The following is a 60,692-nucleotide window of genomic DNA, read 5'->3' on the forward strand; positions in this document are numbered from 1 at the left end:
AGTCCCGGAAAAGAAAAATGAAAGGTAGCCTACTCCAATTCTCTAATGCATGTGTACACGTTTGATTTTGTGCTCTTTGAAAGTGTGTGTGGTGGGGAACAAATGTGGGTATAGCTAAACAGGGAGCCCCGTGGAGGATTCAGCTTTCGCTCACAGAAAATTCAACTTTTTCTTATTGCCTGTTTCACATCTCGCCAAGGAGGTGTGGGGGCGATCGGCTGCTCAGAGCTGGGGAATCGATGCTGTACTGTAGGCAGGCATAGCGAGGGATCAGCGCAGAGAGGTGCGGAGGACAGGACTCTCTCGTATCACTCACTAGGCGTTCTTGGCAGCTTCTTGTCCTTTGTATGTGTGCTTGTATGGTAAAACCTTTGGCTGATAATATGCTGCAGCCTCATATCACCAGAAAAAGCTTGTTCTGTATCTGCGTAGGTAGACTTCTAGCCCTCTGGTTCCCAATTCTGAGATCATTTCAGCCTGCCTTAGCTTTGGTGTATCCACTGCCTGAAAGGTTTAAACACAGGTTAGATAAGGGCAGAAAAGTTGGAACAACTAATCCCCCACTGAGAGAAAGTTTAAGGATCCTTATGCTTTGGCAACTCATCCAATTGTAGAAAAATCCAAAGACAGCCATTATTTCACCAATTTTCTCTGCGAATCTCAGTAAAGACACACTTTTTAGCCAGCATGACACTGCCACAGCAGGAGATAAATCTGAAAGACCGCAAACAGAATCGACCCCATTCCCAGGAGTAATGGAGCTGTCACTGGCTAAATCTGACCCCACAGTAAGCCCCAGGGGGCAATGATATGGCACCCGTCCCTCCACAGCAGGGAGTCAGCAGCACGTATCTGATGATAGCAGTCATCCTCACTGGAATGAGGAAAAATAGAGGTCATTGTGTCACTGTAATCTCATGGGAAACGTGTTTATGTGCGTGTGCGTGTGTGTGTGTGTGTGTGTGTGTGTGTGTGTGTGTGTGTGTGTATGTGTGTGTGCGTGCATACGTGTGCATGCGTGTGTTATGAGTGTGTAGTGATCCATTTGAGGGTATAGTGAGAATCCCTGCAAAAGAGCATGACAGTGACAGAGAGGGAGGAATGACACTCTGATGGTTATGGTGGGATGCTGAAGTGATTGTTGATGCCTGCCAGGAGCTGATGAAAGCTGCCTTCATGAAATATGAGAAATGTCCGGTCCTCTTACACCTGCAAACATGTCAAATAGACAATTAAAGGAAGAATCATATTATAGTTGGACTCACTGTTTACTGCCTGTTGAGATCACATGTGTCCAACACATATGCCCACGTAATGAAACGTACCCTCCAGCATCAAAGCGTAATGCACGGCAAGGCAATCTTCCATCCAATCTAGACTCAGCTCCAGTAGCCTGTGTGGTCTCTGGAGGGGTGAGACATACCTCCCCACTCAGCATCTCGCTGCTCTCCATCCATGGCGCATCTCCGGCACTGAATCCAGTTCGGCTCTGGACACCGGCTGCAGCACACAGCGCTCCCTCCGCCTCACACACACACACACACACACGCGCACGCACACACAGACAAACACAAACACACACTTTTACAAATGCATCGTAGAAGACTGGACTGGCCTGGAAAATATCTGATCGAGCGCGTTCATGGTAAGGTAACATTTTTTTTTTTTTTGTGAGGGGAGGGGGGGTCAAAGCCGTCATCTGTTGTGCATTTTACGCGCACCGAGCTGCAACCTAACCGGTTATCTAACAAACAAGATGCGATAATCTGGCCATCATACAGATCATAATGAGGATGTGTAGAGATAAAACAGTAAATGTGTCAATGATTTTATTTTTTTCCCCATACAGCTACTTCAAGTGTGTCCGTGGTACTCAGTGGTGTGTTTATAGTGACCTCGTCTTACTTTATCGGCTGCGGTTCCACCATAATACTCCACAGGGACTCAGTTTTGTTGTGATATTTGTTGTTCTGACATTTATTGCAACAATATTACAGATAATTATCGGTTATAACTCGAGTTTACAGTGTTTCAGTTACTGCAGATTAATTTCCAGTGCTCTCAGATGCAGATTTATGCTTCTTATGTTTAACATCCACAGGATCGTGTAGCTGTAAGAGAGGCGGGATAAACTCAAGTTGAAGCTTTCTTTTCTTATTCCTTCCATCTTCTCCTCTATTACTCTAATTTCATCATCACTAAACTTTAGGCTACATGACTTTCTCATTTCATTTCTCATCTTTCATTTTACGCTCAAACATCGCGCACCATCCGCTCGCTTGTTGTGCTGTTTGTGAATGAACCACACAGTGAGAACAATGCGCGGTGTCTTATCAGGGAAATATAATCACGGACAAGATCAGACGGAGAGTTGACCTTTTTCTTCATTGTGTTCCTTACTCTCTTCTCCGTGTGTGTGTGTGTGTGAGTGTGTGTGTGTGTGTGTGTGTGTGTGTGTGTGTGTGAGAGAGAGAGAGAGAGAGAGAGAGAGAGAGAGAGAGAGAGAGAGAGGGGAGAGCTGGAGGAATCATGTAGATGGCAGGAGCTCCTCTGTAACCCAGGGTCAGTTGCAGCTCCTCCGTGCGCTGCAGCGCTCTGTGCGTGTGTGTGTGTGTGTATGTGTGTGTGTGTGTGTGTGTGTGTGTGTGTGTGTGTGTGTGTGTATGTGTGTGTGTGTGTGTGTGTGTGTGTGTGTGTGTTGATGGACAGGAGAAGGAGGATGAAGAAAAACAAACTGAGACACAGAACTCTTAGTGTTGCCACTGTTGCTCAACTCTTTGGACTGATCACCAGGCTTTGCCAATAAACAGCCTCACTCACCTCATTCAGAGGATCTGAAAACACACAGAGGTGCCTTAATAGAAAAATCTTTGGCACTGTCGCTCACCCACTGTTCCCTCAATCGCTTCCATCCCAGATCCCTCAGTCCCACCCTCATCACTAACTTCTAACTTCATTTGTTGCCTTCATTTTCCACAGAGGCAATTGCCTTTCCTTGCACCATGCACTAATGTCATTATCTCCAACACTTTAGCTGCTAGCTATGTTATCTCAGCAGCAACGCCTGTGCTCACTGAATTTACAACTCAAACCTGCCAGAGGAACGTGCACTGCACAGTGTAATCTGTGGCTGATCCTGTCCCTGAGGCTTTTATCCTCTTGTAAGCACTGAGGAATACAAAAACAGAGACCACCTGAAGCCTGCAGTCCCCTTCCAGCTGTTGACAGAGTGTCTATTATTCCTGGTGTCGAGTCCCAATGCGGGAACAGTTATAAGCCAGGGAAAAAGGAGGACTTGCAAATCAAATTGCTTTAATCCATTGAAGCATCTGTCTTCATTCTCGAGAGGGCAGCAGGGTGTGTAGCAGAGGAGCTCTGATCATGACTGGAGGAAAACAAAACCTGTCACTGTGGAATCGTATGATGTGCCTCGGTCAGCCAGCTGTGCAGTAGGGTATGAATGGCAAGACAGTCAAATTGACAGATTTTTTTTTAAGTGTCAAAGATGGTAAGAAGCTTGGTCAAAGTCTCTCATTATCTGCAGTCATTCATGCTTATATTTCTCTGCCCTTTCCTCTCCCTCCTGTCCATCAACAAGCACACAAACAGGAAAAGCTGCTCTAAAGTTGTTCTGAGACAAGAGACATACAGTACAGTGTCCTCATTGCTATCACTACTAGTCTAAGAAACAAAGTTTTTCTCTCCCCGATGAGTTCATTCTGTGATTGCTGTTTTTAGCCGTATTCAAACAGAATGGCTCATGATGTCAGCTCGATTTCTCTTCCCCTCACCCACAGAGTAAATGTCTGGTTTTGCACTGTTTGTGATTAATGGAACATCAAAAGCCGATCTCAGCTCAGTGTGATACATTCCTGAGGATATGAGTCTGCCAGGGACATATAAACATCATTAATGAACAAGAGGCAGACTGGAAAGACAGAGTGACAGAAAGAGGGTAAGGAAGCAAACAGGAAAGCAATATTTATTTTTGTCAGTAATATGATGTATATATACCTGTAGCTTTGATGGTGATTGCCTCCGCACAGCCACTCTGAGTGATGGAGAGACAGTTTGCGCCCGGATCTCATGTGATTACCTACCATCAGTTTGGTGCAGAGGGACAAATGGATGGCAGCACCTTTTTTTTTCTTTTTTTAAATCCATTTGGAAAATCACATCTCCCTTCGCTCTTTCATGCCCAGTGGCAAAGAACTCGGAAGTGTACAAAGGAAACTTCTCCACTCATCTATGTGAAGACAGCTATATTTATGTGGATATGTAACTCTCTGCTGGGCTTAGAGGCTTAATTACCCAGAAGAGAGGAAAGCAAAAATGAAATGCAATTATGCAACTGTGTGCAGGGTATCCTATCCTGGATAGTGGAGCTATTGTAGATGGGGACATTACAGCTACCATTTTCCAGTGGTCTAACCTTTGAGTCGTGTTTTCCTGCTGAAGAAAATCAATGGATCCTTTAGGAAACAAATCCACAACCTTTAAACTGTTTATTCAAAGCGTTTAAGCTACTTACGTTAGAAATACTACAAGGTGCTGTCTGTTTGTCCTCCTTGTGGAGACAACAACCTTTTTTATGGAACCAAAAAAACACTTCAAATGTGTTTTAAAGGAGAAGTTTGACATTTTAGAGAATACTCTTATTATTTTCTTACCAAGAGATAGATGAGAAGATTGATGCAACTCTCACATCTTAAATATGAAGCTACAATCAGCAACCTGCTAGCATTGTATGAAGACTGCTAGTCTGGCTCAGTCCAAAGGTAAAAAATAGATATAAAAATCTGCCTACGAGCACCTCTAAAGCTCAATAATTACAAAGACATTGTATCCATTTTTTTTAAATTCATAAATAACCCTCTGTAACACCACAAATTGTCATTTCTACACTTCTGTTTTTGTATGGTAAAAAAAGGGACATAACATGCTAATTAGAACATTCTGTTACATAAATCATATGATAAAATATTCTGAACTGGCAGGGGAAATCTGGAAAGTTAATGTGACATACTTTACCCTCTACTGTTGAAGTGCCCTGGAGCAAGGCTCCCAACTTCTCCAGCAATAGATGCTCAGCGGCCAATAGTAGACGCCTGCAGGTGTGAATGAGCAAAAGCTGCACACATGTATGAAGATGGAAAAAATAGATCAAAATGACATCTCATTGTGTGTGTGTCTCCCTGGTGGCGTCAGAGTGAAGGATGTAGAGCCAGAAGGGGGGGCAGGATGGAGTGCTCCTGGAAGACGGTGCTGCTGCTGGTGTGTGCCTCTCTGGGAGTCCAGTACACGGCCATCCGCACCCTGAGGGATTCGCTGTCTGGACCCTGTCAGGGATCCTACCACTGCCAGACCAGACATCACCGAGGTACAAATCAACAGCAAGTCCAGACTGTGCTACAAACTTAACTTCCTGTCTACAAGACCACAGCAAAAATCCGGAGAGTATAAAGTTTAGACATGTATGAATATACGCTTATATTTAATGCAAAAAAAACATGCTCTCTTATAAAATTTGAATGAGCAGCATCAGCAGAGGGCACACACTTGAACCTTAATTGGTAATATTAGTAATGTTGTATTGTGATTAATGTTTGGAGGAAAGCATCATGTAAAGAGATTGAGTAAAGACAGAATATCTAAGCTGGAGAATCAAGCTGTGGCACCACACTGTGACTGAAGCAAAAGAAAAAAGGGAAGCAGATCATTAAACGAGGGAATTCCCAACAAGTGGGCAGGATGGAGAAATGAAATATGTGTAATTCGTTTGACAATTATCCTCCAATTTATCTCCATTAATCCCCCTCTCATAGCGCAGCTGTAGCTTGCCGGAGCTCCTGTGTACAAAAGTAACATCCCCTTTGCAATCAACTCCTCATCAGCCATAATTACATGTTAGCTATTTGCACTATATTTAGAGATCCGCCATTTCATAAACCCCCTCGGTAACCCACCGGCAGACAAGAAACTTACTCATGCATGTTTACCCTCTAAATTATTTAAACCTTATTGGCTTGATTAAGGAGTTTACTTTCTCCTGGCTTGAAGTTATGGCGAAAACGGACTCTCACTTTTATGAGCTGAAATAAGTGAAATAAATCCTCTTTTGTCAGAACTTGAAACAGATCGTTTTATTTTTTTAAAAAAAAGAAATAAAAAACAATCAAATATGGCTAAATTTAAATCACATTGTCAGTAAAGCGTACAACTTTTCTTTCCCCAAGACTCCAGGTGGAGAGCTTTGTGCGATGACAATTGGATGCCCGTCGAATCGCCTCGGAAGCACATCCTGCTGTTTGCCACCACACGCAGTGGCTCATCCTTCACCGGTCAGCTCCTCAACCAGCACCCCGGGATGTTCTATGTGTTTGAACCTCTCTACCACGTTCAGCAGGCCTTCACCAACTCCAGCAGCAGGCTGCGTCGCACCTTGGACCGCCGGGCCCTACTGGGAGCATACAGGGACCTCCTCCTCAATCTGTACACCTGCGACCTTCACTTTATGGAGAGCTATATTCGTCCTGAGCCACAGGACCACATCACAAGTTCTTTCTTCCGCCGAAGCTCCAGCCACGCCCTTTGTTCCCCTCCTGTGTGCCTGGAAGGAGGGGATGGAGTGGGCTCTGATCCACCTGATGAAACCTGGTGTCCTAAGAAGTGCGGGGCACTGAACCTCACCTTGGCCTCTATGTCATGTCTGTCAAGGGAACACATAGCCATAAAGACAGTTCGGGTCCCTGAAGTGGGGGACCTGCGCACCCTGACTGAAGATCCGCGTCTGGACCTGAAGATCATCCACCTGGTGAGGGACCCCAGAGCCATCCTAGCCTCACGCATGATGGCGTTTTCAGATCAGTTTCGCGCTTGGAAAATATGGAATGCAACAGGACGGCAGCCACGATATGTGGACCTGTCACAGATCACCAGCACCTGTAAGGACATGGCGGCCTCTGCAGAAACAGGCCTGCAAAGGCCAGCCTGGCTGCGGGGACGCTACCTGCTGGTGCGGTATGAGGACCTGGCTTTCAACCCAAAGGACAAGGCTGCTGAGATCTACAGGTTCATTGGGCTGGAGATGGAGGACAGGGTGCAGATGTGGATCGCAAAGAACACCAACAGTAACGTGTCATCTCCGTCTGAGTGGAACTACAGGTATTCCACCACCAGAGACTCCAGGGCGACAGCAGAGAGCTGGAGGCTTCGTCTCGGCTTTGATATCGTGAGGACTGTGCAGAATCTTTGTAATGACACTCTGGCTCTGCTGGGATACAGGCAAGTTCACTCCGCAGCTGGACTCAAAAACCTTTCCCATAGTTTAGTGGAACCCCGGACCTTTCAGCCGGTCACATGGTAGATTTGAATTCTTTTTTTTTTTTTTTTTAAATCTCACTGTTATTTATTTATTTATTTATTTATTTATTACCGCTGACTTTCCCCTCTGTCATACAGAAATAATGAATGTATTTTATATTATTTTTGAATAATTTAAAAAGTAATTTATTATCACTCATATTTTCACTTTTTATGGTTTTGTTAGATATTAAAAGTGCCAAATTTAAAGAGTGTGTGATGCCAGAAAAGGTATTGATTTTAACTAAACTGCTGTATGTGTTGACAGAATACCCCTCTTTACTTGTACAGCAAAACCTTGAGGTATTCTAGTTTTATTTTATTTTTTCTCCACTATTTAATTTTCTCATCATCTTAGTGTTTACTGGGTTTAAAAGAGGAAAAAAGGACACTTCAAAGAATCCAGGTACAATTTCGGAGTAAATCTGACCTTAAGTCTTATAAAAAGTGATTTTCTTGAAGGTGAGACACACAGGAAGCGAGGGGGTTTATTTGCAAAAAGAGAAAAAAGAAGAAAGAAATTATAGGGCTTGTCTCCTGAGTGTCTCTAATGCATTCTGGAAAAGGATTAAAATGTCACATGTTGTAGGTAGAAAATCTTTGCCAGTGCAATCTTCTGAAGCACACAGCAGCTCTGTTTCCTAAGTGAAGATGTTCAGAATATATGAGAATATTTTTGTTTTTTTCTTTACTGTAAATGCTTAAATACTATTAATACTGGTTAACTGTTGCAATGCAAGTGTGCAAATGTTGTGTAGTGGACATATTTGTCAGTGTAACTATACTGTTTATATTTTTTAGATTTTTTTAACAATAAATTATTCATATGTAAGTAATACATATTCACACTGCTGAAATCTTTTTGCAACCACATTTGTTTAATGCCTTTTTTTATTTTTATTTTTTTCCTGCATGGATAAGTGCTTGAGTTTTAGGGCTGAAAACAGAGAATGGTGCAAATCTTTGCCTTTTATCTTGTAATCCTGCTGTATTTCTCTCTGTCTTTCAGCCAAATTTCAATCTTAGTGATGTGTCTGCAGTAACAGACATATTTTTGATGCAAGAGAACACACGCTGCACCAACTGTGCTTCATTTTGAGCTAACTTTGAACACTAAGAAGAATAATACAAGTATTATTTGGTGGTAACAGCTGTCTGCAGCGGAGTACAGTCACACATTAGACAGCTGCAGGTTCTCTGCCAGTCCCACCATTTGAAATTGGTCTTTGTGTCTAAACAGAGAAAGGAAGCGTGTCATCTCCAGACACCAGCCCATTTATTTCCATGTAGAGCTGCTCTCTTGAGATAAATGCTGGAAGTAGTTTCTGAGGGAGAACTCATTGCATGAATCATAGCCGAACCACCGATTGACTGTGATTTTCTTGCCTTTCAAATGCGAGCATTGCGTCTTCCTATGGTAGCCCACTGGGAGCTATGAGTTTTACTGCTTATGCCGCCAAAGAAAGCCACTCCAGAGTAAGGAAAGTATGCAATTTGAGTGGAACGGTCAGGCTGCTCTGTGAAGACTATTAAATCTGAAGTGAAATTGTCCCTTTAATAATGTATTTTTAGACACCCAGGCTTCCCTATCCTTCCTGTAGCTGCCCTATAGCTGCTGACACCAGGGATATCTCAGCGCAGCCCAAAGAATTGATCTACAGATCCAGCGGAGGAGAAACAGGATTTAAGATGCATGGAGAAGAGAGCGGCCGTCTTTCTTTGAACTTAATCTGCAAGGCTACACAAACTGGTCATAAAGCAAAGCTTTATGACACCCAGGGAGATGCACTTCATCGGTTTTTCCATCCCCTCCCTGACACACAAAGCTGCAAGTGGCCTGAGTCAGCCGTCAGCTAATTACCCATTTCTTTGCACTCAATACCAGCAACTCCTTTCTGTCTCCTTAACTGTGTTGACAAATTTAGGTCTTATCAATACTGGTTACAAATATGAGGTGCATGCTGATATTGGAAAATGCAAAATAGCATACAGTTAATCTATGCTGTCCTGGCTGGACATCCAAAACAGAGGTGCAGAGGTCAGAGTATGGGGAGCTCAAACACATTTATGGTATAAAATTCAAACCAAGATATTAAAAGATGAATTTACCATTTTATATCTTTGACTTCTTTCTTTTTTTGGAATCAGAGTTATTTTCAGATGTTACTTTGTTTTTTACATGTGTTTTTCCCTTTTATATGTAAGCATAAGCTCCTCTTGCATCAGCTCATTCTGGGTGGTTGAAATGTGGAATCAGTTGGGCGGCGATGTGTGATTTGCGTGTGTGCGGATGAGAGAAAAAAGAGACTTTGAAATGTTGAAATACTTTTACTTTTTTTTACCAGCATAATCAACTAAAAAAGCATCAAGATAAACTAAATATTCTGTGAAGATACAAGCTTTTAGGACGATGAGGAGCTAGACCTTCAAGCTGAGAGGTCTATGGTTCAAAGCCTGAGTAGGCAAGAATCTCCACTGCTGCGCTCCCATCTTCACTGTGAGCAGTATTGCAGGGATCAATAAAGAATCAATGTGACACAGTAACATTTATTGTCTTTATTAGATTCAAATGCAAAAGACACATTATTTGTTTTTAAATGTCTCTTGCTGGAAAGTAACGTTTTTTCTGAACCAAACTTCATCTGCTGTTATAATTCAAGATAGATGAATATCACAACGTCATTGCCAGTTTAACAACTACAGGTCACAGACGCAGTGTGAACCAGCTTCTAACAGTGTTTTGATTAGCACCCTCTTGGCCTTCCAGCACCACTGTTGAGTTGGTGTCGGTGGAATCAGCTCTATCGCGTAATTCCCCCTTCTGCTCTGCTTCAACGCCCGCCTGTAATCACCATCCCTGACCATTCGCTGGTCATAATGAGATGTGGGAGAGGAGGAGGTTGTCAGACGTCCTTGGCGTTGCCCCCCCCAGCTGCAGGTGTGTCATCCAGGTTCATTATCCCACGGTCGATTCTTTATGGTTCCTATGGGCAAGCAGCCAGAAAGACAGAAAATTATGAGCTCTCCCGCTGCCACGCTCACACATGAACACATGCTTTGATCCAAATTACTGTCATTTTGTGTACATACGAAAACATACTGTGCTTTCATGCTCATGTACTATAATATACATGTGGCTGTTAGAGGCTTGACAGAGGTGACACCCAGCAGAGGAGAGGCTGAGAACCACAAATCGCCCCCTTATAGGATAGCATTGATTTAAGAAAGGTCAGAAAGAGGCTGGTGAGAGCAGAACACACAATATATTGACAATCCAGTTAAAGTGACTTGTGAAAAGTGCTGTTGGTGACCAGAGAAACATCAGGAAATGGCTGTTCCTATTATGTATCAGACTTACATCTGCACTTAGAGATAGCTTTTCGCAGCACACAATATTTATCATTTCTCTCAGCCCCCTAAGTGCTAAGAGCTACTGTAAGTTGTAATTTCAAGAAAATAAGTACATGAACTGTATCATACATAAATGTTTTTATAAAAATGTACAAAAAATCATGCGCAAAAACTGTACATCAAGCCCTCCTAACATTAAAGCTGAGCAGCTTTTTCTCTATTGACACAGCCATAGAAATCCCAATAGCAGCGGCACAAACACGTTGTATTTTTCACTCTCCTTACTGGAAGCCAAAGTCATTTATAGAGAGATTAAGGAGCATTTAAGACAGAATGAAACCACTTTGCACCATCATATCTTTATTACTGGAGCCACCCGAGCCCTGAGCAGACATCAGCCTCTGTCACACCCATCATTCAAATACTGTTATATCCCCCCATGCACACAGTTCATACACACACACACACACAAACATGCTCCATATGCAACCCTGCTGTTCATCGGTCATCTTTACCTCTCGGTCTCTCAGCTCTCTCTTCTCACAGCGTCTGAACATTTTGCCTAAAAAGATTCCTTCAGCACGCCTGTGACATCTTCTGTATTGAAAGTTGCATTTTTATGACATCTCTCCCCAGTGTTTGTTTCCAGTGCAAGTCCACTCGCAGATTATTTATTGTGTTTTCCACTGATCCTAATAAGGGGCTTTCATAGCGAACATCAAAAGGCCAGCTGGCGGAGCTGCATCTTGGGTAGAGCTCCTCAAGATAAATGCAAGCCGGCCCCTGTCAAACTTAGCACCGTCAGCAGTCTCACACAGTGCAGTTTAAAAAGACACCAGTGAATCTCAACAGCAAGTACTATACAGTATTTCATGTATCAGTGAATACACTAAAAGCTCCATTAACAGCAATCCATTTAAAGCACCGTATGCACATATTATTGGGGTTGCGGTCCTCTCTTAACTGCCAGCAAGATTTAAATCATGGGTTTACATCTTTACAATAATGAAATGCTCGATTGATCTCCTTGTCCTTTATTGCTCTATTGGGTGGAAAACACACTCCATGAGGGCATACAGTGATTGCTTAACTGCTGTGATACTGCAAAGGGTGATTAAGCATATTACAACCTGAAGTAACAGGCAATAGAAATTATGATTTGAAGAAGCATCTATAGCTTATGCAATGCTGGGGCTATTTTGATCTTTTTCATGATGCACAATGAAGCTGTCGCAGGAGCTCATCTCGGGGGAGAAATTGAGAAATAACATGGCATCAAGCATGAGGCGAGTAACAACAGGCTACTTCTGAGGCTCCTCGGTGTGTAAATAAATGAATATTCACTCAGTTTGTCTCTGCTAGATTCATATGAACGGTCACATTGTGACAGCTGCACAGGCTTAGATTTGGATAAAAAGGCTCAGGATTCCTGTAAATGGAAATGCATATGAAGACCATGTGAGTGTTGGTGCTTTAGCTTGGAGCAAAGCTCTGGCTTTTTGTTCTCCTGGCCTCTTCAGGGTGCTCTCAGTAGAATAGAGTAGATCAGTGTATCTACTGGCGTTCAATCACACACCCCACTGACGCCCCTCACCAGCCAGAGCCAGGCTTCTCTGAAGGATCTTACCCTGAGGAGAGTCTTTCTTCCGGAAGTCCAAGCCTTTTTCTAGTGAGCAACACTCAGATGCTTTAGATGTGGGTATTGGTCCGCTGCCCCCTCACTTCCTCCCCCACAACTCTCCACCCCCTCCTCATCCCTGTTTGGCATCTCTTTCTTCCTTTCATTCCCAGCTCCACTTTCAGAAAACTGTAGGCGTGAAACTGTCTGTGGGATTTTTTATTTTTTATTTTATTTTCTGCCCTCTGTTATGGAAGTCTTTTACACAACTAAAGCACGGCATGAGGCGTAGGCTGCAGTATCACAGAGGCAGTAGGGGGAAGGTGTGATCACAACCCTGCAGGCTCAGATCGGATCGCACATCATCGTTTTCAGCCCTGGTCTGTGAGTTTGGTTTGGCCTCTGTTTTTTCCAGCCCACTCATTGCAGCTTGCTTGAAGGTTTGGGGGCAAATTTGAAACACACAGACTCATGCGTTTTCTTCTTTTCTTTGTCTGGCTTTTACCTACAGTAACTTATTTTGCATTGAACCCCCGTCTCTCTCTGTTTTCCTCTACCTGCCCAGAACCCCCCTTCCCCCACTGTCAGCAGTTCCTCAATGAATTCCCAACTAGCTTTAATTTTCAGACTCATCCATTATTCACCAACAGAGGGCACCGAACAGAGCGGCATTGAGTTGGATTAAAGGCCCAAGTACTGTATCTTTTCCTTTCAGTTTAATTTGAATAGATTTCATATTCATTGAAACGGCATATGAGACATCCAATTTCAATATGTTGAAAAGGAAAAGAAACAGACAGGATGGAGTAGAGGCAGTGGGGAAATGGACCTTGACTACAAAAAGATCAGCAGGGATGGCTGTGAGCTGTTTTTGTGTGTCCTGAAACTGCTGCTGATTTTATGACAAGTTGTCTTTTACAGATATTGTCCACTTCCGTTGTTATGCACTTTTTTTCTTCAGTTTAGATGCAGAACAAGAGAGAGAACAACTCACAAAAAATTTTTTTTTAAATTACTGGCATGTGAAATCATTTTTTACAGTGTGACATTTTAGGACTACTTTCTTGCCTGGAATTAAAGGAGAAGATCAGTACCACTCTTATGTCTGTGTGTTAAAGAGCAAGCAGCCATTTAGCTTAGCTTAGCACAAAGACTGGAAACCAGGGGAAACAGCTAGCCTGTCCTTTGCTAAAGTCCAAAAGTACAGCAACCAGCTCATTAATCCTTTAGAAGAATATTTCTATGGATTTTGAGAAACATGCTTAAGGCATGTGTGGGCACAAGTTGGCCTAGGTAGCCTTGTTACACCCAATCATTGTGCTTCTAACACTCATAGGATCAAAGCTGTGTGGATGGAGGCCATTCAGTGAATGATATCTCTGGATAACGTGACCATTAAAAATAAAGCATTATGTGTGTTCAGTTCTTTTTGACCACTTTATTACTGTTCTGTTTCTAAGTGACCACCTACAGTTTGTAAAATCAAAGCTATCCAGCTGCTTCTAAATGAAAAAAACAACATCACAAGGAAGAGAAAAGAATTTAGATTCAGGAGTTATTCTCAGCTTGAACTCTATTGGCAGACAAAACATCAGTTCTAGATAACTCTGCAAAAAACACTCATAAAAAAAGAACATTGACATGTTTTTCTTGCTGTAATCATTCCTCCTGTTCATATTGGCTATTAGCAGATCCCATAATCATAATGCACTTTCAGTGTAGATTTGAAGTTTGAAGCTAATATGAGGCTTCAGCAAAATCTCCTCTTTTTGTTACAATCTTTCCACTGCAGCTGAACAGGAAAACACTAAATATCCACTTTATTTGACTAACTCAGACGGCTGCAACTTCATATTATCTTCAGATAGACTTAAATACATTTTTGCTCAGAACAAGGACTGTGGATTTTGTCCCCCATCACTTAAATTGGAAGCACATCTGGAGGAGATCTTCTAATGGTCAGTATGAACAGGGGGAATGATTATAGCAAGCAAAACCTGTTTCAATTTTCATTAGGGCACCTGCCTGTTGTTTCAAGACAGACTTGAAAAACTGTGAGTCTATCCATTAAGGTTAAGGACAGATACTGACTATGGCTTGTGCTGCTGTTTCTGTACCTGTGAAAGGATAATTAGTCTATTTTTGGTGCCTATAATTCCCACACATCGTGTAAATAATACATTAATTTAACTAAGAATAGAGCCAGGCTAGCTGTTTTCCCTTGTTTCGAGTCTTTATGCTAAGCTAAGCTGTAACCACACCCTGATTCCAGCTCTGTACTTAACTCACAGACATAAGATTGATATTGATCTTCTCATCTCAACTTCACTTCAATTCTTGTACTTCACAAACTAGCCCTTTAAATGACTACAGGCTTCAGGGCTACAGTATGTCAGCCTGCTTGAAAGCCTTCTCTTCCTCTCCATCTTTCTCTTGCTCTCTTTCTTTCCCTCCCTTCTTTTGTTTCCAGTCACACAGCTTCGGTCCCATCAGTACCTCAGGGCTGACACGTCCGCTGATGCTAACAAATGACGAGCGTCCCCACTGACAGCAAGTCCATCTGTCTGTGTCAGAGTAATTGAATTTCATAAATATAATCAGATGGGTCTGTTATGAAGGGACCTGTAGTCTGGTCTCCTCTACTCTGTGGCTGTGTATTATTCCACACACAACAGATACTGTCTGCAGCCAGATTAACAAGAGGGAGCATGATTACCGCAAAACACAGATAGATGTTAGTTTGGTATCTGACAAATAATGAACAGAGAACTGATTCTGCTGCACCATTTGTCTTGAAATCTAATAGGAAGAGGAAGTTGCCAGTGGCATGCCGGCTTAATTGATAAGGTAATGGAGGGACTATTGATGCTCCACTCCGGCGTCATGATTATTTGAACTGGTTTGAAAAGGAATTGTGCTTAAAAACTCCAGTAGACAATTTGAGATTACCAAAGTAAATTAATATACTGAAGGCAATCTGCCACTATTGATCAAAACAAGATAAAATGGAGAACTCTGAAGCTACTTAAGGCAAATAGACTTTAAGCCGTACATCCTATTTGTTATTTGCAAAAGCAGGGCCACAGTTTTCCCACTGACCGGCATGTGCAAATTCAGCGTTAACTGTATGTTCTGCTGAAACAGATGCTTCACAAGAAACATATGCTCAATAGAAAGCATCTAATTAGCTGTTAAATGAGCCGAGCTTTGACCTGAGAAGCTCCCTCAGAGGGGTAGTTAATCCCTGTTGATGCAGTTTGAGGAATTATTGATCCACGGGCCCATCAAGCTTTACTCCATGAGGATGCTATCGACCAAGGCATCCAGAGAGTCCTTCCACTCTGCAAATTTACGACAGAATATTTCTTTTTTCTTTTTTTTTTAAACTCCATGTGTAGATGATCACAACAAAAAGTCAACTGACAGGGCCTTCAGGGGTTCTCAAAGACAGCGATCTAATTAGTGGCAATAAAGACTTTGAAAACTCCTTTGACGAGACGCTCCCGACAGAGATTATCTTTCTCCCAGGCTGAGGAGAACAGAGCAGCAGGCCCAGATCAGGACTCTCTTGATGCCACTGTAAAGAGCTTCAGTGAGACAAACATTGTGTGATATAACTGCATACACAAACCAAAAAATTAATCTTGTAATAATCCATCTGAAGTTATCTTTGCTCTGTCTGATCCATCCGAAGCAATCGTGGCTCCAATTAACACCCAAAAGGAAAAACAATCACTCAAACAGCATTTACTTTAGAATATTTCTTCTTAGAACAGTATTTTAATACAAAGATCAAAGCACCAGATAACAGGATAGATGACCACATGTTACTGGCTCCCTTTGGCAAGCATTCAGACAGACAACTGTGATGTCTGCAGAGCTGCAAAACCTGCCTAGATGAGGACCGAAGCAGCGATTGGCTGATTCACTCGCTCTCTCATGTTCAAGTCCTGATAGATTTCATTTCCAAAACAATTGATAGTTTGTCGCATCTGCTGTGCTGTGGGACATGCAGCCTGGGATGTGAAGAGAGTGCCAACATATGGTGGATTTAATTAATGTGAACCATCTCATCTGCCTCTCTGTAGACAGTTTAGGCCTGATACACCCTACAGACCTCCTGTGTTTCCAGACCAATTCACTCTGTTGGGTTCACCTTACTGAATTAATTAGTATGCCCTCTGCCCACCTGAGCCTGGGGTTCACATGCTTCCACTTAGAGCCACAAACTTCTGCTAAAGTTGCAAGGAAAATTTTTAACATTTAGTTTCAAAGTTGCCTGTGTGATGTATATTCCCCAGCTTGCAGAAAAACAACTTGAAATTTGATTTATCTCTTTGAGATTCAGTCACTGATGTTCAGCTGAGAAGCTTATTTCTCGATCCCCCAGATCAATGAGCGTCTTTCGAGGCGCTGTTTGTACTCAGTCATCTTTCCTCTGTACTGCTAAGGAGAGTGCTCCTTTAATGGATTTGAACACTAAACTGATGAAGGAGCATTAATTGGCTTATCAGGGCAAATCACATTTTTGAGCAAGCTCTCAGAATCAGAGCTCCTGTCTGTAATGGGATAAACAAAATGGCCTTGTCTCAAATGAGAGAGTGTGTGAATCCACCGTTGCCAATAGAAAAATATATTCCAGAGGAGATACCAAGAAGCGTTGGCTCCTATGCATGCTTTTCTGAAAATTTGATTTAAATGATTGAGCCCCATGCCTGCTGGCAACTAAAGTCCCTCATTGGATGTTAACCCTTTACTTATATACATCAAAGAAATGAACTGAGCTATGGACAAAATGCAGAAAAAAAATAATTTGGAGACGAAGAAATGTTGTCTTGTTTTAGTAAATTAAGTAAAAATTGCCAAATAATACATGTCCAGGCTCATAATCTGAGCCAACACATCCAAAGCATGAAGCTCTGCCTTTGGTGAGAACTGAACTGTCTGAGTGCCAAGTATACAAAGTACCCAAAATAGAAAAGCAATGAAATACTGAGATTTTATGGAAAAAGTTTAATATAATTTTGCTCTTCCTTCTGCTCCAGTGTTTCATCTGTGCACCGTATCAGTCCCCAAATTCACATGAGGAGAGTTGATATAGTGAGCAAAATTAAATAAATATCATCACTCACCATCTGTCAACATGACAGCTATATTTAACAACACAATCTAATATGCAACATCTCTGAGTTATCAAATCAGCTCGCCCTGAGGAAATGTAAGAAAAACAGCATTGATTGGGGGGCCAACACAGTGCTCTGTCATTATCGACTGACCCTTCTGTCAGAAAACAATCTGACAAGCTATTCGGTCTGGAAACACAAAGAACAAAACTGGATAATCTAGCTATCATAAGGGTGGCAGTTGAAGATCATTCATGGGTGGTTCTCAAACAGATGATACAAATACATTTCCAATAGATATTCAGATTCATATTCATTTGCAATCCTGCATCAACAACAGAGGAAATTAACAGGAGTACAGTAAACTATATATATTTTATTTGTCTTTTATTCAGTATGAATTTCACTCTCTGCTTTCTCAATAAGGAAATAATCAATTCACAGACACAAGATAAACAGACTCCAGGATGGTCCAGCTGGCTTTACCGTTTCCATAGCAATATAATAATATAAAGAGTTTTTTGAAAGATGGATAGAACCATAAAAAATCTTGTGTTCATTGGCCCTGAAAGATGAATACTGACTGTGTCAGCCATACAACATATGAAAGACTTTCCATTATTTTGATAAACACCAAAACCCACCAGAATATAACTGAATGGGTAGCTCCTGTTGACTGGAGCATGGGGCTCAAAGTTTCTCATGAATAGATGTAGCCTGGGTCTAAAAAACCTACAAATTGTGGAAAATAAACTGGTGCATAAATAATATGATTCTGATAATGCTTTATGATAAATGAGAGGGCAGTGTTTGCAGAGGAAAAATTTCACACGCACACACACAGTCGTGTTTCCATAACTTCAGAGGACATTACATTGACTTATATTAATTTGCTGGAGACTTATCCTAACGTTAACATAACCCTAAACTAACCTTAATTTTAAACCAAATCACAGTGCTTTTTTGGAGTGCATCTTAAAATCTACACAAATATGGAGCTGTTGAACATCCTGAGATTTAAACCTGTATTAACAGTTGGTTTTTTTGTTGTTGTTGTTGTTTGTTTTTTTGCCACTTGGGGGCAACGGAAACAACCTGTAAACACAACACTGACATATTATCACCTTTAAGTTTAAGTTGATATAGCTAATGTCTTAGCAAGGGGGATAGCGATAGCATCCCCCCTCAAATCACCTACTGACTGTATCATATCCTTTTAAGTTGATATAACAACAATTACAACATTAATATTCATTTGGAGCCGTGTTTCTGCCCACCTGATGAATGTAGGTCCAATATTTTCCTCCTCCTTTAACTCCATTCTCCTTTAACTGTTTTTTGCTTTTGTTCTCTATCAACTCCTGAGGGAAATATCTGGTTCTTTAGCTGCTAAATGCTCCACTTGTTCACCAGCTAGTTGCTAACTGTGTCTATTTGCCATTTTGGTGCTGAGAAGAGAGTGTACAGTGCATTTTTAGAGCTATTTGTCTCTAAACAGCTGACTGCTGTGGCCAAAAACAATGTGGAGAGTGAACCAAAACAGTAAAGTTGCAGCCGGACAGCTAAACAAGGAGCTGAAACTCAATATAAAGCTTCATAAATCCGAGTGGAGCTGCAGAGCCAAGTGATAATTCTCTGTAGGTTTATCACTACAAGCAACGCCTCTGACATTACACAAGGTCATTTGATATATTTATTTTATTAAAAATCAATTATAGCCCCTTTAAAGACAATGGGTATATAAATGTAAAACACTAATACTAAAGTATGATTGAGTCTCACCAGACTCTTGTTGCTACTGCCTCCCCGTCTTCCATTGTTGGTCTGATATTTGTTCAGCAGTGGCCAAACAGCCAGAGAGCCTCCTGCTCCTCTTCAGGGTTTGTTCAGGGTAATGAATAGCATGCTAGTGTGCAGCCAACCACCAGGGAAGGCCATGACTTTGCAGGAGGGGGAATCCTGCTGCTCTCCCCCAATTAGAGCCACCCGGTCAGTCCGGCCACCTGCTGATCCACAGAGAAACCTCATGATTGCAGCAGCTTGCACCTAATCCAGTCTATTGAGGAGAAAACAGGAAGAGGGGCAGACAGCACGTCCTGAATTTGGCATGGCGAAGCCTGATGCAGCAGACAAGAATGGTGATGATCTCTCTCCATCTCCTCACTTACCAAGTATCTAGAGAGGGACCTGGCTGCAGACAAGATGGTGGACATCAACCAACGGGGTGTTCGTGGTGCTCATTAAACATTAATGACTCCAGCAGGTGGCAGTAATGCGCCTTTCGTTGGTTGCAGCCTGTCATTAAATCGGGAAGAAGAAGAAGATAAATCAGAAGACTTTTAGCGCAAATAACTTTGTTTCTGAGTTTGTTCAAACAGTGAACAAGATTTCCTCACAGTTTTGACCTACTAGCAGTGAATGCTTGTAAAGGTCAATGCAATTATATTCAGCTTTAATCTGGTGAACAAGAACATGTCAGGTTATAGATCTCAAGTTCAATAAAATTGAGTAGTATCTCCATATCGACTCAAGGAATACATGAGACTCCAATTTAACTTTAACTTACAGATTTAAACAAAAGTGATTTCTGTGAATCTGATATAGAGACATCTGAACATCTGTTCTGCAGCTGTAGATTTATCAAGAAAATGTGGTCGGATGTTTATGATTGGCTTCATTCTAAAGAAAATAAATGTGGAACATGTTACATTTAAGAGTATGCATTGTGGGATAAATCTGGAGGAATTTGTTGTGAATAAGTGTTTAATAAATAAAAGTAAATGTACTAAGTCACTCCCCTTTGTGGAATATATTTTATTGAGTTTTCATCATATACCAAAGCCGAGGAGAAGATGAACAGTATTCAAACTCTTAGATTTAGATTTATTTACATTTGTTTTATGTTTATAGAGAAGAAGAAGAAATTGAAGTAAAGGAAAATTTGTTTTCATCTGTTTTTATGTTGATACTTTTTATTAGATTCGCTCAGTATTTTTGTACACCAAAAAAAAAATATAAATTGAATTTAGAAAGACAAATTTGTAAAAATTATTTCTACTTTATTTATTTAATCAACTAATGCGTACTACATGTAGTAGTACTATACGTATTACAGGATTTATACAGTAAGCTATTAATGAACTGACAAATACCATATTCACAAATGTGAAATTGTTTATTTTCATTACTCAATGGAGAAATGAGACTGTAGATCTACATTGATACAAACCTGTTAAAACGGCTAAAATGGCTGAAATTTCCTCGGCCTCAGTTATTAATGACTATTTAAATAAAGGTAATAAAAAAGGAAAAACTATTGGTTATTGTCAAAAAAAAGTTAATAAACTCAGTGACTCACTGTTTATTAAAATTATGTTTTAAAAATGTTTTGGGGAATAGGAACAAACACTTCTTCCACTATCGAGCCGAATACATCTGTCCCTCTTTTCTCAGAGCTGAGAACTCTTTGCATTCATGGCTTACAGGGTCTAACAACACGGCTAATGGGATCTCAGCTATCTGATCACTCAAGAGCTCCTGGACCCCTTTCACAACCAGCTCTTTACATTCCCAGTTCTTTACATCAGAGGAGCTGCTGCTCTTTCAGGAAAGAGACATAATACAAGAGACATGTTTGGTTTGAGCTGTTCGTTTAATGAGCGGGAGAGAGTTGGATAATATTTGGAAAAAAATGATCAAAGACGACAAAATATTACCTTAAATATTATCATTCAAAATACTATTAAATTCAGTTTTACATAGGGCTCAAATAATGGGTCACTCAATGCAAATATTTTCAGTATCACTGATAGCTGGTCCATTTAAACATCATACTAAAGAATTTAAGGACTTTTTGATTCTTGGTAGTGTTGGAAATTAAAACAGAATCAAGACACTAATGCTCAAATTTTGAAGGAATAGTTTGACATTTTAGGAAATACAATCATTTGCTTTCTTTTTTTAAAATACTTTTTTGGCATTTTGCCTTTATTTGAGAGTCAGTGTCTTTATTAGTGAGCCAGGAAAAATATTTTGCTGAGAGTCACATGAGAAGATTGATATCATTCTCTGTACATTAAGTAACGTTCGCACACAGAACTGGAGCCAGGAGGTGATTAGCTTAGCATATTGACTGGAAGCGAGGGAGACGGCTAAACCTTGACTAAACAAAGACCTCTAAAGCTTACTAAATGATATGTTCAGATGATATTGTTTGTTTTGGTCATTGTTTTCTCTCTGTGTTTGGACAGAACCATGCCTCTAGTTATTAAGCTAAACACCTGCTGACTTGAGCTACACACGCAATGCCAATATCTAATATATGTGTGTATCCTCAGTGGTGACCAACAGAGGTGTCACACAGTAAATTTTATTGAAGGGACACAGTTTCACAATGGATATGTTAATGTTCACACCAAACCAAGTTGGTGCCAGTAATTATCTGCTTTGGCAGATAATGTTATGTTTATGCCCTTCTAGCAGGAACTATCTAGAAAATGACACTTATTAACACCATATTTCATTTACAAGAAAATATTAGGGAAAAGGCTTTAAAATCAGGGGTAATGTTAGCTGGTTAGCTAAGTAGCTTAGCTTAGCCAACAACAACTCAGCCAGCACTGTTGATTATTTAACATTAATAACTTATAGCTACTAATAATAGCAAAGGGCAACAAGCTAACATTACTGTTAATTACTTGTGGGTTATAGTTAAAACCACTGATGCCAAATTCACTTTCAATTTTGAAGTTCTAAGTTATTTACAAATTTACTCAAGTCATAATGTAGTGCTTTCTCGTTCTAGGAACCAAGTAGCCTTAACAGAGAGGGATGGTCACTGTATGTAGCAGGAAGAGTTAAATACGAATAAAAACATACAGAAAAGCGACTTTTGTTTTATATATGATATTATTAAGGCTAAGGCTAAAAAAACTTACTGTGAAAATAGAAGTTAACAATATCTGAAGCCATCCAGTCTCAAATATTTGAATGGGCATGATGTCGCTGGTCACTGCTTTCAATTTTAGATTCCTGGGATGAAATATTTAGGCATAATACTGACACCAAAACTAAAGGAAATTATGGAAATTAATATAAACACAAGATGCGCATGGTATATATCTTCTTAGCTAACTATTGGCAAGAAAACAGCACATTTCCCAAAATGTCAAACTTTTCCTTTAAGCCCAGAATAATAACCTTTTCTATGGTAGGTTGGCAGCTTGAAGCAGTTGGCTCATCTGCTTTGTGAATAAAACAAGTTAAGCAGTCTGATGCTTTAATTTAGCTCATGAATGCAGTCAAGAAGAGAGGAAAAAAGAGCAAGAGAACAAGTGTGGCTCCATCAATCTCTGTCTGTCTCTGGACCTTGGGCAGATGGCTCTTTCTTAAACCAGCTTACACACACAGATGGAATACACAAACACTGTATGTGGTCAAGGGTAAAGAGGGTTGTACTACTATACATTTAATCAGTTCATGTCTCTCTTTGGTGCATTCATGTCGGACAACTGCTCCCTCTTTACAAGCCTAAGGACCAAATATCCTTGGATCCTTCAACCTTTAATCCCCACCAGTCCTTTCCACATTGACCTTGTTGTGCATGTTTTTAAATTCACATTATTATTAAATATGCGACCTACATTTACATGCAGAAAGAGAGAACAAATACAGTGTCGGTGCCCTTGAGGGCCTCAGTGTGAATGACATCAGTACTTAAATGTGGAAAAGGAAATTCATTTTAATTCTTTCATTCTGTTTTATTTGGGTTTGACATAGATCAGTGTGAGTACTTAAATCAATGGAGGTGAGTCTTGAGGAAAGTGATGACACAAAACATGTCTTTATCAGTCCAAAGGATGATTTATTTATTTATTTTTATTTCAGCTTGTGGATGATGGTGCTGGCCTGTGTTTGATGCATTTTACAGTTTCTTTGGTAAAAGTATTTCCAATTGAAGCCATTGACATTGAGGTCTGTGGATTAGTCAGAGTGACTGAAAAGACACGCTGCTGTAGAGTGTTTCGAATGTAATTTTCCAAAGCTTTGAGCACCACAAATGACATTCCTTTCAGCTCCATTGTATCGGGGTGGCAGCAAAACCTCAGAGAAAGATATCTGTGAAACCTTGGCACAATTAACCAGTGAGTTTGATGAACTAAAACTTTATTTTACACACCATTATTTGTAAGTACAGGCACAATTAAACAACAATACAGCAAAGACACCAGAAAAGATGCCTACAAGTATCAACCTATTGAAAATAGCAACTTGAGGACAGAATAGACCTATACATTTGATCTATACAACATACAAAGGTGCTTATCATTACTTCTTTTTGGCTTCACAGATGTGTCAGTTTGGTTCAGTAATCAGACTAACTGAACAAATCAAACCATAGTTCAACTAATAGCATTACGTGAATAGCTTTATTAAAGGAACAGTTTGACATTTTTCACTTATTCACTTTCTCTCATATTTTTACAATAAATATGAAGCTACAGCCAGCAGTTAGCTTAGCTTAGCATATAGACAGGAAATGTGTTGAAACAGCTAGCCTGGCTCTGTCGAAAGGTAACAAAATCCGCCTACCATGACTTCTAAAGCTCACATACTAACACACATCTCATTTGTTTTGATAAATAAAAATAAAATAGTAGTGTGGCACATAACCTCCCATAAAACAGCTAATTGTAATTTTTAGACTTCAGTTTTTGAGCTTATTTTGCACATATTCCTGTTTTTAATTGTTGTGCTAAGCTAACTCGCTCTCCACCAGAAAGCAAATATGTGTATTTCCAAAAATGTCCAATAACTTCTTTAAATGATGCTGAGATTTGCTAATTTGTCACAAATTTTTCAGTCTGTGTAAATCAGGGCAAGGTCTTGGCTTCATGTCTGTTTCCACAGATCTGAGTGTTGGTGTACACATGTGTTGTCTTATCTCGGGGGGCGCTCAAGATTCTTTAGGACCATAAATTTCATTTTAGAGGAAATTGGTGCAACGTTGATCCCTAGTAATTTAGCTTGGTTGAAAAGGTTACGGCTCTGTCACATTGTTGTTGCATATAGTTCTGTTCTGGTGTTGATGTCTTGACTCTGTTAAGCCATAAACTTCTAGCACGAGTGGAGACACCTGGTCTCAGAATTTGGATTTAATATCGTGTCCTGGCAGAGTTCAGATCCTGGGCAGGCTGTGATTGGTCAATTGGTGATTTCATTCAGTGATCAAAGGACCTGAGGATCTGCTGTAGCACTCCAAAAAAGACAGTTTTAAAGTCGGGGATCAGAGTGGGGGATCTGTTTTCTTGATCAGGAACTCTGAGTGCTGTGGGAATGTACTCTGCTCTGACACTCAGGCCTACAGAAGTATGTCTTGAGCACTACTGTCCCAACTGAGATCCACTGCATGAAGCGCATTTTCTCTACAAAAATCATATCATCCACTCGCCCTCTTGGATCAACCCTCCTCTGACACAACAGAGAAGTTGTTGATACTATCATGTTATCATGTATCATGTCATTCATGGGTTGGCTGCTTGTTAAACCTGCTTGTGTGTTGACTTTTTTAATAGCTTCACTGCTTCACTGAATAAATTACACACATCACACACATTTGGAAACACCCAACCTACTGTAAGCCTCATTATATTATAACAATCATCATCATCAGGAATCGCCTGATTACCTGACCTTGAAAAAATGATCTGTAGAAATCTGTTCTGTTTAATGCTGTGGGAGAGATGAGAGATGGTGACCTCAACTATAATTAATGTAAAATAGAAACAGAGCAGTAGGCTGTGGAATTGCAAATTTTGCAAATCTGAGCATTTTATGTATTTAGGTTACATGTCTGAATGTCTCTTTACAGGAGAGCTTAAGTGGTGTAATCAGAGCCAGGTATTTTTCTCAACTAGAAGCTATTTCATTCAAACGGTAAATAAAGTATACTGCTCCAGTGCATTTAATTTACAATGTGATGCGTTCCAGAGACTGGAATATCATGGTTAATGTATGTTTTGATGCTTCTATTCTTCCATACCATGAATAAAATTAATCCAAGAAACAGGGAAATATTATCTTAGCTCACTAGAGTGCTAATTTGGTAAAACTCTCATTTCTCAGAAATGAATTAATTTAAAGGCAAGTACATGCAAATCCACTGATGTGGGTGCAACCTGGTGATTAATTAGAAACTTAATGGTTAATGTTATGATAAACCATTAAGGAATAAATCAAAGAACGTTTATATTGTGAACAAAAGTCACAAAGATCAATGCAGACTGGGAAGCTCCAAATATAAATTATAGTCTTCACATTGTATATGGCCTGTCTAGTCAGGTAATAACTATACAGGGACAGATTTGGTGTAGTTATATAAATTATATTCATGGATTAGATTATTTATAAATGACTTTGATTACTAAAGAAACCAACAGATGAGGTACTGACACATTCAGAAAAGAAATATATTATTTATTCAGAGTTCAGGATCAGCATCAAGCATCATCATGGTGAAATAGTGAGAGGCATTCAGATGTTAACCCCCTTCAGTTCTAATGTATGTATGAAAGGTCAGAGGTCGAAGCCATCACGCGAGCATAACAGATTGCATATCTAGTGTGTGCTGGTGCCCTCTGGCTGCTTCCTCTAGCATCCCAGTAGAGGAGGATCTTTAAGACAATCCCTGAGTCACAGCGTGCCGGAGGGTTATGAGCAAAGAGTTCTTGCTGAAGTAAAGCAAACATCATCCCCTGCCAGCTTCTCCACAGCATATGAGATTCAAAATGTGCCACAAAAGATGGGGATAAAGCATACTGCCTCGCTGCTGTGTTAAAAACCCTTTGATATAAAAACTGAACAGCTCCTATACAATATGAGTACATTAGAGTAGGGACTGAAACTTATTTTCAGCTTGTATCTAAAACCTAAACAAAGGCCTTTGTGTTTGTGTGTGTGTGTGTGTGTGTGTGTGTGTGTGTGTGTGTGTGTGTGTGTGTATTATTCAGATTAATGATGTCTTAAAGGGTATAACTGGGAAATGTTATCTCGCTCTGACAGTAAAAAGTCTTATTAAAATCACAAAACAACATTTCCCTCATGAGTTTCTAATTACAATGTCAACATTCCCCCAACTTTCTGAGCTGCTCACATTTCTTGTCACAACAAGACAATAGACACCGATGTCCTCTGTAGTCACGTCTCTGCATGTTGTTTGCACATGAGCCGCTGTGCTGATTGTTCTGCTTTAACCTTGAACTACCTGGGAATCCTCCCCACCGTGCTCCGTCTATTTTCCCTTCTCACTACAAACAATCCTTTCAGATCAAGCAGCGCACCGAGCGGTGACCCGCTCTCCAAAAGCTCTCCTGGGACGTTAAACATGGTCGCCTGCTGGTGACTCAAGCTGGTTGACAGAGTGGAGGGGAGGGGGGCTGACACAGAAAGTATTTAGAGACATGAGTCTGTTGCCTGCATGTGCACTCTGTCTTCTGCCCTTCCCCTTCCTTTATCTTCTCTAAGTGTTATCCACTGGGGAGCCCTGCTGCCTCCTCCTGCTTCACATCTTACAACTACCTTTGAAATACAAGTCTTTTCAGGGGAAACGGCCTATTTTGTTCTGTTTTGTGGTGACATTTTTATGACTGTGCAGATCTCAGGGGAAAAGCAGGTTTGGCTCAGTGTATTGTGCCAAAACTTTCTATTAGAAGTGGGCTTTCATATCACAGATGAGAACCAAAGACTCTCTTGGTCTCTCTCTCTCTCTCTCTGTTACTCTCTGTAACTATACACTCTTTCTCTGCTTGTCATCTCCACTCTGACCGTGTTGGTTTAGTCTCATTTCTCTCCATTTTCCTGCAAGCTGTGTGCTACTGTGGCTGGCTTTATAAAGCATGCATCACATACAAACTCATACACACACACATCACTCCAGTGGGACTCTGCTTCCATCTGACAACAACTTAAACAACGTCTGGTCACCATCTGTAAATGGTTTTAAGTCAGCCTGAGGCTCTGACTTAAAAACATGAAAAATTGCACTTCTGTAATAAACATCTAATTCAATATTTGGTGATAAAACATGAGGAGGGACATGAAGAGCAGCTCATTTTTTTGCCAGTACAAAGAAACCTGATTAAACAGATAATGGGTTTTATCAGCGATTCTTTCCTCATTCGACTGGGCTTTTTTCTGTGTTTTTCTTGTAGGCAAGTGCATAGATTAATCCTGTTGACCTCTGTATGAATCACATCACAGGTTTAAAAGCTGTCTGCTTCTTGGCACAGCCAGTCAGAGAGACTGAAGCACCCAGGGGGCTCACACTGTCTGCAGCCTCTTTGCCAGTACTATCCAAACACCATCTGGGTCTGTTTGTATACTTCACATTACATAGCTCCCTCCTGTGGCACTTTACCACAAAAGTTTTATCATGATACTCTTGAATAAAGTTTGCGTTCATATCTTCAAAGCTTCATGTAATGTCGTCTGCTCTGAGGACAAACTCAGAGATGTACTGTCACTGCAGTGCTCCCAGATATCAGCGGCTTTGTTTACATGTACAACTAATTCTATTACTAGTTCACTTAATCAAGTAATGTGGGTTTTTTTTATAACTTTCATAACTTGATTAAAATGTTTGGAGTTTTTTTGTTTGTGGGTCATCATCCTGCCATTAGACATGATCATTGTGGTGGAACTGATGTATTAGCGTTCACTACTAGGTGACAGAATCCATAAACAATTCAAATGCTAAAGGTGCATAAAAACCTTAAATTAAAACAGATTATAAATGAAGTCTGGCCTTGATGACTCATAAATTGGGTGGCTCAGCTGGTAGAGCAGGTCCTTCATTCACTGCAGGGTTGGTGGTTCGATCAAAGACTCCTCCTGTCTATATGAACCCCAAATTAGAACTGCAATGATTAATTGATTAAATAATTTAGTTGATCGACAGAATTTTTTTTATTTTCAAACAAAAATACAAAAGACTCCCTTGTTCTAGCTTCTCAAATGTGAGGAGTTGTAGCTTTTCTTTGTCATATGAAATAGTAAACCTGAAAACCTTTGGGGTTTGGACTGTTGGTCAGTCAAAACAAGCAGTTTGAGGGTGTCAGATTGGGCTTTTTAAAATTGTGCGGACATTTCTTAATATTTTCAGATATTATAAACCAGACAGTTAACTAATTCATCAAGAAAATGATCAGCAGAAAATAATTGTTATTTGTAGCACTACCCCAAACTGTTCCTGATGGCCAGGCCAATTCCTCACTAAGCTGTTGGTGCGTGTTTTAAATGAATGAGAGACAAATTGTAAGGCACTTTGGTATGCAAGTCCAGATATATAAGTCCATTTACCATTTAAATGGCATCAGAAGTGCCTTAGAAATATAGCTGGAATGACTGACAGTAACTGTTATGTCTGTGCACATTAAGGACTGTATATGAGTGACTAAAATGTACTTTGTGTTTTAGTGACTGGACCTGAATTCAAGTGTATCTGAGTTGGGGTAGGACATTGCCTGGATGCATCATCCTCTAGTGTTGATTTTAATGCTGATAATAAATGTAATGTCTTGGTTTCAGTCAACAATGTTTCATTTAATGAAGAGTCTAATAATGCTCAAATCTGCTTTAGCTATAGTTCTTGCAGTGGGGAACAGAAACAAGGCCCTGCAGGATCTCTACAATTCATGAGTCACAGGGGTAATTTTTGATATTCTCTAGTTTCACATCAGAAGATGTAATGAAGATACAATACACACAGATTTAATGCCATTTGATGTGTTTCAGGATTACACGTTAGAGGGTGAATTTAGGACATCAACAGATGGTTTCTCTCACACTGGTCGGGTTGTGGAAAGGTCCACCTATAGTACGATAAATTGTCTTTCAGCAGTTCATCAAAATGTACTTAATTTTTAGAAACTTCCTCAATTCATTTCACATAGTTTAGATCATTATATTTGAGAAGAAGGATACCTGATGCCTTTATTTGATATAATTGATTACTCAGCTCATTACTGAGATACAATAATGTCGTCTAATGTAACCATTCATCATTGTTGTGCTCAACAGATCGCATCACAGAGACAGAGGCAGATGCTGCAGGGAGCCAAAAAAAAGGCCCTGTTAATGTATGCAAATCAGACTTAGTATCCATTGCATTTCCATAAACATAATACTGATACTTTTTTTCTTGTAAGTTTCTGCTTCTTAGACAGTTTTTCCCTGCTTTGCTCTGGAATATGACCCCATACATATATGACACATCAGTCCACAGCACATTCTCAATAAAGCCATATTACAGTGCTAAATGATGACTTTGTTTTTCCTTATAGGTATTCCAACGTAGACATGCACCCAAAGGAAGCCTGAGATAACTATGCAGGGTTTATTAGGTCCAGAGGGGAAATCCATGCCTATTTTATCAGGCTTGTGTTGCATTCGCTTCCAGCCTCCCAACTTCTCTTTGGGTAAATGAGTGTCAATTGAACACACAAGAAAACTCATTTTATAATTTAAAAAAATCCAATTTTCAGGATACTTACTGATCTTGTTTGATTTCTTTCTGATGTTCTTACAGAGGTGCAGTGTCTAAATGAAACTCAAATATTTGCTCAAAGTTGTGCACGAGATGGGACTTGAGCTGCACAGCACAGCAATGTGTAGGAGACGACCCCTTCACCCTGCAGGATGCCCTAACCCACCACCACTAGATGCTTCTGATGTCACATGCGACATCAGACAGTACTGCTCCTCTAAGACAAATAAAAAATGTTCCCATGCACAGATCAAGGACCCAGGATTACAACTGCCTGAATAGAATATGACAGCCAGTCAGCAAAATGACATCAACTGGGAAGAAGCAGAACATACAGTTAAATAACTAAGTCCCTCTGGTGGCTGATCACAAACATTGACTCTATGAGCCTGAGTTTGAGTTCAGCTCAGTTGGAAAGAGGTTTGACAGAGCAGATATCCTGCTTTCTAAAAGAGAAAGTATCAAATTGGACTCAATTCATCACATTTCTTTAATGTCTGAACTTTCTGTATCTCATGTAAGTTTCAGTGTATTCACTTTTGTTATCATGCAGGTAATATTAACGTATTCTCCAAATGTTAATATGAAAGTGGTTTATAAAATAAATTAAAACAGAATTTGACCAACAGTTTCAAAAAATACTTGTGTCTTTTGAGAAGTTGAATTACGTTGAATGGTTTGAGCTTTTATCAGTGTCAGACAAGTCCTTGAATGGTGCTTTAGTAAAAAGTGGTTGGTGACATGTACAGAGCCTTTTGTATGACAAGTTAAGTCAAAAGTCAACACTCTTAAAGGTCTTAAGATGAGATGACACATCTGTTTTATCATCACAAATACCCTCCCAAAGTTTAAAAGGTTACTTTTATCTCAGTGATGTTTGACATTGTTTTAAACCAGCTGTCTCCATGACAGTGGTCATGTTTAAACTAACTGGACAGATCACACGTGTTCACATGTTTGAGAATCTGCTGATTCCTGCTGTGAGTGAGTGGTCCTGCTGTCCTGAATAAACCAAAGTAATATCTTTCCCACTGTGAGCAATAATAAATCTTCTGTAATACCTCAATAGCAATTTTAACAGAACTCCTTGCTGCTTGGTTACAATACAAAGCGGCAGCTGTAGCCTGGGGCCTTAATGTATTTAAAAGGTTTTCTGTAAGGTTTTCTATTTATTTCACAGGCCTGTAATTTCTTAATAATTTATTGGAGTGTTTCCTGGAAAAATACAATGTAATATGGAAAGAAAAAAAGAAATTTCCTTGAAAGACATTTTCCTCGAAAGAAAAGCTTTATTTAAACCTAAGTAAATATTCATTACTCATGTATTATTGAAATGCAGCTGACCTGCTGTGTACGAACTAAAATTCTCATGAGGTTACAGCAGACATTACTTGTAAGGCTACAGCACCAACTCAATACTGTATTTTAGTTCTTTACAGGAAACTTTGTTTAAAAAAAAAAAAAAAGCAGTACCAGATTTCTGACCATGTAAACTGTAACTGTTAAAACTAGATGTTTTAACAGTTACAGTTCACATGTTCCCACCTAAAACAGTCATCATATTAACCGAGAGCAGGAATAGTAATCCTCCCAGTGGGTAATGTGTAGCCAGTGAAGTCAGTGTTAATCACAAATATTAGATTTGGTGTGATCATCTGGGTCCTGTGATTATGTCGGAGGATGATGTCTCAGTGTTTCTGTTTGCCACTAAAGCTCCTTTGGGATCTTATGAGGTTATTGCAATGGCGCCATTGTTTTCATACTCTTCATATCATTGAAAGAGTTGTTGTTCCAGTGGGAACACAGTCATCTCTTTCAGTCTGGAAAATGAGACCTCCATGAGGACAAAAATTCTCTATGTGAGCATACAGTTGTTCTGGAGGTTTATTAAACATGAAACATACCATTAGAGCACTTTTATTAAAGGTATTTAGAGACACAATACATGGACACACATCAAAAGGGAAATGCACAAAAATAAAAAACATAACATGGGGATTTAAATCGTGTTAATCATTAAATCATAAAGGGATATATAAAATAGAATTATGATCATCTGGCTGACCTGGCAGCTATATGACAACTGCACAGATTGCCAACATCATTTAGAACAAATGATAAACATACAAAATCATAATAAACTTATTATAATAATTACTGAACAGCTAAAATGAAAAGATTTGCTCACATATTGCACAAGTTGCATGTAAACACTGAAATACTCAAAAAGGTAATATTTACTAGAAATTAATAAACGTTTGATAATATCAATTGGTACCAAGTTCTGTAATTTCCATGAGGAAATTTGCCTTTCGAGAGTGAGTAAATACAGATTTAAAATAAATTTGTTCACAAAATTAAAATGAAAGATTAATTTCTATAAAGTGAAAACACTGTCAAACAAACATTGAACAGCTGTACAATATAGAGGATTTTCTTTGTGGAAACTGTACCCATTATTTAACCCATTTATTTGAAACTGAAAGTGCTAAAGTAAAAAAAACATTCAGTTATTACATCTTCAAACGGGAATATCTCAGAATGGAACAAGAGGTCATTTTACTTATTTTAATGTGGCAACTTGTGCCAGCATTTTTTGATGTTAATTGCTGCAAGTTCAGTTTTAGTGTTGTGATCTGAAGTAGCATTTTGCAAGACAAAAAGAATATCCATTAATATTCAGAAAAGCCAGTCCAGCTAGTACAGTATGTCCACTGTGTACAGGATTTCACCAGTTTACATCTTTTCAGCAACATCCTGATGATTTTTTCTGTCGGGGCTCTTTGTAACACCACAACTTCCTTTCTTGTGTCAATTTTTTGACTGAACAGCCTGACAACAACACAACAACAACAACAGTCAGTGGATGGCAAGTAACATTACAGCCCACAGAATACTAAAAGACATGCTTGAAAAAATAATATGTGTGTGACAAACAGACACAAGGACACAAAGGAAATATCAGTGAAGAATGTGAAATGTGTTTCCTGGCCACAATTTCCAAAGACTGAACCACATTTTCACCTGTGGCAGATCTGCACTTCACAAAGTCAAAGTTGTACTCCTGTCGAAATCAAACAGCTGCCCTCAGTGAAGGTCTTTGACCATCGTAATTATTTAATTATTTTCTGGTGTCCTGATCATGAGTGGAAGTAATACAACAGATCCATACCGTAGCAAGAATTTCCCCTTCCTGAGTTGCGACTTGATGTTCTGCATGATCACTTTTATTCCCAAGAGCCCAACAGCCCCTTCCTGCAAAACATGAATTACTTTAATTATTGTAACTTTTCAGAAGGGGTCAAATGTGACTAGAGCTGCAATGATTAGTTGATTAATCAATTAGTCAATCAACAGAAAATGAATCACCAACTATTTAATGTTTTAAATTAAAAAAATAATGGCAAAGTTCTCTGGTTCCAGCCTCTCAAATGGATCTAATATAATACGAGTGAATATTGTATGGCTTCTTTAGTCTTCTACGATAGTAAACTTTGGATATCTTATTTGACTTTTGGCTGGAACAAAACAAGACATTTGAGGACATCACCTTGGGCTTTGGGAAACATGATGACGTGATCAACATTTTTCACTATTTTCTGACATTTTGTCAACCAAACGAGTAACTGATTATTCGTGAAAATAATCAACAGATTAATGAATCATGAAAATAATTGTTAGTTGCAGCCATAAATGTGGCATAAAAGCCATAAAATTATAATTTCAATATCAGTATTATTTTGCAAAGTATTGTTTAAGTATCAAGGCTGGGGCCTTTCTGTGTGGAGTTTGCATGTCCTCATGCCTGCGTGGGTTCTCTCCGGGTACTCCGGCTTCCTCCCACAGACCAAAAAACATGCAGGTTAGGATAAATGGTGACTCTAAATTGCCCATAGGTGTGAATGTGAGTGTGAATGGTTGTCTGTCTCTACATTATATGTTAGCCCTGTGATTGACCGGCGACCTGTCCAGGTTGTACCCACCTCTCAACCAGTGTCCAGCTGAGATTGGCTCCATCTCACTGTGACCGTCTAGAGGATAAGTAGTAAAGAAAATGGATGGATGGATTGAGTCATATTTGACATTGTTAAAATATACAGTAAATATTACTCATAGCTACTGTACATGCTGCTGTTTAAATACACAATTCAATGTTATGTTGTTTTTAGTTTTGATTATATGTATTTTGTGCTCTTGAAGGCTGATTTGTATGTAAAGAGCAACACTAGTTTAAAACTTACCCAACCCATTATTAGGGGTGGGTTTCTTCTTTTTGGGTAGCAGTACTGTAAAGTACTGACAGTTGGCAACAAATGCCTGGTCAGATTTTTAATTTTATTACATATATTTTTACCTTGTTTACTTATTCTGTGATTAAATATCTACTAATATAAATAATAATTTTGCAATTTTCAGTTTAGTATGTAGCAAAGTTCTTTTACAGCTGCTTTGTGTTAAGACATACCGACAATTTATAACTGATACATTTGATAAAGATTTTTGATTTTAAAAAAAGTAGGTGGTTTTGTAGATACACATTTTTATATCTATATATGTGATATTGAAAAGTGTGGTTTTGGCATCAGTACCAAAACTTGGGTATTATAAAAGCAATGGTATAGAAACATTTTCAAACAATACTCTACCCTGCCAATCACATCAAATTGAGAAGGACTTTCTGCTCCAGAGTACTAGAGCAGCTCTGTTGTCAATCAACATGAGTGTGACCTGATTTAATGAGATTTATGCACTGTGCATTAGAATACTTAATGCTGTGATTTGCATGTCAGTTAGCGCCAGCCCACTCTGGTAAATGCATGTGCAAACAAACGCACATAGTCTGCCATATACTAAACATGCGGCTGCATGTGTCACAGAAACTTGTGAGTATTGGTCGTCTTGTGCTGTTCCCATAGTTCCCCTCTTTAAAAAGAAAATAATGTGCTGTTTTAGAGAATTGTTGACACTTGACATGGACTTCATTTGCTTCTTTGAATAGGTGCTATGATATAGGTTTCACAATAACAACGAAGGAGCAGGATGAAACAAGTGTTTACTGTTAAGAGCAGATTGTGTTATTACTTCACCATATGTCGTTTAGCTTAGACACTGCGGCAACATACTGTATATGTCTTTTGCACCTTATAGCTGATGTGACAGCTCATCCACACATGTATTTCACCACAGATGGACATCATCTATCTTTCATAAATGTGTTCCCATGCTACATGCTGCTCGCATCCTGACATTTCAGTCCAACAAAGCATAACACATTTTCACAATTTCAGAAAATTACTTAATTTCATTCTGACTTCGCTCAGCAAATGTTGGAAGTAATTTTAGGACATGAAAAAAGAAGGAACAAATACAGAAAAAATCAGTGAGCATCAGAAGTAATGGTTCCTTGTTACTGTGAATCTTTGTCAACAAAATCATGAACGGGAGAAAACATTATGCACTGAGAATTGTTCTCCTCCCCACTCTTATATGAAAACAGAAGTACCACTCGCTCTTCAGAGGATATTATTGAGCTCACTCATGCACAAAGCTTTATTCCTCAGAAGCATATTAATTGGGGCATTTGCATAACTGGAGAAATTAGTTGTTAGTAATACAAGAATAGCTTAGAGATACCATTATGCGTTATTTTATCAGTCTCCTTTGACAGTGAAGCATATCGTTCTGTTAACATGATCAGTCCTGTGGCGATGCCTGCGAAAGCCTTCCAACTCAAGCATAACGTTTGATTATTCTACTGTTCCCCCAATCACATGTAGTAATAATTCAAAGGAGAAAAATCAATTCAGTGTAGCTCATTATTTCGATCTGTATTAATCAAAAAGTAAGCTCTCTAAATAAATGATGCTTTCCAAATTTCCTGGCAAGTATTTCTGCTGGCACCCTGCTGAGCATTTTGTCGACTGAGCCAAACATGAAACCAATGAAACCAAATGGGAAAAGCATTGTTTTGTGGATGTAGGATAGGATGACTTTATAAGTGGTTTGCAGGATACTTTATGTATTTATGTGGTGTTTCTTGGTGTCATCAGTTGCCTGTATGTATTATTTAAACTGCAGCCTGCTTGGGGTAAAGTCAGCAGAAAAATGGCAGGTGGTCATACTGGATCCACGCTGCATTACCAATATTTTCATCCATCATCCAGGGTCAAAACGTGGATGCTGAGGGTGATCTGGGTGAGTTGGTGAGTGTTCTGAGTATTTTCTCTAGGAGTTCCAGTATTTGTATTATTTTTTTTAAATTTTCAATCTCTTTGCCTACTTTTAAAGGATCAGTGTATAGGATTTAGTGGCATCTAGCGGTGAGGTTGCAAATTGCAACCAGCTGAGTACCCCTCACCCCTCACATACCAGAGTAAAATCCAGGTAACTACTATTCCTATCTTGTATGAGCTCCACCCTCTAACGGGCTTTGCTATTGGTTAAAACCTAAGGTGCAGGCCACCAAGGATGAGACATACTCCCAGCTGGGCCCAAACCAACACTAGTCCGTAACCAGCCATAACAAAGAAACCACAGCAGTCCAGTGGCTGAGCACCGCCTGCCTGAGGGTCTCACACCGACTGCAACAATGCCAGCAAAACTGGACATTATCAAAAAATACCTCAGTCTGCTCCAGGCGAGGTCCCCGCAGACGCTGCACCAAGCACTGAATGAGACACAGAATCAGCAGATTTGACTGCACAAAGGTAGAGGTGGAAGACCAGGAGGCGGCAAGGCAGATGTCCTCCACTAAGACACCCCTGAAAAGTGCCATCGAAGACGTGATGCCCCTACTGGAATGTGCGCTCAGGCCCACTGGAGGGGCACATTCCACTGCCTGATAACTCCTGCAGATCGCATCACAGGTCCAGTGAGCAAGCCATTGCACATTACAGAGGGGCCCTATGGGCCCAACCCGCCGTGACAAATGAACAGCCAGTCGGACTTCCTGAAAGCTGCCATGTGCTCCAGATAACAGCAGAGCACTGAGGCTGGGTTCATGGTGGGGAGGCAGGTGGGTGCTCGCGCTGGCTGTGGACCTGTCTGGCAAGGGGGAGGCTGCTAGGGATGGAGGTGAGAGCCCAACACCTTCCATGTTGCTTCCAGCTGGTCGATCATAGCCTGGATGTCCAGGCCAAAGAGCTAGTCCGTGGAGAGAGGAGCAATCAGGAGGAGGCACTGCTCCTTCACCTTCAGGGAGGACAGGCCCAGCCAGAGGTGCCTGTGTCTGACCTGAGTGGTGCACATGGAGCAGCCACTGTTGATGGCGATGGCCTGGGACATCCAGACGAAAGTGGCCGCCGTCATCTGGACCTTATTGATTTCCACTGCTGAGCAGTCTTCCAGTGGGTGAGGCGGTCCAGAGATCCTGCCAGGAAGGCCATATTATTAGCCAGTGCCACTCCCTGGGTGGCACTCCCAGCCACCTCCCAGCACCTGTGGTGAAATCCTTGTCCCACTCCCAGCCCTCAACAGTGGAATATGGCCCTTAAGCGGGCTTAGCATTCAGCGGAGAGGCCCACTCAAGTGAAGATGGGCACCATATGGGAGACAACGACATGAGGAAGAGGCCTCTCGTGAGGCTGGCGGCAGTCTTGGCCAGCAGCTGGGGAGGCAGCAGAACCGCCATCCTCCCGGTGGCCGAGTCAAACAAGCCAGGCAGGTTGTCTACAGATGGCGGTGGGCTGCCAGTGCATCATCATCTTTGAGGAGGGAAGCGGGGTCACTTCTAGGGATGTGCAGAGGGCCCAGTATTTGTATTTGTATCTGTATTTGTGGAGGCAGCAAAATTATTTGTATTTGTATTTGTATTCGAATAAAAGTGGAAAGAGGCTTAAAAATCCTGTTTTTGTATTTATTACACTTTTAATTTTAGAAAATTAAAGTGTCACAATAAGTGTTCATGAATAAATTACCTTACAGAGGAGGTCCCCACACCAGGTCTTGAACTGGAGTCTCCCAGATCATAGACAACTGCACTGACTACTGAGCTTAAACTTTACTCATCGACTCATTGCAGACAGACCTCTACCTATTTATACACCAATAACACAGAGACAGCACACCATGTAACATATAGCAGAACTTCAAAGATGATTCTTGCTTTGCACTTTTCATTATTACCTATTTTTTACAACCTAACTTTGTATAAAGGAGAAGGGGAACAACAGGTTATGGAGAGTCCCTTGGGACTTACCCCTGATAGATGTAACAGCGGAGCAGAGGAGAGAGACTGACATAACGATGTAACTGACCTGCAAACTGATATTTGACATGTTTTTTTTCTTCCTAAAAACAAATAATTTTTAAAATATTTGTATGAAACAAATATTCGTAAAAAAACCCTCTATTTGTGCTTTGCCAAATAATGTATTTGTATTCGGGCACACCCCTAGTCACCCCTAGTTTTGTTTTCAGGAAGTTTTCCTGAAAATAAATACAGAATGAAATCTGGTGCTATTTATAGGTACAATAGAGACAAAGTTCAGAGACAGTTTTTTAAGCCAGTTTGGTGGTGTTGAGTTTATAAATTGTTCCTGATAACAGAGGAATTTAATAACACACACAAATTCATGAACAGCTAATTAAGTAAATTATATACTATATGAAATGAAAGAAAACATGAAAAAGGTTGAGATGTTTGGGGATGGACTAATGCATGACCTCAGTATTTAAAAAGAAATCCTGGCTACAGCTCTGCTATCATCCAATCTCAGTCTTCTTATATGATAAGCATATAAGCATATAGGTAAGCGTATAGATAAGCATATAATTTAACATATATGGAGAATAACATTTCCAATAATTAAAGAATAATTCATTAATATTTACTTGACTCTAAATTGAGCAGCAGTTGATTTCCAGAAGACATTCATCTAGAAATCACTACATCAACACAATTAACTAAATTCTAACTGTCTCACAGACCTTTGTCTCTGTTTCCCTGTAGCATCACCTTACATAGTTCTTTATAGGAAACTGACTGGGAAATTATTGGGATATTATAGACATGCAAAATAAAACATGGAGTGTTCTTCTAGAGACTGAAATTCATCAGATTGTATTTACCTTTAAGCGGGAGGTCAAGTGTTAGAAAAATATAAATCAATGTTTTCTTTGAACTGAAGCTTAACCCAGCTTGACTTCCTGTCATGTGAACATGACCCTGAGCTCACATACATACTCTTCATTATCCATATTAAGATTAAGTCTGTCTATAAAAGACTTCAGATATAGCCCTGTGACCTTTGACCTATCCAGAAATCTGAAACATTTGTCTTCAGTATTTATGGACGTTAATGTGATACGTTAATTCTGTTCATGTTAAAAATGATAATGAGAATCGTGTGTGAGTAATAGTGCAGGCCGTATGTCTGAGTGCACTCAGGCTTAAGGTTTACATGACAGAGAAGATCCTCTAGTGGTGAAGTGAGGATGTGAGGGGACGGATGTAAACCCTCTGAGGTTAGATTTCATAATTTCATAACATAATGATCAGAAAGGAGCAGAAGTCAGAGGCAGAAGTTTTCCAGCTTTGCCATTATTCACTCACAAGCCTGGAAGAAACAACTTTGTTGATATACTTTGACAAATAATATCAACATAAATTAAACATGAACAATATTATGAAGAGTAAAAAACATTCTGATCAGGACGTTTTATTTAAAATCTGTAAATCAGTCAGTCTAAACTAATTTCATCTAGGGAGGAACAGAGAAAGGCAGCAGAATTGTGTTAATTTAACCCAAATTTAACAGTTGTTCTTGCTCTTAACACAAAATGCTAAGATACTACTTTTTAATTTTGGCTTTATTATAACCAAAATTTTAGGTATAGTGTATCAGTATGACTTGAAATTGTACCTTTTTCCGATTTCTCTGCATGTGGCTGCAAACAGTATCTCATCATAATGTTGATGGTAAAAAATAAAGAAAAAGATGCAGATACTGCTCACAAACTTCTCAACAGTTTGTTGACCTCGGCTCTGCCTGCTGTCGTACTGTTGTGAGAGATTTGACATTTTGAACTGCAGAATAGAAGCTGAAGGAGAATTTTGCATTATGAAAATTCATAATAATATAACAATTAGATTGTCACACCTACAAAGAGGATATAAGATCATGACTTTGCTTCACACCTCACCTCCCACTCATTCATACACATACAGACTCGACTCACACAATAATGTTTGGATAAAACAATAGGGAATGATGCTTCATTCTTTAGAAATAAACAGATTGGCCAACAGGGGGAGCTACAGCATTTGTTTATTTACTACTAAATCCACTTGGACTATTTTAGTGCCTGCATATAAATAATTTCATATCATATTATTAAATAATTTCACATCATATTTTCTCATCTTTGGTTTTAAGAAAGAAATGTCACCTTCTATATATTTTAATAAAACTGTGTATCTTGTGTTCTGTTAATGCTGCTGTTTATTCTGTAAGTGTGTGTGTATATGTATGTATATATATATATATATATATATATACACACACACACACACACACACACACACACACACACACACACAAAATATTCATGATTCTGACCACCAAAGCTTATTCAGCAAAATTCAAAGAGTAAAATTAAACTATCGCTCAGATTTTGTGGGTTCCCCTGGGAATCCCTCAAGGACTCAAAGGATTTATTTTATAAGGGAAAAAATAGGTTCAAGCTCCAAGATGTTAAAGGCCTTCAGTGCCTTTTTCTACAGCTTGCATTCCTGTAAACACAAAGACAATGTAGTGAGGGGGAGGGGTGGTGGCTGATATCACTGATGAAAGGTTTGGTGAGCTTGTTTAGGTAAAAAGTTGCTTTTGCCAGTGGAGTTCATCATGGAGGAGTAGCACCTTTATTTCCTAAAGGAATACCAGTTGCAGCAGAGGATTGGGAAGATAATTTAAGGATGGTGACAGTCCATGCTGGAGGCATAGCTGAATAATTTAAACATAAAAAACCTGGAGGTGGGAATAAAAGCATATTGATGTACATTTACCTTGCCTAATGTGTTAAGGATGGTGGAAAACTAGGCCATAAAGCTGGAAGGCTTGATTCTCACATTAAATTAGGTCAGCTATGATTCTACCAGTTTTGTCTGAGAGGGAAGACGAGACACAGAAAGTCATGTGGAGCATGTGATACATGCCAAAACTTGTCCACACGCCTTAAAACTAACTGTAACAGATGATGAACAGCAGGCCACCAAGGGAATGTCTGCTTGTATAATTATGTGCTTGTAACTCAGAGCAGGGTGCCTCTTTGCTGCAGAGCTCAGGGGACCCACATGCATGTGTAAAGAATAAAAGGCAGATGTCTGCAGAAAACTGTGTCTCTGGAATTTAATTACCTTTCTCACCTAACTAGACATATTGACCTTTCAGCTGCTACCACAAAATTCCAGCTTTTCATTCAGTCCATGTGGCGAAAGTGTGTTTAATTTATGTTTCCATAATGCTTCACATTTCAAAAGCAATAGCCTAGATCGAGATTGCCACCTTGCTTATTGTAATTTACTTTCTCAATGCCTTGGAAGCATTGACTAGAAATAGTGTGGATGTGCTCTGGGAAATGTTTTGCTACAGGAGAAGTTAGATCCTGTCTCCTAATTGTGCTTTTTGGTTCTGAAATCCGAATTTTCAATTGTTGTTTAGTCTTTCCCACGTACCTCAAGCCACATAGACACTTCTATCATATAAACCACCCCACTGGTGGCACACGTAATACGTCCCTTTACATTAAAGGACTGTCCTGAATGGGGATGTCTGAACTCTTTTGTGCAGGATTTGTTGTTGAAATGAAAGCATGAGTAACAAGGAGAATTCAGGTTATCATGAACATTTGGACAGCTTCTCAAATCTGAAGAGACTAGAATGTCTTTAAGATTTTTTCCTCTCTTGTATGCTGGTGTCTGAACAAATTTCCAACTCTTTCATCAATGTTTTAAAACTACAGACACTATAACTATAGATATCTGATCTCCTTCATCTGCAAAGTGTGAACACATTGTTGCACTCTTGCCACCCTAACTGAGAACGAGGGGCTCAAGGTTGCAATTCCCATATGAAATCAAGTCAATACACCCCGCTGGCCCTGATAGACAGCAGCCATCTATAAAAAACAATCCCCGTGCAGATCTGTGAGTGTGCTGGAGCAGGCCATGAGGGTCACCTCCAGGTAACTTCAATGACAGGATGAAAACTATCCATTAGGACTCCCCCACCTCCTCCATCAAAAAGCAATATCTTTAAACATGATGAGAGCATAAGGGGGGGCTGTAATTACAGCCTCGGGCTCCAGTCCCCACTGCTACTGGATAAACAGTATGTAGTGTGTGACACCATCTGCTCACACACGGTGTCATTTTCACACGCTGAAACCTACAGTTGACTCATAATTTCACTATTAACCATTCTACTTAAAATAATCCTGGACCGCTATAATTCCTGTGTCATGCTTCAGTTTGAGGACACTGTGTTTGTGTTAGTTAGTTTTATTTTATATAATTTTTTATTTATTTATTTATTTATTTTTGCATATCCAGGTGCCATGTTGGATTGAATCTGTGTCTTGTTTTGTTTTTCTTCTTCTTCTTTTTTTTTTTTTTTTGTTTTGTGTAGAATTTGGACAAAAGTGTTTTATATGTAGAAAAAAATCCAATCCAATAAATTTAAATCATAATTATATTTTCAGTTCTCTCAATTGTATTGATTGGTCACACTGCAGTGATGAAGAGGGTGAAATAAAATAATTTAGAGTCGTATATTGTCATCATTACTGTTGTTATTACACTATTGTGAAGTAGGGATGGGGCTGTCTCTTCTTGTCATCATCTTATTGTAGTTTTAGTGGAATTTACAGATACGTTATTATTAATATTATCCGTATTCTATAAACTGTGTAATAGCTACTGTTAATCATTTGAATAACTGAAAAATGAAAATAAAAAGTCCAAATGACAGATAGGAAACAATAAAATATCACATCATATGAAAATATCCTATTATTCTCTATATTGCTAATATACAGTATGTTATGGTTAAGACCTAAAACGCTTTATTATTTCATTTGTAAAAGCATATCAATCATCCATTCAACATATTCTGTGTAGGAACCTTTTCAAGCGGAACGTAGATCTTATATTCCTGTTTCAGGAGGTCGACGGAATTTTGGTCCGACACTATTTTGCAATCGTGTAGAAAACAATGGCTAGTTGGAAGTGGACGCGTTATTTCAGCACTGTTATCGTGAATCTGGTTAACTTGACAAGCACTGCAGGTTCAAACTAACTTCATGATCATGTTGAGACTTTTAACACCTCAAAGATTAACTCTTTACGTTAAGGATTGTTTTAAATCGCTCAAACAGACAGACAAATTCTTCTCAAACAGCTGTCAGTCCGATGAGTACATCAGGAGGTTTATATCAGAGAACACACAGATAGTCGGAGGACAGAGTCTGACTCCAGACATCAATCTGAGACTCTTCACCTCCAGCTGCAGATTCTGGTTTGAGAGACCTGAGCTGTGGCCTTTTGATGACCCATACTGGGCCATATACTGGCCAGGAGGACAGGCGCTCTCAAGGTACAGTTTTAAGCCTCACAATAAACAACAGAGGCTGTTTTATGTGTGTGAGTTACAGCCTCATCTGATGCCACCGCCTCCCTGCAGGTACCTGCTGGATAACCCTGCAGTGTGTCGGGGGAACACGGTCCTGGATCTGGGGAGCGGATGTGGAGCTTCAGCCATCGCTGCAAAACTGTGTGGTGCTGCTCATGTAGTCGCCAATGACATTGACACTGGTATGCATCTGTGTACATTTGGACTTTTTCCTGTCATTATTAACCTTTTTAGTCAGTTTCCTGAACATTTTATTGTATAGACAGATGTGTAAACATGTAACTACTCAATGGCCGGATTAACCTGTCAGGGGGGCAACATTTTGCTGTTGAGCCCTTAGTAAACTTGGGATTTTTCTTCAATATAATCTCTAGATCACAAGATCAGTATCAAGAAGACATAGTAAGTAAACCCACACATTCACTTTGTCTCTAAATATTTCAGATGAGGTGCCCAAGATGTCTCCCTCTTGATCTGAGATTTCAGGTTATTTAACAATGCTAATATTAATAACAATGCATTTCATATGTACTGTACTTTTCATTTGCAGTACATATGAAAGTTTTCAAAGTGCTACTGCACTGAAAACGTATAACATAAAGAAAAAAACAAGATGAAAAAGACTTCCTGAATAGAAAGGGTTTTTTTTAGGGTCTGTGCTGCTCTCAGATGGTTAGGAAGGCTGTTCTACAAGCATGGTGCAGCAGAGCAGAAGGCTCGATCCCCCATGGTGCAGAGCTTCTGGGGGCCCGGAGGAGCAAGCTGCTAGCAGATCTGAGGGTGTAGGTGGAGGTTTGTGGTAGTGGTAGTTCCTGTAGGTAGGGAGGCGCATGTCTCACACTGAGTGTGCTGTTGAGGTACACTATCATGCCACAGTGCACAGAGAAAATGTAGGAGCAGCTGAAAAAGTAAGTAAAGATTTTTTTTAATTAGAAATTAATTGCAAGTGGTGGTGACACAGCTGCTAAAAAATATTGATTTATGTCTGTCGGTGTATGTATTCTATCATTTCCTCTTAGTGCAAAACGATGAAGCATGTTGATTTTTTTTGTTTTGTTTTTTTGTATATTAAGTGCAGTAACCATTGCCGTGTAGAAAGGAATATGGATACAGATCCAGTGTTTGGTGAGCTGGTGCAAAGTACTAAATGTGCCTCTTTGTATTAAAGTTGCAGCCGTTGCTACCCGCATGAACTTTGAGCTGAACGGCCTGGAGCCGCCTGTTTGTGTGACTGACAACATGATTGATTCAGAGCCTGAGAGCTTTGACCTGATCCTCCTGGGTGACATGTTCTACGATGAGGCTCTTGCCACCACCCTTCACAGCTGGTTGGACCACTGCATTAAAACCCACGGCAGCCAAGTTCTGATCGGAGATCCTGGGCGAGCCCAGTTTGAGGAGCACGGCATCCGAAGGCTCCTGCATCAGCTGGCCCAGTTTGAGCTGCCCGAGTCTGTTCGAGAGGAGAACTACGGTCTGACCTGCAGCAGTGTTTGGCGCTACCATCCTGAACTGTGAGGACTAGAAGGGATCCTTTGTTCTTTATGTTTTTAATTTATTATTATGTCATATGTAGACTGACTACACAGGGTGACTTCACTTGCTGCCTTTCCTAGAGTGAAAATACCAACAACTATTTTCTGATATGATGTTCATATACAGTAGGAATAAAATCTTTTCATATGAATTTCACCATGCTGCAACCAAATTTCCAATGGGGGACAATAAAGAATGAACAGAACTGTGAAAGCAATACAATTTAAAAATGACTCAACATTTTGTTTGTGTCACCAATTTCATCTTTAATTTCCTGTAATTTAATGTGTGGCTGCAACTAACAATGATTTTCTCTATCCATTAATCTGTTGATTATTCTCTTTATTGATCAGTTTATTGATTGGGTTATAAAATGGTAGAAAATATTGAACAATGTCCATCACAAGTTCCACGTGCCCAGGGTGACTTCTTCAGATGTCTTACTTTGTCCGACCAACAGACTAAAAACTCAAAGTATTTAGTTTGATATCATAAAAGACTTGACTCAAAATCAACAAATGTTTCCATCTGGAACCAGAATGTAACGGAACCCAGTAAGTTCTGGGAAATTACATGGTAAGTGATGGGAAGTTACACCGTAAAACGCGGGCTGTATTATAAAGTGTTACTGTTGAATTGAAATACATTATTTATATTTCAAGCATCCGTTGTTGCAGCACGTCTGCAGCAAGTACTTAGCAAGTAAATATTTCCTATTGTTAAAATCACCAAAGCAGCAGCAGATTTACGTTGTGTCACAAATTGACGGGCTTCTGAGACATCTGTTTTGAGAGCAACATCTAGGATCAAATGTCAACTAAAATAAAGTGACTGTCTTTGCGCTGCTTCTTCCTCCGTTCCCACCTGTGCACCGTGCACTCTGCACTGACCAAAATACCATACAGACAAGCAAAGCGAGTTTCAAGGTCAGGAAAAATACCAAACAGTAGCTGCTGGCGCCAGTCATTGCACCTCAACAAAAATACATCCCGTAATGTAATGAATAGGTGACGTGAGACACCTTCTAGTGGAGACTGTGTAAATTGAACAACGACAAAGTCAACAATACATGATCTTTGAGTCAGAAAGTAATCAAACTATTTTCCAGAAAAAGCTTTCATCCAAACATGTTTCCTAAATATCAATATTTTAAATCTGCTTGTGTCCTGTTGTAGTGTTTTTTTAGTTAATATAGCATCTTTGTATTACAACAAATCATGATCAAATGTGTGTGTGCTACATGATAAAGTTTGTGTGTACTACAGAAGCATGAAGAGATGACTCAGATCATAGCCAGAGGTGAAGGAGTAGAGGGTAAATGTGCCAAGAAAGGCATTTGATGTCCGGGGAAAAGCCCACCAGAGCACATAATACATTGCAAGTTTGAGCATTGTAAAGCAAAACAACAAAAAGAAGATAACACGTTTGTTAGCCTGGACACTATGTGGGAGTGGGGTGAAGTAAAGGTAATGCAACTTGTAATAATGTTTCATTAAAAGTCTATGTGTGTTAGTTAATCATTAATGCATTATTAAAGATCAATACATGTAAGTGTTAATCAATAATGGCCTTTAGGCCTCTTTTTTATTTTGACTGTAAAAATCAGACTGGTAATAGTGGAAGAAAAGGATGTTGGATTATTGCCACGTGTCTATCCTATGAAGTCATTATTGGCAAATTGTCAAATTCATTGGAAAATGGAAAATAACTGGAAAGTCCCTAGAATTTGCTTAATGGGAGGAGTAGACTCCACACTGGGAGGTGCTCTCCAGGGTATACAAGATTGTGGTTTTTCATTCTTTTTTGAGTGTCTGCTTCATGAACCAGCCTCGATTGGCTTGTATCTTGCTGAATACACAATAAATCAAATATTGCACTTAACTCTGCTTGACTTAGTGTTTTTTCTACAGTTTTGAAGTATTTTTTTGACTATTTTTGAGAGAAAATTATGTTGTGGAAGATCTGAAGATTTATTTGCCCATCTGTCCTGTCTCAGCCACATCTGTATGAGAGAAATCCATCACCAATGTCTGATGCTTCTCTTTTAATGTTCATCATCAGCATTATTATTAGTGATGGTAGTCTGCAAAACTCTTGTATTTGGAATTGTTGTGGCAGAAAGAGGTGGATGAAAGAGGAATCAGATGGTCAAGACACAGGTGTCAGATGGGGAATCTCTTTATTCACAGCGGCCCTACTAACAACTTAGAGTTATCGTCCCGGTTACAGAACCGGACATGCCTTTTTATACTGAAAACAGGCTGTGTGTGTGTATGTGTTTGTGTTGTGTGATAGGTTTCATCCTGTTTACCAGACTCTTTGGCTAGCTCAAATCCTGAAGAAGAATGGGACATTTCTCAATTTCACTTATCTTGGACTTTGACCAAATGTGAGTGGGCGTCTCTGCACTATGTGTGTGTGTATGTGGTACTTTGCCCCTTTCCCAATATTCCAGATGTCTCCTGTTTGGTTGGTGGGCTGACATGTTTGGCATCAGTCCAGGTCATAGTGACCTGGCTCTCATTCCAGGTCACAGTGACCTGGCTCTTATTCTCCTACAAAATGTTCTTCAAGAAGTCTTGTTTAAAACATATGAGATCATTCAAATTCAAAACTGATGTTGGCAATCGATTCAGATTTAGGAACAGTGAACTTCACTTGATGAAGAAGCAAAGATGTTGACAGCAGGTCAATATTTGAGCTGAATCAGGAAATCTGTGCTCAGGGTTTCACTAGAGGAGTGACACCCTTCAGCAAATCCTGTCAGAGTTTAAAGAGCAAACTGTGATTACTGCAGATTCCTGGAGATGTCCTGCATTATGATAAGGGCAATTCATACACTGAGTAATCCAATGGAAGAATAGAATAGAATAGAATAGAATGCCTTTATTTTCATTGCACATAGTCTTACAACGAAATTTGCTGTGCAGTACCTGAAAACAGCTCACACATTCATCCAAACATATGCATCCTGTACCCACGCCTTGATCCCATACCTGGCAGGCTTGTTCAGCATATACTGTTGAAAAGAGGCAACGGCCTTGGGTGTCAGTGGAATCGAGAGAGAGAGAGAGAGAGAGAGATTACAGAACGGTCTATTTTATCACTCCACTACCACCCTCCACCCCATCTTTTTCTCAGTTCCAACAGAAAACCTGGAACAGGTTTCTGTCTTTAATCTGTGTATGTGTGTGTGTGTGGGTTTCATCCCATCGCTACCAAAAGAAAGACAAAGACAAACTTTATTGTATTCAAAACATAAAAGAAAAAAAAAAAAATATATTATATATATAAATAAGAGACAAGTTTTTATTGATTTATCGTTTGTGTCGTCACCTCTGAACGGGACCAGTTGCTCATCCACTGTGAGGCCTAGGGTTGTAGAGGGTCGGTAGCCGCTCGACCCACGCGTCCCAGACCTTTCTCACAGCCGCCAGTTTGTTCGAGGCATGTCTCTCCGCTCTCGTCTCGCGGTCATCGAACCGCACCAGCTTCGAGTAAACGTGAAAGACTTTGAGCGACATCGTGGCACGGAAAATCGCACGTCCGCTATCTGCGTCCCACAGGCTGGCAGTGGCCTCGCCTCAGGATCTGTACACGCCGGCTAGGATGAGCAGCCCCATGTAGGCATGCAGGTCGATCTCATCCATCCGCTTCCAGCCGTCTCTTCCGTATTTCCTAAGACCCTCGTGATTAGTCTCCTCCAGGATGATTTTGTCTATTTCCGGTGTGAGGAAGAGGCAGAATGTCGAGACGATATCTCGTGCGTTGGAAGCCGCATAGGCCGTGGGCCACGGTAGCCAGGGCTGCTGCTGCTGCTGCGAGGGCATCGTTTGGTACGGTGCAGAGGACCAAGTTATTTTCCTGTTTCTTGACAGGAACGTCTCTGGTGCAACAACAAGGTTTTCTTCTTCATCTCCTCCTTCTTCTTCTTCTTCTCCCGAGGATGATGTTACATTTTCCTGCTCTGATGAGGTATATTCTTCCCCTTCTCCTTCTGCTTCTTCTTCTTCTTCCTCTGATACATCCTCCTCTTCAGAGCGAGGCTCGCCTGACAAGCTCTCTCCTAGGGTCTTTTTGGCAGCGAAACACCTCATCACAGAGAGGTTGTTCGCGGCTGCCGACCGCCTCATGTTCTCCTGTTCCCTATCCTCCTCTCGTTCTTCGCACCGCTTTCGCTTTGTCCTTTCCTCCTCCTCCGAGTCGGAGTCGGAGCCGGAGCGAGGTTCGCAGGACCGTGTCTCTCCTTGGGCCTTTTTGGCAGCGAAACGCCTCGTATCCTCCTCCTGTTCCTCCTCATCCTCCTCTGTTCTCTCCTCTTGCTCCCGATCACTCTTCTCCTGCTGCTGTCGCAGCTGCCTCATCTTCCTATCCTCTCGCTCTCGCCGTTGCGAAATGCTCTCCTTTCGTTCTCGACTCCTCTCCTCTTCCTTCCTTGGCCTTCCCCTCGTCCTCCCGCCCCCTCGCTCTCGGCGTAACGAGGAACGAGGGCGTGTGAAGGTAATAAGAGAGACAGTGAGGAGAAGAAGAAGAAGAACGAGGGGAAGGAGAAGAGCGGCGTCGCGTCGGGTCACGGAGAACCGATGCTGACGGGGGGAGGAACGAGGGCATGTGAAGGTAATAAGAGGGACAGTGAAGAGCAGAAGAAGAAGAAGAAGAGAAGGAGGAGATGAGTCATACATAAAAATCCCCTCAAGCGGGGAAATGTTCAGTAGCAGATAATGACTCGTGCAACGGAAACCTCCAAAAAAAAACAACTGATGATGAGTCACACACACACACGAGATGAGGAACGGGGCTGAAGAAATGATAATGATGAGGTGGCAGCAGCAGAGGCAGCAGCAGGTGGACGGGGAGCCCGACGACACCACCAGTGCGTCATCTGCACTCTCTGCAGCTTCCTCCGCGGCCTCCTCTGCAGCCTCTGCCGCCACCGCCCCCATCGTGGCCACGACCCAGGGAAAGGACCTTTCAGACAAAGAAGAAGAAGAAGAAAAGGGAGACCGCGGGGACAGAGTCAAGTCTCATCCCCTGTACGGAAGAGTTCTGCTGGGATGACGGCTTCAACGACGCTCAGACGATCCAGGTCTGCTCGCACCTCGTCAGCACGTGCGACGCCCTACAGAGATGGTCCCGACGAAATTTACAGAACTGACTAAAGTGATGTGTGTTAGTTTTTTTTTGTGTGTGTGACCTTTTGTTATGATGACAACAAAGAAAAGGATAACTAAAATAAAGTAGTGGCTCTGTGATACGAAGCGTCATGTGTCATCATTTCCTTTATTCTGTTTCTTACTCTGTTCCTATTATTCAAAAAAACAAAACAAAACAAAAGATAACTGTTTCAAGAACCACAAACGTCATGCACAACGAGAACTCCTACTGCACGCACCCAGGCACGTACATACGTATGCACACACAAAGGGACGTTATCAGCCGCCGGGTCACCTCCACCCAGAGGACAACGGGAGGGCTACAATAAAGTAGCGGCTCTGTGATATGAAGTGTTTGTGTCATCTTTTTTTTCCCTTTATTCTTTTTTTCTTACTTTCTTCCTATTATTCAAAAACAAAAGATAACCGCTTCAAGAATCACAAATGTCATGTGCACGACATATCCTACTGTACGCACGCACAAAGGGACGTTTTCGGCCGCCAGGTCACCTTGACCTAGAGGACAACAAGAGGGTTAAGAACACAGTTTAACTGTGATTAGGAGGGGGGATATCCAACACTCACATGTTCAACAGTTTAATACTTGTTACTTGTCATATTGTGTAATTATATATTTTATATATTTTAAAATGTGTGTTTGAAGGCAGAGAGTAGGTTATTGATTATCTGGCAAAATGAGGCCATGCACTACCACCAGTCCTATGATTTTACAAATGAGTAAAGTAGGAAGTTATGCTACATGATTTGTTTAGTCACCAACATCTTTAAATACAACCCAATCGCCAGAAGAATACATTGGCATTGAATGTTTCTGCAAACCACAGAAACGTTGAATATATACGTTTCAACACGTGTAATACATATCATATCAACATTTCTACAAATGTACCATATTAACATTTCTACCCGTTGAATAATGATGTTTTATGGTGTGACAACACTGTGGTTAAGGTCTGGTTAGGTTTAGGCACAAAGACCACTTGGTTAGGGTTAGGGAAAGATCATGGTTTAAATATGGTTAAAATAAAAAATAAAATAAACGAACCATGCTCTCTGCTGATTTCCTGCCAAGAAACTTACTAACCATCTACCGGCCCCTCCTCCTCTCAACAGGAAAGATCAGCTCATATAGACCACGTGTGAACTACGAGATGATACGTATTGTTGAAATGTTAATATGTTACATATTTCACGTGTTAAAATGTAGATATTCAACGTTTCTGTGGTTTGCAGAAACGTAAACTGCCACCGTTTTATTCTGGCAACCAGGCTGTTAAATAACACTGATGTCATGTTACATAAAACTAACTGTATTTTATTGGTGTTGATACTGAACGTACTGTAGATTGTGAAGTTCTACTTTGTAATAGGCACAACGTGTTTGACAATAAGATGTTAATTTGTATTAAATGCATAGGCTATTAATATTAATGTGATATTAATACTGCTTTTCGCAACTGTTCATACTGATACTGACAAACAAGTAGCTTATAAATGATGAATGTCTATGCAACAGGTTTCTCCAGTAATTACTGAAAAAATTAACTTGGAAATGAATTGATAAAACTAAACAAAGCAAAGCAGTTATTCTGAACTTGTAATGCATATCATGTTTACACTGTCTTAAACTGAATCTGTTCTCACAGAGAAGCTCATTAACTGACAAAAGAGCAACAGCCCCGACAAGTCTGACAAGCAGACCCATGACAGTGAGACAGACAGCAGCTTTTATTGCTTGAAACAAAGCAGCCGTTTATTCTGATGTTTTTACAGAGAAAGCGTGAGTCATCTCTGGTGCATAGTTTGTCTAGAGTGTAACAATTGATGAGTTTCAGAAAAACAAGGAGTCAAGAGCAAAAACTCGCTGAGTACATCGGTGTCTTTCTTGTGTTTCTCCAGAATTGTTATCATGTTGCAAGAAAAAGAATCATGATCGCAGGGGCGTCGCAGCCGTGGGTGTTACGCACTTTCACAGAAATATAATCCCCCCCCCACACTTTTTCCTGAGGTCGTCATTGATGAAACGAAACTGAGTTTCTCATACATGAAAAACCTATTGGTCAAGTTAGATTAATTGAACAGCCATCCAGCCAATCACAGCCATTTGACCAATCCACCTGGCCAAGGAAGAGTAAACAGTTGAAGTAACGTATAGTATAGTAGTAGTATAGTGCATTCAGCAACGGTGCTCCTGTTACTCGCTTCTGGCTGTGATAACAGATCAGAGAATAACAGATCAGAGGTATGAAACAACTATTTAACTAGATAGTAATGTAGAATTTTCTTTTGTAACTTTGTCTTGTTATGTGATGTGTCGGCTAAGCTAACATCATTGAACATAAATGAAATAGGCTATCCTAAATGTAAGCCAGGTGTCAAATGTAGTTTTTGAAGTCACTTCAATTGTTGTTTTTAAATAGTCATAGACAAAGGTGAGCATTCATATTTAAGATGTGTAACATCTGTCTGCCTAATGGTAAAGTCTTAACGACCAAATTAATGGTTATTAGTATGTGTCAGCGTGTTCGTTGATTTGAGAAAGGACCAACTCCTAAGTACCGTTTAACCTTTTATTTCAAATTGTATCATTAAAAGCTTGTACAAGGACCTTTTCTGTTTGAAAAATCGCAGTCAGCCAGCGCTGTTACTCTGCAACCTATTGGCCAGAAAAGGGTATGGAAATTTTACAATACACAGTATAAGAAGACACAGAATTAATATGATTGGTTACTATAGTTGGGGAGGGGCCGTGGTTTAGACTTAGCTCTCCCTTCGTTGGTGCACAGGCTGGTCCCAGCCTCCTGGCACACGATTCCTCCAATCAGGTTGAGACAGTGTGAGGAAGAAGATTACACATCTGGATAGGCAAGCAACACCTGGGTTCAGCTCCCAGCCTCTATGCCAAATGTATATCCTTCCTGTCTCCTGCCCCCTGCTGATTTCTCCTTGATTGATCCTGCCTGAATGTAAATGTCCTTCTCTTCCTGCTCTGCTGGCCCTATGCAGACAATGCTTGACCCTCTTTGATCCTGCCCAAATGTAAATGCCCCCCGCTCCTTTCCTGGTCTTCCTGAAGGCTCCCCTTTGTTTTCTGATCACTGATGATCAGACAGTTAGTAACACCTTCTAGGTGCCATGTTCTGTTGTTGTCTGTCTGGTTTCTGCGTTGTTGATTCAATGCTTTCCATTGTGTCAACTCTTCACACCATGGAGTTAATGCTTATGACCTGCACACCTTCACGTGACATACAACTCCATGATATTGGCACATCAGCATTATGTGTAACCCTTCTACATGATTAATTACAAAGGAAGAAGATAGAAAAACAAGGTAATTGTAAAAGTATTGAAATGTTATATAAATCATCTAATTGTAAAATCTATCATAAAAGTATCAATATAAAACATCTAATTTCAAAACCTAACATTTCATCCTGACATATGCTAATCGCTAATCGTGAGTTAAACTAATCGCTAATTAGCCACCATGCTAGGCGGACTTTAGCAAGAATATGTACAAGTTACCTCTGTGTCCCCGAATGTAAACTCACACAGTTCATGCTATTTTAAGCTAAATGTCCAAGGAATATTTTGCTTTAGATGTCATAGTTTTACTCCTTATGTTAGGGAGTAATGTGTGTTTTGCATTTAATATAAGTTAGAATGAGCTATAGTTTGTATTGTGTATTAAAACTAGACCACAGTGATATTACTATTTATTACTGAGCTTAAAAAGGGTTCAGATGGTTGTAGGTGTGGCCGTTAGCCTGTGAGAGCTAGTTGCTCACTCTCTGCACTCACTAGCCTCAAATCACCTGCTTATGTGATATTCTCCTGTTAGCTTTGAGGTGGACTTCAGATGAAGAGGGACCGCTTGTTCCCTGTGGCTGTTGGAGAGGAACTGACGCCTGCTGATACAAAACCTCCTGGACAACTTTTGGTATTTTATTTCCCAATTGAAGACAATTAAAGGTCCCTTTGGATTCCTACTAAAGGAGACACTTTTTAAAAAAAAAAAAAATTGAAGACAGTTTAGATTGTACTAGTCCATGGACTCAGAAATGACTTATTTTATGGTAAGCTGAAGCAGTGGTTACAACTACAGTAGTAGAAGAAATTGTTTAAATGCAAGGCATTCATTTTGATTTTGCATGTTGAGACTGGAACGGGGCTCAAAGGTGGGGGGTTACCGTGCTTATGTCCCACCTCTAGAACCCCCACACTTTTAAAATCGCTGCTCCACCCCTGCATGATCGTGCTTTGTAACCCAGCGAATCAGCAAGCAATAACTAAGCCATGGAATTCGCCCCTGCCACCTCCACCCCTGAAGGATATTTTCTTGTTATGATTGATGCTTTTGCTAAAACATAATTGCAACAAATAAAGTCCTTGATTTGCTTTTTAGCAAAGAGATTTTATAAGCTTATTTTTAATAGAGGTGTTTTAGATATTAGATTCATTTTTTATACTGTGTGAAAGAAAGCTTGTTATACTGTATTCGAACATTGTGGACTGTGGTACTGGACGTAAGAAACTTACAATTCACATGTTCCCAGAATTTAGTAATAGGTCAGCTTAACCTCAACTTCTGCTTTCAGCTAACAAAACAGGAAGCGTGAGAGTTCGCCCATTCAACTGTGAAAAACAATGCCACGTATAGCCTGAAGGTCTTAAGCTGTGCACAGATGATGTTGACCCATAGGTTGTGCAAAGCAGGATGTTTTGACGGTTGAAGTTTCAGATCACCTAGAGGCATGGCCGAAGGTATGGAGTCAGATACCACGAAAAGGAGAAGCAGGACGCGGTCAACCAATGAGAAGACGACAACACCCCGGTTGCACATTTCTTGATCTATGTATTATAAAATACTGGGTCAGGGTGATATAGTGAGTCAGACTTCGTGAACTGATAGACACTCTGTTGCTTGTCAGGGAAACTATAGTCAGACCCAGAGCTCTGTAATATTGCATATTCTACTGGTATTAAAATAAAGCTGATTTTGAGCCTAACAATATCTTCTCCTATTGCTTCATTAAAAGAACACGAGGACCAGATCAGGCAGAACAGCACAAGTCCTCAACACCCCTTCTCAAAAACGTTATTTCATCTCGACTTCTAAGGCAACAGGAGGGATTAGTACCAGGCACAGCAATGCTTGCAAAGCCATTAAAGAAAATAAAAGAGCAGGTCTGGTTTCCATTATCAGTATAAAGAACTCTGGACCAGAAGAGGCCAACATGACTGAGTCTGTTTTATTGACTTCATCAATGGCCTGTCACTAGGAAGGCATACGTAGTTCATTGTCAAAGTCACATCACTTCTATTCTCGTTTCTTCTTCATGCATACAAAGAAAACATGACTTCTTAAATTGTCTGTTTCACACAAAGTTTATCTTTTCACAACCTCCATGTGTGTTTTTATGTTGTTTTTTTGTGTGTATTCACAGCCATTGAGCTTCATCAGCTGTTTAAGGCACTTTCTTGAGTCATGTGAGTCGTGCTTTGTCTCGTGTGCAGCACATCTTTATCGCCCTGCAGACACTGCACGAAGCCTCACTGTCACACATGAACTAATGATTAAGTAATCAATGCTAAATGTAGTTCATTTTTTGTATCATGTTCATAAATTCCAGATAAATTCCATTTTTTACATGTATTTAGGTTTTCTTTTGAGTTTCCATCCTTACATAAATACCTGGAATATTTTTCTTCATTTTAATGAAGTAGAGTAAAAGAGATACAGACACACTCTTGGAAAGTGTGGAAACACAAGACTAAGACAAAATAATCAAATATCTATTGAAGGTTTTGTCTGAGTGGAGCGATTATCATCTCTGTGTCTGACTGGCTGTAGTTCCGGTGTAACAAACAACAACAAACAAACAACAGCAGATGAAGGATTGTTGAAGTTATTATAGAGTGGATGTGGCTGAGAGAAAAACAGATTGATATCACAGTGTCAGCTACTTGCAAATGAGAATAAGGTTTTGCAGTGTACTGGGTGTGGAAATGATTTGAAATCAAACCATATTTGTTGTATTATTTTCTTTATTCTCTCTTTTTATGTATGACAAAATAACAATTTTCTTCATGTATGTAAGAATTTTCACAAATCTAAGTCACTGATTGTTTTCAAATATACAAAACCATATCTAGACTTTCTTCTTCTCCTCCAGCCTTTTCTTAACTATTTCAGCTGAAACACAGAGACAGCAGAGTTTATCTCATTTTCAGTCAGTGTGAGATGTTTCTCCTCTCCTTTTTACTCTCATTTACCCCCCCTTGCCTAATCCATCATCCAATCACTTATCAATATATTCTCTTTCTATCTTGTGATGCTAATGCTGAGCTGCACTCTTCTGCCTTCATCATTATCACCTGTTTATAACCCAGGTTTTGTTATGGTTCCCAATAGAGCTGGGTGATATGATAGTTTTGACCAAATACTGCAACAATATTGTGGGGAGGACTATTGATGCTTTCACAAAATATTTACACAATGAGATTTTTGATACATAACCATCAATAATGTGAATATAATGACTAAGTGGGTAAAGGCAAGTAATAGAACAGCTAGAACGGTCTGGTAAGTTCAGAAAGTTACATCATTTTACTGTAACGCAGCCTGTAAAACCAGGAAAAGACAACACTTATGCCGTTTCAGTATGTTACGATATCCAAAATCTAAGATGATATCTAGTCTCATATCACGATATGAATATAATATCAATATATTGCCCAGCTCTAGTTCCCAACTGATTATGGGGTCACAGTTTCAAATTGAGATTACGCCAATCAATGATTAATGATTATGCTTTAAGGGAATAGTTTGGCATTTTGGGAAATATGCTTTCTATCTAACTCTTGCCAAGAGTTATTGGTACCATTTTCATGTCTGTACAGTAAATATCAATACCATTAGCAACCGGATAGCTTAGGGGAGAAACCGCTAGCCTGGCTTGTCCAAAGGTAACAAAATCCACCTACCAGCACTTCTAAAGCTCTCATATTAACACATTATGTCTTGTTTGTTTAAGTGCCTATTTGATGTTTTGTGCGTGTGAAAAGGCTGCTCTTCTCCCTTTTCACTAGGCCCTGTCCCCCATCGTTCCATATCTGTAGTGTATTGTGGTTTTATGATAATGAAAGTTGTATATTTAATTACACTGTACATGTAAAGCCCAACTAGGAACAAGAGTTGAAAATTAGCAATAGCTATAAACTCTCTGTGCAGCACATCAGTTTCATGCTCTGCATTGGAACTATTTTAAATTGCATCGTCCCGATCAAATAACATAAAAATAAAAATAAATAAATCATTGGTTTGTGTGTTATATCATCATTATTTTTCAGTCAAATGTTAATTTGTCAGGTTTGAAATAATTGAATACATTGGTTGCTGTGTGTGGTTACATTGGTGTTGTGTGATCTTTGTTTACAGGTTAATGATCTGTTAGAAGGGTCAGCTCACTGTGTGTTTTCAGTTCTGTCTGGGTTGTTGGGGGTAGATCAACTGTCAGTCAGGGTGTGGAAAACTTGTACTTCAGATCAATCTATTTCTTGATCAATAAAGGAATCACTCTAAAACATCAGTTGTCCTTGCTTGAATATAGAAGTTTATGTGATCACAGAAGATACCAAAAGCTTAAACGACTCAGCATAACATAACACACATCTTTATAGGGCAGCCCAGCTCCTGCCGGATCACGCCACCTGGGAGGGAAAAACAAGTGGGCATCTCTGGGTCAAAGTTGTTTATCCATCAATATTATCAGGGGAGTCTGGTACTCCTCCAAGTCCCATCTTATCTTCACCTCCCACCCAGGCACCCAGGACTGTAACACATACTAAGTGTGAGGGACCATGAAGGACCCCGAAGCCCTCTGATTAACTTTCATGTCAATGCACAAATTAAAATACTCCTTTACGACCATAAATTTCCCACACAGGGAGAGGAGAAGTAGGTTTGCATCATTAGGTCCTTTTATCAGTGAGGGACTGGGCAATGTTAGGATATAGGAAGATACTGTTCTGTAGTAAATGGCATTTGGTAGAACTTATGCGTGCACTTATGAATAGTTTGTGTGTTTATAGTGGATTGTGATTGTCAGCAGTAACAGAAAAATCCAGTGTTTATAATTGTGTCTTGTTCTGTACGCTTTGAAAGCCTACAGTAGTATCTGGGTAGCTCACCCCCATACTTACCTCAGCAGGTGGTATGTTGCAGTAAGGTGAGGAAAAGGTGAAATGCCATTCAGAGGGAAGGGAACAGTCGACAGCTTGCTGTGAGGCTGCAGATTTTATTTGCTTTTTGCTATGGCTTATTTGTTGAATTTCCAGGGGTTCATTTTTGCCTCTGTTTTCATTCATATTTTTGTTAATAAATACCATTTTTTGTGCACGTACTCCAGCCTGCTTTTTTGCAACATCCCTTTAAAGGTTTCCAGTGCCCAAATACCATCTTTTGCCCTTTTTATTGTATGGCGACACTATAATGGAGGTTATTAATTCAGTCAAATGCTATCCTTGTACTATAAATGATACATTTCCATTTGTAAGACGGTTATGTAGTTGCTTGTGTGTCATTGTAAGTTGTAAGTTATTTAGGTAAGATTGTGTAATTGAATGTAATCACTCATGAGTGTGGGCTTGATTAAAAGAACTGCAACATTAATGGCTGTAAAGTAATTACTTCACTGTATTAAATACCACCTGCAGACTAAACTGTGATTAAATTAACACAGAGACTTCACGTATATTTAATTCAAGTTCAGGTCACAATATTGTCAGCATAATACAATGGTTGGCTACAAACTCTGCATGTGATGATAATATATAAAGTATATATACTGTATATATATCTTGATCGTCACTGATTAATAAAGTTATCATCACAAACTACGGTGGCACAGGCTCTCTTTAGCCTTCTTACAAACTTACAATCTACATTGTCCTAAAAATGCCCATGTGAACCTTTCTCCGTTTGCTTTACATTATTTCACACCTGACAGATTTACGTTTTACATACTTACATTTACAGTCTTTCTGACCTCTGCATGTAGGCTGAGCCATCACTAATGGGGTGAAAGATGATGACTCTGCGGTCCAGAAGATGTACAACACTATAGAGGCCCCTGAATGTGGATGTCACCACCAGTGTGTGTCCATTTTCAGAGCCAAACTGGGACTTCTTGACAGCTGAATGAACCTGAGTCATTACGTCCTGCTGCTGTTCTGCTAACTCAGATGGTTGAAAAAAACGACACAACAGCTCACATGTTTGAGTATCATTTTATAAATAATGTAACACATTCAAGTGAAAAATCTAAGACAAGTGTCTGCTCTGATCACTTGTTTTCTCCCGTGTCACATAACAAAGCACAGGCCTTAATTACACACAACCGAAACACATACATCTCCAACCCTGACAGTCAAGAATTTAAATATTTTTCAGATTGGATCATCATGCTCATTATCTGAGATCAGAAAAGGTCACCCTGCACTCTTCAGCACAGACTGTCTTTGTTGTGATTCATCTCTCAGGGTCTAGAAGTCTGTCTGAGATCACTCCCAGAGAAGTTATACCAAAACTGCAATGGCAACGAGGCTATAAAGAGGGGCGTTTATGGCTCCCCAAGGTCTTGTATTATTTATGACTGCACAGTGCTCACCTTCTCTCATGCCAAAGTTATTCAACAGATGATTTAACAGTGATTCTTTGTCAAACTTCTGGAAGGAACTTACAAATTCAACATGTTCCACGAGTTCTTAACATATTTATGAACGTAACTATGTTACGATCATTCATTAACTGTTTACACACCAGATAGGGGCACTTCATAAGAGTTATTAATTGTTAACAATAAATTAAAAATGCTTGAAAATGTCCTTGTATCTGCTTAAAAATATATTAAAGTGTTATAAAGAAAGAGTGTTCATATAGTGCTTATAAAATGCTAAACAAGAAAGAGTCAGCCAGGAGTTAAAGTGAGTATTACTGACTATTTGAAACCAAAGACGTATGTATGTAACATAAGTCTGGATTAGACAGAGAGACAGAAAGCAAAGTCAAACACTCAGATTTACAGTCGTAGCCACACCTGCCATGTAACCCTTAGAATAATATACAACCTTGGCAGTCAATTGGTACAACAGCAAGTCCTTTGTGTCTGCATACAAATAGCTAGATGTTTATTATGTAAATAAAATGTTGGCGGGTTCATTACTTGTTGTGGTTGGTCTTGGTCTCATGTTGGGTTGGGCTCACATCCCGTTTACACATCGCTGAGAGCACCGCATCTTTGCCAAAAATGGCCCACATTTGTTTTGGGATATTTGGGCCATATTTGTTATTTTACA

General features: G+C 39.9%; 2 protein-coding genes, 1 long non-coding RNA gene and 2 pseudogenes across 3 annotated transcripts; 3 read left to right on the forward strand and 2 right to left on the reverse strand.

Annotated features, from left to right (window-relative positions):
• Nucleotides 1-5,215: 5,215 nt before the first annotated feature.
• On the forward strand, nucleotides 5,216-8,622 carry si:ch73-62b13.1 (Carbohydrate sulfotransferase 1-like). Its single transcript, XM_067591101.1, has 2 exons — nucleotides 5,216-5,380; nucleotides 6,237-8,622. The coding sequence occupies exons 1-2, from the start codon at nucleotides 5,242-5,244 to the stop codon at nucleotides 7,364-7,366; spliced, it is 1,269 nt and encodes a 422-aa protein (XP_067447202.1). The 5' UTR covers nucleotides 5,216-5,241; the 3' UTR covers nucleotides 7,367-8,622.
• A 1,193-nt stretch (nucleotides 8,623-9,815) lies between these two features.
• On the reverse strand, nucleotides 9,816-20,179 carry LOC137183807 (uncharacterized). Its single transcript, XR_010928539.1, has 3 exons — nucleotides 19,623-20,179; nucleotides 19,237-19,510; nucleotides 9,816-10,346 (listed from the first exon to the last, which is right to left on the reverse strand). It is a non-coding gene; the product is annotated as an uncharacterized lncRNA (long non-coding RNA).
• A 7,516-nt stretch (nucleotides 20,180-27,695) lies between these two features.
• LOC137183764 (pseudouridylate synthase TRUB2, mitochondrial-like) lies at nucleotides 27,696-30,449 on the forward strand (annotated as a pseudogene).
• A 12,710-nt stretch (nucleotides 30,450-43,159) lies between these two features.
• On the forward strand, nucleotides 43,160-47,040 carry etfbkmt (electron transfer flavoprotein subunit beta lysine methyltransferase). Its single transcript, XM_067589216.1, has 3 exons — nucleotides 43,160-43,587; nucleotides 43,675-43,805; nucleotides 44,792-47,040. The coding sequence occupies exons 1-3, from the start codon at nucleotides 43,295-43,297 to the stop codon at nucleotides 45,139-45,141; spliced, it is 774 nt and encodes a 257-aa protein (XP_067445317.1). The 5' UTR covers nucleotides 43,160-43,294; the 3' UTR covers nucleotides 45,142-47,040.
• Nucleotides 47,041-47,281: 241 nt separating this feature from the next.
• On the reverse strand, nucleotides 47,282-49,603 carry LOC137182767 (eukaryotic translation initiation factor 5B-like; annotated as a pseudogene).
• Nucleotides 49,604-60,692: the final 11,089 nt, after the last annotated feature.

Source organism: Thunnus thynnus, chromosome 5, assembly GCF_963924715.1.
Source record: "Thunnus thynnus chromosome 5, fThuThy2.1, whole genome shotgun sequence".
Lineage (NCBI taxonomy): Eukaryota > Metazoa > Chordata > Actinopteri > Scombriformes > Scombridae > Thunnus > Thunnus thynnus.

Excerpts from the sequence above, each read along its gene's own strand:
- etfbkmt (XM_067589216.1), top strand. The coding sequence starts at position 43,295 with ATGATCATGTTGAGACTTTTAACACCTCAAAGATTAACTCTTTACGTT. Across the intron at positions 43,588-43,674 it reads GGAGGACAGGCGCTCTCAAG|GTACCTGCTGGATAACCCTG; the intron begins GTACAGTTTTAA and ends GCCTCCCTGCAG. Across the intron at positions 43,806-44,791 it reads CGCCAATGACATTGACACTG|TTGCAGCCGTTGCTACCCGC; the intron begins GTATGCATCTGT and ends TTTGTATTAAAG.
- si:ch73-62b13.1 (XM_067591101.1), top strand. The coding sequence starts at position 5,242 with ATGGAGTGCTCCTGGAAGACGGTGCTGCTGCTGGTGTGTGCCTCTCTG. Across the intron at positions 5,381-6,236 it reads CCAGACCAGACATCACCGAG|ACTCCAGGTGGAGAGCTTTG; the intron begins GTACAAATCAAC and ends TCTTTCCCCAAG.